The sequence below is a fragment of the Anolis sagrei genome, chromosome 6, assembly GCF_037176765.1.
Source record: "Anolis sagrei isolate rAnoSag1 chromosome 6, rAnoSag1.mat, whole genome shotgun sequence".
In the NCBI taxonomy this organism is placed as follows: Eukaryota; Metazoa; Chordata; class Lepidosauria; order Squamata; family Dactyloidae; genus Anolis; species Anolis sagrei.
Genome location: NC_090026.1, coordinates 26,615,066 through 26,687,154, shown reverse-complemented (window position 1 = coordinate 26,687,154; position 72,089 = coordinate 26,615,066). Strand labels below are relative to the sequence as shown.

At 40.5% G+C, this 72,089-nt stretch overlaps 3 protein-coding genes and 1 long non-coding RNA gene across 4 annotated transcripts in view; all 4 read left to right on the top strand.

Annotated features, from left to right (window-relative positions):
• LOC132778052 (uncharacterized) overlaps positions 1-6,045 on the top strand; it is a 15,290-nt gene extending 9,245 nt beyond the window's left edge. Inside the window, exons 7-10 of the mRNA XM_060780666.2 lie at positions 1,561-1,722; positions 2,183-2,329; positions 3,026-3,190; positions 3,999-6,045. Of these exons, the coding sequence (XP_060636649.2) occupies positions 1,561-1,722; positions 2,183-2,329; positions 3,026-3,190; positions 3,999-4,156 (632 nt within the window). The 3' untranslated portion in view covers positions 4,157-6,045. The remainder of the gene's footprint in view (positions 1-1,560; positions 1,723-2,182; positions 2,330-3,025; positions 3,191-3,998) is intronic.
• Positions 6,046-13,496: 7,451 nt separating this feature from the next.
• On the top strand, positions 13,497-23,895 carry LOC132779612 (epididymal sperm-binding protein 1-like). The gene is made up of 8 exons (XM_067470539.1): positions 13,497-13,560; positions 15,592-15,738; positions 17,591-17,752; positions 18,143-18,307; positions 20,300-20,446; positions 22,495-22,689; positions 23,504-23,665; positions 23,832-23,895. Exons 1-8 carry the CDS (start codon positions 13,497-13,499, stop codon positions 23,864-23,866), a joined length of 1,077 nt encoding a protein of 358 aa, XP_067326640.1. The 3' UTR covers positions 23,867-23,895.
• A 10,723-nt stretch (positions 23,896-34,618) lies between these two features.
• LOC132778050 (fibronectin-like) lies at positions 34,619-60,559 on the top strand (the record flags this gene model as incomplete). Its single annotated transcript, XM_067470538.1, has 9 exons — positions 34,619-34,775; positions 36,889-37,053; positions 38,460-38,621; positions 39,709-39,855; positions 46,644-46,808; positions 48,215-48,376; positions 49,464-49,610; positions 53,137-53,301; positions 60,298-60,559. Coding segments are annotated over 9 exons (1,419 nt in total), but the record flags the coding sequence as incomplete, so codon positions are not given.
• Positions 60,560-69,088: 8,529 nt separating this feature from the next.
• Positions 69,089-72,089, top strand: part of LOC137097358 (uncharacterized) — a 4,290-nt gene continuing 1,289 nt past the window's right edge. The window contains exons 1-2 of the long non-coding RNA XR_010910147.1: positions 69,089-69,467; positions 71,956-72,089. The exon at positions 71,956-72,089 is cut by the window's right edge and continues 13 nt beyond it. This is a non-coding gene — a long non-coding RNA (uncharacterized lncRNA). The remainder of the gene's footprint in view (positions 69,468-71,955) is intronic.

Sequence of the window (72,089 nt, the reverse complement as noted above, 5' to 3'; positions counted from 1 at the left end):
GCGTGTGGCTGAGACTTGGTTTATTTTATATATATTAGAGAGATGAGTGAAGCTTGTCTGAGAGAGAGATGACTGTGCCTCTTTAATATGTGTAGCTCAATGCCCCACAACTGTATTCAGCTCCTCAGGATCTTCAGAGTTCTCTTTTGTGGAGAATCTTTTCTTTAATAATTAGACACAAGTCCTAGTACTTGAACGGAGCAGAAAAATATTTATTTAAAGATTGCTCAGGTTCCTACAAGCTGGACGGTTGCACAACATCTTCTTGTTGGTGCCACAGTTAACTCTTAGTTCTTCTGAAAACATGAAACTGTTACTATAAAACTTTAAGAATGGCTTATCTTCGGCCACTTCAAGATTTGTTATTTCCTTCTTTAGATGACAAGTTACTTTCTACTTCAAATAGGTCCACTTGAAACTTTAAACTAGGCAGGCCGAAGGCTTGGCTTACACTACCTAGAACCACCTTTTCCCTTTGACTACCTGTCAAAGACTTAAATCCCTTTGTTCGGTTTCTCAACACACCAGAACCAACTTTCCTCTTTGGCTTGTTGACCAAAGACTGACTTTCTAAATTGTGCTCTCTCTACGAGTGGTAGTTAGCTCTGCCCCTTTTGCTTCTGCCTGGAGGCTTATGTGGCTATGGCAATGCATCAGCTAAACAAATGGCTACATTTTAAACTAACCTGCCTGCACTATATATCATTCAATAAAATCTTTTAAAAAAAACTCCTATAAATTAAGTAATTCATTGCAGAGGGCAAGATGTGGTGCCATCCTTCTCCTTTGGGCTTAGAGCCTGAAGACCAGGGATGGCAATTGGGATTGACCATAGGAATTGCAGAAGGTGGTCCTGATAGTCACTCCCCACCGGCCCAACAACTGAAAAGTTCCAAACCTTGCAGTAAGGTTAGGATATTTTTAGGTGTTTTTTAAACACATAAAAAGAAATCCTGTTTACTCTGAATTAACCCACAGTGGGAAATCTTGTTTACTCTGAATTAATCCACATTAACCTGAGGCGTTGTTTGGATGCCTCAGGGTAATCCAAAACCCATCATGAATTTTCAGTCTGTGTGGAAGGGTCCAAATACAATACCACTGATCTCTTGTATATCTTCATGTACATGGAGTCCGCAAGTTAGAAACATGATTTACAAATGACTCATAGTTATGAATGGGGGTGAGAGCAGAGAGAGAAATCTACGCCTTGAAAGGGAAATTCACTCCAGAAAAAGTTATCATAGGAAAAAGGTGTCTCAATGGAATGTTTCTCACCATTCCCTGTTCCCACAAAAACTATTTTTTTTGAAAATCCAATTCCAATTATCACAGGGACAGAAAATGAGGTGAAATCTTCCGAACAGGCACACAGACAGCAAAACAAATGCAACATGGGTGTTAACCTTCCCCTATGCTATCCAAATCCATCTATCTATGGCTGGAGTTACACTTTAAAAATGTATCTGTTCCAATTTACATATAAATTCAACTTAAGCACAAATGTACAGGACCTATCTTGTTCATAACTTGGGGACTGCCTGTACTGTGTTTTTTCAGGACTTGATGCAAGCCCCAAGGGGTCATGTGTTTTCCCTTTCACCTACAAGGGCACATCTTACTCATCTTGCACAACTGCTGGGGATAGCAGAGGAAAACTATGGTGCTCTCTTACCAAGAACTTTGATGTGGATCGAAGGTGGACCTATTGTGATTCTTCAGGTAGGGTTCAAGTTCTTTCTTAGTGGTTCTTTCCCCAGAAGCTTGAAGACACCTTTATTTTGATGGACTTTCAATGTATGTAATTGCATTGCTCCCAGTTCTAAAGTTTAGCATGTCTAGCTATTTCTGCTCTTTCTTTTTGTACCAGGACAGTGCAGTCATTGTATTCTCAGGCTGAGATTTGGGAAATCCATATTCTAGTTCCCACTTAACTATAAAATTCACCAGATGTTATTGAATCAGCCTGTCTCTCTCTTAGCCAGACAATTATTGCCAGGGTAAAAGTGTCAAAGACTGAGCCACATATGGTGCCTTATTGCAGAAAAGGTAAAATATTCATTTAGCAAATAAACAATACATTTTATTAATATTTTCTCTCAATTATTTGATTGAGAGAAAATACCAGCTCAACTACTTTCACCTTCTGCTCTTATAAACATAATTTTCTTTGCTTATTCAGAAGTCCTTCCTTGCCATTTCCCCTTCACTTGGGGAATGATATCCTATTCAGAATGCACTAAGAGGGGAGCCGCTGATGACCAGCTATGGTGTGCCACAACCCCTAATTATGACAGGGATTCCAAATGGAAAGCATGTTCCCTTCAAGGTAGGTAATTTGTTCTTCACAAAGATCTGTGCATAGCAATTGTGCTTTCAGAATGTTGTGCTGTGGAACCTAAGTCACACTGAACTGCTCTCTATCTTCTGGATGTTGCCCTTTTCTGAATAGAAATGGGCACCCGGAACTGAATTATAACACTTTTGGAAAATCTAGTGAGGTTGAACCAGAAGAAAAGAAACAGATCTAGCATAGCCAAGAACTGAGTCCTACCTTGTCACACAGCTACTGGAATCAATTTGTCTCATTAAGAGGCATGGGAACCCGATGCCTCATGCCCTGCATCACCCAGCTCCTTTGTGAGTTGATCCCATGGGAAGCATGGAACACGTGACTTCCCCCCATTGCTTGCAAGTGCCAGCATCATTTGATGGGAGCTGACAAGATCTGTAGATGACCTGGGCTAAACCAGAGCATGCAGCTGAATTTAACCCTTTGTGATGAGGTTGCTAGTTAGTGGCCCATCTTAATCCAAGTTTATTCAGCCCCCTACTCCAAGACTTCATAAAGATTTGTGAAGCAAAAATTTAACTCTTTCTTCCAGGTCACTCATATGGCTTGATTATGAGTTTTCTAGCTTGCTTCTTCAAAGACAGAGCACAACCCTTCTTAAATAACATTTTATTCACTCCAGAAAACTTTTAAGTCTGTCTCACCTTTATTCTGTGCTCCATGCATCTGCAGAGTATGAAGGAAACTCTGGAGGTCAGTCTTGCGTTTTCCCCTTCCTCTACAAGAACCAGACTTTCTACACCTGTACCAATGATAACTCAAAGGATGGAAGATTCTGGTGTGCCACAACGAACAATTATGATACAGATAAGATGTGGAGCTATTGTGCTGACACAAGTAAGATCTCTCTCTCTCTCTGTGCATGTGTGTGCATATTATATTAGCAAGCAATGTTCATATACCAGTTGAAGCTGTAAATGCATTTGATCCTTGACAAGTCTACATTAAAGACTTCTACTGTGTGAACAGCTCTAAATGAAAGCAAGTCACAATGCCTAATGTGCAGGCAGAATAGTAGGACATACCATTAAATAATGTACAGGGTTAGTCAAAATGCATAGGCCAATAAGCCATTCAATTGAATGGCTTATTGGCCTATGCATTTTGACTAACCCTGTATTTCAGACTCAGAATAGAAATTATTTTTGTCTTGGCAGGAATTTGGATCTGGATTCCCCAGTTCTATTCTCTTTCACACCACCAAACAGATAAGACCAGGGGTGCCTTAAGCAAAATTAAGTAGCACTAGAAGGCACCTGGAGTGGGAAATGTCTTAGTGCCTTTTAAGGAAATTAGCTGCAAGGAAATACAAACAGTGTGTTTACCTCATTTTTCCATGATAATTTCTCTATCCAATTTTGTCAGCCTTTACAGGTTTACTGAATATAAAAATCCACTGGTAACATGGAAAAAAGCATTACTATCAAGAGAGTCAATCTTTCTTGAATTTTGTCTCCATTTTGCCCCAAACATGTTATACTAAATATTTTGACCCCAATTGGGGTCAATTTTGATATTTTGCAGAAGAGTAGAGTATACAGGACTGTAGATGTTTTTTGTCAGGATCATCTGATAGTATAAAGAAAGTATTATTGTCATAAATGTTGAGTCATTCTTTCTCACTTTCCCCCCAAACACATTCAAGGACTGGATGCTACATCCAAAGGACCATGCACCTTTCCTTTCATCTACAGAAAGAAATCTTACTCCTCATGTACATCAGATGGTGAAATCTCTGGGAAGCTCTGGTGCTCTCTAACCGATAACTTCGATGTGGATCGTAAATGGACTTATTGTAATTAGTTGAAAAGGTCCAGGTTAAGTCAATTCATGCTCTCTGCAATGAGGGAAACAAAGCCACTCCTGAAATCTTCTGGGTTTTAGTGGAAGAGTGGGAATCCAGAGAAGGGCTGCTGCTGAGAATGTGTACGGTGCATGATAAAGAACTTTCACACACATCGTCTGCTTCCTCATAAGTATGTGAAACACAACTGAACCTCATGCATGAACATCTCTTTGATCAGATGGAACAAGAATGATTGGAAAAATGTGGAAGAAACCTTCAAGTTTCTTTTGAGCCTCCTAGCTCCTGATGTCAGTGTACCTACACAGTTTCTTTCAAACACGTGACTATTAATTTTCCATCTTTCTCCAGATGACAACCCATACCAATGACTATGATTTCAGTTATGGTAATTTTCTACTGGGAGGTGACCAATGTTTTTGTGCTCTCTCTTGTTTCTACTTGTTCCAGAACTGGAAATGAAGCATTTCTTACAAATTATCATTATGATTCTGCATATTCTCTTCTCTTTCATATACTCACCAAGCAGCTTCCCCGTATATCTCTCTCTCTCTGTTAAAATGGTTGTTATTCACCCCACCCCATTGTTCAAGAATGACTTTGCAGAGATTTTAAAAAGAAATGAATAAATTTATCAGGCCAGAAAACACACCACTTCCCTCCAAACCAGTCAGTAAGCAAGTTGGGAAAATGATGGCTCTTGTTGATGTTGTATACTTTCAAATCTTTTTCAGCTTGTGAGAATCTTAAGGTGACCCTATCATATGACACTTTCTAAAACTGAGAGACTTACCCAAGGTAGTAGTAATTTTATTGATTAGCCCTTAGGCCATATCACAATACCAAACAAAACAACAAGGCTTGATATTACTTGATTGCACTCTATGTCATAAGTTAAAATAAGACACTTATAACAATACAGTAAATAAATATGATAAGATATGGTAACATTGCTAAAACAGAGTATATACACCATATTTACTTAACACCCCTACAATTTACCCTGATCAGTGCCACATATGCGGTTCTCAAACGTATTGTTTTGCTTAAATACAGAATTGTTATATTTGAGTCTTGGCCACACATAAAATATGTTGTTATGATATGAGATTCCCAATACATTGTCCATTTGATATATGGATCAAGGTAGAAGTCTCTCACCTTCTGATACAATTTACAATCAAATAATATGTGTGCTATATCTTCAATTTCAGGTGTCCCGCAGATACAACTCCATTCATTATAAGGGATGGTGTTAAATCTCCCGTATCTGACCATTGTCTCAAGCTGATCAAATCTAGCTCAAGTGAATACCTCCCTAAAATGTTTTGGTATTTGCATTTTTAGATAGTTGGCTATTTGAAAGGTATGTTTATATTGACTCAGCCATTTTAAGTTGGCAACCTTACCGAGGGTGGCTATATCTTTTTGTGCTTCTATGTCCAACATTCTTTGTATAGCACTTTTTCTTACTTGGTCACTTAAGGTGATTGCATGGCTAAGCAGAGAATCAAACCCTCTTCTCCAGAGCCTCTCAAATAACTTATCTACCAAAGATACATTTTATGACAAAAATAATATTTTTTCTATTATGAAGAAGACAGTAAGGACAGAACAGGAAGTGTTAGTTAGGGCTTCCTATTTTCTATTCCCCAACTTTTCTATGTACTTTGTTTCAAAACACTACACAGCTGCTTTTCTATCCTTCTGTTTTAGATTAGAAAAGATTTTTTTTCTTTTTTCCTTTTTAAAATCATAGAAACCTTTTTGTATTAGATAACAATGGAAAATATGAAGATACAAGATGTAAAAAATGTCTCTCTTCTATATTTACTCTTGTATCCTTCTCCATTCCTCATATATATTCACAATAAAATTATATAGAAAAAAGAAAAGAAAATTTCGGGCAAAGTTTGACAAAATTGGGAAATATTTTTCTATGACTTTTTATTTATTATTTATTTATTTCAGTTACTTATACTCCGCCCTTCTCACCCGCAAGGGGGGATTCAGGGCGGCTTACAAAGGAAGGCACAATTCGATGCCTGTGTCAAAAATACATACATACATAAAAGCAATCAAACAGTTAACAGGTTAAAAACATCAGTACATAACACAATAGTAAACAATCTCATGCTCAGTGTTCAGAGTTCCATAAATCCATTCCGTTCCGTCAATTCCTGCCCATCATCAAGGTCTTTCCTTTAGCTGCCAGAATGTCCAAAAGCCTGGTCCCACATCCAGGTCTTCATTTTTTTCTGAATGACAAAAGGGAAGTCGCTGATCTAATCTCCCCAGGGAGTGAGTTCCACAGGTGAGGGGCCACTACCGAGAAGGCCCTGCTCCTTGTCTCCGCCAGCCTCACTTGTGATAGAGGCGGGGTTGAGAGCAGGGCCAGAAGATCTTAGACTCCGAGGTGGGACGTAGAGGGAGATCCGTTCAGACAGATACACTGGGCCGGAACCGTATAGGGTTTTGTATGTCAAAACCAGCACTTTGAATTGTGCTCGGAATTGGATCGGCAGCCAGTGGAGCTGACACAACAGGGGGGTGGTATGCTCCCTGTATGCCGCTCCGGTGAGCAATCTGGCTGCCTCCTGCTGGACTAGTTGGAGTTTCCGAGCAGTCTTCAAAGGCAACCCCACGTAGAGTGCGTTGCAGTAATCTAATCGGGATGTGACAAGAGCATGGACCACCGTGGCCAGATCCGACTTCCCAAGGTACGGGTGCAGCTGGCGCACAAGTTTTAATTGTGCAAAAGCTCTCCCGGCCACCGCCGAGACCTGGGGTTCCAGGCTCAGTGATGAGTCCAGGATCACTCCCAAGCTGCGAACCTGCATCTTCAGGGGGAGTGTAACCCCGTCTAACACAGGTTGTAACCCTATACCCTGTTCGGCCTTACGACTGACCAGTAGGACCTCTGACTTGTCAATTTCCATTTGTTAGCTCTCATCCAGTCCGACACAGCAGCCAAGCACCGGTTCAAGGTCTGGACAGCCTCCTTGGTGACAGGTGGAAAGGAGTGACAGATTTGGACATCATCTGCATAGATCATCTGCATTTTTCTACCATTCTAGGCAAGAGTGGCAGTGATAAGGAATGGGGAGGAGGATAAAGCAAGAAATAATTTTAGTTAACGTTTTTCAAATCCTCAGTTCATATTTAGCTTGCACAGAAAATGCTATTTTTGGTGCAAAACAACCACGTTCTAATTTGGTACATAATACACTCCCAATTACAGCATTTTTTTGCACAGGAAATAGCTGTACAAAAATAGTAGCCTGGGAATTAGAAATGCAGGACTACCATGGTTATATGTCTAGGTATAGACTCCAGGCCTGGTCCACCTTAATTCCAATTTATCAGGAAGGAGTTATTGTGATCAATGAGTCTATTTCATTATCCTCTCTAAGGGCCACACTTATGGGAATTCTGAGGCACTGCAACAACTGGTGCAGTCATTCCAGTGTTACAGGGCTTGCCCAGTCTTGAATGGGATATCTTCCTTGCACAGCTTTCAAGATGGAGCAATGGTTTGCACAATATTTTTCATACAAGCAATATAGGTTCCTGCCAAGAAGGGAAGAACTCTTGGCAGGAACCTATATTTGCCTGTATGAAAAATATATACACGAATAGTTACATATATTTTCATTTCTTCTAAATCCCCCTGAACAGGGGCTGGTTGGGGAAGGGTGAGGCTTCTCCCCTCTTCCAAGATGGTTGCTTCCTTGATGCTATTTCATTTTGTTCCACTGGAAACTGGTGATTTCAATATCTATGAGGTGATGAATCCAGATTTTAGTACAAATTTTAAATGAAGGTGATTTCCACACAGTTTGTGTGTGTGTGTGTGTGTGTGTGTGTATGTATGTATGTATGCATGACATCCCACCTATGTTGTCATATAATGCAGTTTGAAATTGCATTATATGGTCAGTGTAGACTCCTATAATGAAGTTCAATGCAGTTAAATGGTATTGTATGAGTCTATGCTGTCCATGTAATGCAGTTTCAAACTGTATTATGCAAAGGTGTCGATTGGGCCTAAGTAGGGGTTAGAGTTCAGTACTATAGAAAGCTGGGGGTGGTGACAGCCGATATGGATCTTGGCGTGGACTGGTCCATGAGATCATGAAGAGTTAGAAACAATTGAATGAATAAACAACAACTATGGATAGCTCAAAGTGGAACCACTGCCCCACTGAGAACATGAAAGCAACTAGCTGACTCTTCCTAGTTCAAGAAATGATCCATTCTATGAATGAATGAGTTTGACAAAAACATAAAAAATCTCATACTCAGGAAGGAAAGAAGTTGACAATATGGAAAACCCAAATGGGTTGATTTGTCCAGATCTTGGAAAAGTTACCTTTAAAAGATTACAACTTCTAGAATCCCATAATAAGCAATACCCAAATTTCAACTGGCATAAAAAGGAGCCACAACAGTTTGGGAATAACAATCATTATTTGATTTGGTAAGTTTAAATGGGTCTGACTATTCAGTTCAGTATAAATGAGAATTTATCCAAATTTGCAAATTACTTCAAGTCAAGATGGAGAGAATTTGAGATTTAAACAGTTCAGAACGAGAGGATAATGAAAATGGTATATTCTCAGGGCTTGCCCAGTGTCAGTCTATCTGTGTCAGTCTTGGACAGATTTCAGGTTTATAGGAAATTCTGCAAGAACTGCCATATAGAAATCTGGGTAAGTCTTGGACATTCCTTAGGTTTGTAGGACTGCCATTTAGAAATCAGATGCCAAACACTGTTGTTTGCAGCTGAACAGCCATCAAGAATAAAGGCACATGGGGATGGATCGGAAGGGCCTTGCAGCCATTCCTTCTGAGTTCATGACCACTCTTTTCTCTTGGAGCAAGGGCAAAAAATGATGGATTTATGGTTGAATATGGTCAAGCTTAAATCCATCATTTTTTGCCCTTGCTCCAAGAGAAAATGATGGATTTATGGTTGAATATGGTCAAGCTCTCCAGCAAAGGATCACCGCCTTGTCGGGGCGCTGGAGCTTGAGCACCTCAATGATGTCATGAGCGAAACCGTGAAGGGCCACCCAAGACGGGACGGTTGTGGCAGAGAGGTCAGACCAAGCGTGATCCCTGGGGAAGGCAATGGCAAACCACTCCAGTATCCTTGCCAAGAAAACTAAATGGACCAGTACAACCAGAGATATGTCGGTATGCCATTGGAAGATGGGACTCCCAGGTCGGAAGATGGCCAAAATGCTACTGGGGAGGAGCAGAGGATAAGTTCAACTAGCCCCAGATGTGATGACGCAGCTAGCTCAAAGCCGAAAGGAAGGCTAGCGGCCGACGGTACTGGAGGCGAACGACGAATCCGATGCTCTAAAGATCAACACACCATAGGAACCTGGAATGTAAGATCTATGAGCCAGGGCAAATTGGATGTTGTTATTGGTGAGATGTCAAGACTAAAGATAGACATTCTGGGGATCAGCGAACTGAAATGGACTGGAATGGGCCACTTCACATCAGATGACCACCAGATCTACTACTGTGGACAAGAGGAACATCGAAGAAATGGAGTAGCCTTCATAATTAATAAGAAATTCGCTAAAGCAGTGCTTGGATACAACCCAAAAAATGACAGAATGATCTCAATTCGAGTGCAAGGAAAGCCTTTCAACATCACAGTGATCCAAATATACGCCCCAACCACAGCTGCTGAAGAAGCAGAAGTAGATCAGTTCTATGAGGATCTGCAGGACCTACTGGATAATACACCAAAAAGAGACATTATTTTCATTACAGGAGACTGGAATGCCAAGGTGGGAAGTCAAATGACAACTGGGATCACAGGCAAGCATGGTCTGGGAGAACAAAATGAAGCGGGACGCAGGCTGATAGAATTCTGCCAGGAAAACTTGCTGTGTATAATGAATACTCTCTTCCAACAACCTAAAAGACGGCTTTATACATGGACTTCACCAGATGGTCAACACCGAAATCAGATTGACTACATCCTTTGCAGCCAAAGGTGGCGGACATCCATCCAGTCGGTGAAAACAAGACCTGGGGCTGACTGTAGCTCAGATCACGAACTTCTTATTGCCCAATTTAGAATAAAACTAAAGAGATCAGGGAAAATACACAGACCAGTTAGATATGATCTCACTAACATTACTAGCGAATATACAGTGGAAGTGAAGAACAGATTTGAAGGACTAGATTTAGTAAACAGAGTCCCAGAAGAACTATGGACAGAAGTCCGCGACATTGTTCAGGAGGCAGCAACAAAGTACGTTCCAAAGAAAAAGAAAACCAAGAAGGCAAAATGGTTGTCTGCTGAGACACTGGAAATAGCCCAAGAAAGGAGGAAAGCAAAAGGAAACAGTGAAAAGGGGAGATATGCCCAGTTAAATGCGCAATTCCAGAGGTTAGCCAGAAGAGATAAGGAACTATTTTTAAATAAGCAATGCATGGAAGTGGAAGAAGACAACAGAATAGGAAGGACAAGAGACCTCTTCCAGAAAATTAGAAACATTGGAGGTAAATTTCAGGCAAAAATTGGTATGATAAGAAACAAAGATGGCAGGGACCTAACAGAAGCTGAAGAGATCAAGAGAAGGTGGCGAGACTATACAGAAGATCTGTATAGGAAGGATAACAATATCGAGGATAGCTTTGACGGTGTGGTGAATGAATTAGAACCAGACATCCTGAGGAGTGAGGTTGAATGGGCCTTAAGAAGCATTGCTAACAACAAGGCAGCAGGAGATGATGGGATCCCAGCTGAACTGTTTAAAATCTTAAAAGATGATGCTGTCAAGGTGATGCATGCCATTTGCCAGCAAATATGGAAAACACAAGAATGGCCATCAGACTGGAAAAAATCAACTTATATCCCCATACCAAAAAAGGGAAATGCGAAAGACTGCTCAAACTTCCGTACAGTGGCCCTTATTTCTCATGCCAGTAAGGTAATGCTCAAGATCCTGCAAGGAAGACTCCAGCAATACATGGAGCGAGAGTTGCCAGATGTTCAAGCTGGGTTTAGAAAAGGCAGAGGAACGAGAGACCAGATTGCCAATATCCGCTGGATAATGGAGAAAGGCAGGGAGTTTCAGAAAAACATCTACTTCTGCTTCATTGACTATTCTAAAGCCTTTGACTGTGTGGATCATAATAAATTGTGGCAAGTTCTTGGCGGGATGGGCATACCAAGCCACCTTGTCTCTCTCCTGAGGAATCTGTACAAGGACCAAGTAGCAACAGTCAGAACTGACCACGGAACAACAGACTGGTTCAAGATTGGGAAAGGCGTCCGGCAAGGCTGCATCCTCTCACCCAACCTTTTTAACTTGTATGCAGAACACATCATGCGATGTGCGGGGCTGGATGAATGCAAAGCTGGGGTGAAAATTGCTGGAAGAAATATTAACAACCTCAGATATGCAGATGACACCACTCTGACGGCCGAAAGCGAGGAGGAGCTGAGGAGCCTTTTAATCAAGGTGAAAGAAGAAAGCGCAAAAGCCGGGTTGCAGCTAAACGTCAAAAAAACCAAGATTATGGCAACAAGAATGATTGACAACTGGAAAATAGAGGGAGAAACCGTGGAGGCCGTGACAGACTTTGTATTTCTAGGTGCAAAGATTACTGCAGATGCAGACTGTAGCCAGGAAATCAGAAGACGCTTACTTCTTGGAAGGAGAGCAATGTCCAGTCTCGATAAAATAGTGAAGAGTAGAGACATCAGACTGGCAACAAAGATCCGCCTAGTCAAAGCCATGGTATTCCCTGTAGTAACCTACGGATGTGAGAGCTGGACCTTAGGGAAGGCTGAGCGAAGGAAGATCGATGCTTTTGAGCTGTGGTGTTGGAGGAAAGTGCTGAGAGTGCCTTGGACTGCGAGAAGATCCAACCAGTCCATCCTCCAGGAAATAAAGCCCGACTGCTCACTGGAGGGAAAGATACTAGAGACAAAGTTGAAGTACTTTGGCCACATCATGAGGAGACAGGAAAGCCTAGAGAAGACAATTATGCTGGGGAAAGTGGAAGGCAAAAGGAAGAGGGGCCGACCAAAGGCAAGATGGATGGATGGCATCCTTGAAGTGACTGGACTGACCTTGAAGGAGCTGGGGGTGGTAACGGCCGACAGGGAGCTCTGGCGTAGGCTGGTCCATGAGGTCACGAAGAGTCGGAGACGACTGAACGAATGAACAACAACAACAACATGGTCAAGCTTAGAAATGTGAGAATGCAGAATGTTACTTTCTCATTGGCTGGTGAAATTTATCTGATTGGTGGTCTTGAATCTAGAATGAAATTGGTTTGTTCTACAGCTGAGGTCTGATTGGATAGTAGGGTTCCAGAGGCCAGTTGGACAGTTAGAAAAATCCGAAGGAAAGCCTGAAGGAGAAGAGACACTGTGGGAGTCAAAGCAAGTCGGTGAGGGAAGAGTAAAGGAAACTCATCAAATGTCTGTGTAGAAACGTAAGAACCAAGTAATATTATGACATTTATTTGTTTTTCCTTTTGAGAAACAAACAATAACATATGTGGTTTCCTTTCTTTCTCTATTTCTCCTTCCCTCCCCCTTCTTTCCTTTTCTGTCTTAATAAAACCATAAATATAATACAACTAAGCAACCATAGTTAAAGCAACACAAATGAAGATAGTTTAAAACAGAACAGACGAATGTGCATTGACCTCTGTCTATCTCTATATAAAACATATACATTATTTCTTCCTATGAAGCATCTCTTGAATGAATAGATTTGGTTATTTTCTTCCCTTTGTGTGTATGGCAAAGCTCAACACCTTGTCATACGGCCGCCGGAGGTACTCCACTTTGTAGAGGAGTGTGAGGAACCTGGTGTCCCAAGCCCTGCATTGCCCGGCTCAAGCTAAGGTCAATCAGATGGAGGGAAGCATGAATGTGTGGCTTCCCTCCATGGATTCCAGTGGGAACACAGGAGCCCTTCCATGTTGCCCTGGTAGTGGCATGCACTGGCTGTGCCCTCCTTCACCCATGGAGCCATGTTGGCATCATCTGATGGGAGCTGGCTGGCCCAGTAGATGACCCGGACAAAATTGGTGCATGCAGCCGAATTTAGCCCAGTGTGAAGAGGTCATATATGAGCAGTACTTTACTGCTGAAATCAATGAAGGCTTATTTGTTGGAAAAGGCAAGAGTTAAGCTATAGAACAAACCAATTTTATGTCTTCATTCATCTTCTGGTACGGAAAGCATTTGTATATCTCCTCCTGTTCTAGCAGTCAGAAGAAGATGTTGCCCAGTGGGACTTGTAAAAAGAGTGAGCACAATGCCTGTTCTTTGATAAGGGAGTGGAGATGGCCTTATGCATAGCTTTCCTCTTGTACATCTGGACTCCCTTTCTCCAAGCTGCAAATGAAGGTAAGAAGTCTCCCATTTGAACCTTCTCATTTTTTTTTGTTAGGTCATGGAGAAATCTCATCCAAAACTTTAATGAAACACTTTCCCCATGGGATGAACTCCCTCCACACCATGCCACTCATATTGTGGGGTCTCTTCTTAGATGGATACCATGTTCCACAACCATGAAATATTTGTATTTGCAAAATTGAATGTATTCTGCAATTATTCAAACATCCAAAGCCAGAAAGTACAAGTTGTGAATACAATAATATGACAAATAACATTTTAATAAAGTATGAAGGCCAGTTGTGGACAGGGATCATTTTTACGTGCTTTGAACACTAGTATCCACTTAATTAAAAGCCATGGTTTTTGGCAATCGCTTGATGATCAGAGCAAGATGAGGGTTCTCTGTATCAGCGTTTGTTCACAAAAGGCCTGGAGCCACTTTTATCCCATTATATTACATTGATATATTACAATGACATGGCACCAATTTGACATGTTGAGAATACATTTTGTTTGAAGGTTTTTTTGTTGGTTTATACAAAGCAAATTGCAATGTCAAGTGGCTGAAATTCAGAGACATTTACTACTGTAGTGGTGAGGACATCCTGCAATAGCTACATTGGAGGTCCACACTGGGGAAGTAGAAACTTGTAATGTCATGGAGATGAACCCTGGCAATATCAAAGAATAGGTTCTGGTTATGTCATTGAGCATGACACATTAAATGTCAACCATAGCTGCTCGGTACATGTCATTAAAAAAGCTAAAAAATTGCAAAAGTTTAATTTTGTTTTAGTCTTGATTAGAGTACACATATTAAATCCAACGGATTTATTTATGTATGAATTTCTCATTTAAGGATTTAATGTGTTTGTTCAAGTTCGTTCTTCCCAAGAGAATGCTGGCTGATGTCTAAAAATGAGAAAAGATTGTCAATTAAGTTTTACGAACTTTGCACTGAAAAAAAACACACAAACAAACAAAATTTCCCAATTCTAGTTGAAATATTTTTTGTAAGAACTGCCCCTAACATATGGGAGTTGTTAGATTGTAGAAAAATAAATAAAATCCTTTCAAAAATCTGTGTTTGATTGTTTTTCCCCATTAAACCTTGTTCCTCACATATCACATTGCCCTCCTTTTTTGTTTCTTTCTTCTTAAAGTGAAGTTGTGGAATGCCCCATCTATCTCATATCCAATTATATTACCACCAAGTATTTTGATGATGGTGTTGGGAGAGAGAAAGAAGAACGACTTAGGGATGTAAAAAGAGAAGGAAGGAGAAGATGATGATGAATGTAGCTAAGAAAAGCAAGGATAGAAGGAGAAACGAGCAAAAAAGGAAACAAACAAACCTCACCCTTCAAGACATTTATATGTGTGTTGGGGAATGGGAAGGACATCTTCAAGTAGGGTTGGAAAGACACATTCAGAATTGATTGAAATTTGGCTGTAGACATATGAATTTGAAGTGAGTTTTGAACCATGCAGGAAAGGTGTGTGTGTGGGGATTCCGTATTTGAACCATGTACCCATTTTTCCTCAAAATATTTCATAATGTTTGGAAGTCTCCCAAGGCTATTTTAATTTTCACAACCTTTAAGTAAATTTGGTAAAGCCAAAAACAGCATAAAGTAAAGCAAGGGAACTTTCAAAATCTCATTATTTTGGCTGGCATGGCCAGAAGGGATGTGGTGGGTGTGGCTAATCACAGCCATCTTAACTGTAGTTTGGGAAGGCCAGGCCCCCAATGGTAGGATTGCAAAACTATATCCTACCCTGCTGTTAAACTATATTTCCCACAATGCATGCCTACTCAGTAGCCAAATGTGCATTAATGAATCGATTCGGAAGTTTCGGAAAGTTTTGATTTTTTTTAAAAAGCGGTGCCTCCTATTTCCGAACTAAGTTTAGAACCATTTTTTTTGATCAACCAAGCCTATCATCTAGTCTAGTATGAATTGATCTTCATAGCTCTGCATTCATGTTACCATGCTGACACTTCTGCTCTTTTTCCATTTCCTTCTGTTTCCTTTTCAGTCTCTCGACCTTGTGTTTTTCCTTTCATTTTTGAGGGCAAATTATACTCAACATGCACTACGAATGGTACCAGGAAGAATCAGCCATGGTGCTCTGTCACCAGTAACTATGACAAACATCGCCGATGGAAACCATGTACTCTGACTGGTGAGAGATGTTGAGTCCTTGTAGAACCATCAACATGTGGTGGTTGGTGGCTTTCATGTTAGGGGTTTTAGCAGTTTAGATAGTTCTCTAAAATGTCTGGAATTCAAATCAAAAGCCACATTCTTGACATGGAAGCACCTGACTGTCCCTGAATAGTTGCTAATGAGTTGAACCCCAGAATTTATTTATTTTACACAATGGCATGCTGGGTTCTGTGAAAGGAAAGAGATGCATGTTCTATCATCTAGTCCAGAAAATCTCTTCCACATTAATGATACTTTAAGTGGGGTTCCTGTTGTGCCCATTCTCATCTGGGATCCAAATCTCAAACCCCTCTCTCTGAAATAGTTTATCCTTCTGTGGAAATAGAAACGTTTTTTGAAACCAGGAGAAATACATAGCCAACTTGCAGTGTCTTGCTATTTCGCTTGTTTAAACCTTAGCAAGGGAATACATTATTACCTTTCCACCCTTTAAAAAGTTATTATAGTATGATTCAATGATTTAATTATACCAACTGACTATTTTATTACAACGATGTTACCAAAGAATAGGTTAATGCATACATATTGTGTCAAGGACTTGTGATATCACACATCTTTTCGTTAGTACAATGGCATTGATTCACCATTCCATAGTGTTGCAATCATACTTCTGCACTACTGTGGTGCCGTCATTTTAAATTATGGAGCTGAGGGGCCAAAATACGCTCTAAAACTTTGCCCAAAAAGGGGAGATTAGAAATTAGCCCAGAAATTGCAATTGGTACAAAAGTCTAGGTTCTTGTGGGTTTTTTCGGGCTATAGAGGCATTTCTAGAGGCATTTCTCCTGACGTTTTGCCTGCATCTATGGCAAGCATCCTCAGAGATAGTGAGGTCTGTTGGAATTAGGACAATGGGTTTATATATCTGTGGAATGGCTGGGGTGGGGCAAGGAGCTCTTCCCTGCCTTCCCTTCGGGAGATGGTGGCGGGATACAAAAATAAAGTTGTTGTTGTTGTTGTTGTTATTATTATTATTATTATTATTATTATTATTATTTGAAACACAACAAGATGAGTCCACAGGAGACACTCTGCTGGCTGTTGAATTGGATTACATGTCGGACACTTCCCAAGTATCTAGGACTGTGTGGTGTATCAGCGAATAATGCATGCAGATCCCAGTAAGGTGGCCTTTTGCAGCTGGCAGATGGTAATTTTGTCAGCGCCGATTGTGTTTAAGTGCAGGCCAAGGTTTTTAGACACTGCACCCAGTGTACCGATCACCACTGGGACCACCTTTACTGGTTTGTGCCAGAGTCTTTGCAGTTCGTTCTTTAAATCCTCATATCGTGTCAACTTTTTCAGTTGTTTCTCTTCAATCCTGCTGTCACCTGGGATTGCAACATCGACAATCCATACTTTGTTTTTTAACACGATTGTGCGGTTAGGAGTATTGTGTTCCAACACTCTTATTTATTAAAAATTATTAAATTTATTAAATTTAATAGAATTATTATTATTATTATTACTTTTAGCACAATTGAGACATTGCATGAAATTAAAAACAACAAAAAAGAAGCAAACAGAACTATAAAATATAGATGAAAAAGGAAGCAGAAGGCTTTGGAATAGCAAGGTGGAGAATCCTGCCCTCTGATGTCACCTTACTACTGGCACAGAGGTGGAGGGAACTCATTGTAGCAAGTTAAGTGATAAGAACAATGTGGGACTGGGGGCCATCAATAGGTTTTAGATAGTATGAGCAACTGTTCACATGTAGTCTACATCTTTTGAAGAGGCAGGATAGGAAGAGACAAAATCTAAACATAAATGTGCATAGAATCTGTTTCTGTTTGTTTCTTTTTCAGAATATGGAGGCAATTCTGGTGGAAAGCCATGTGTTTTTCCCTTCCTCTACCAGCGCCGTACTTATTACACATGCACTAGGAAATTTTCTAAAGGCCGGTTTTGGTGTTCCACAACAGGGAACTACGACATAAACAGGAAGTGGAGTTACTGTGCTGATAACAGTATGTGAACATGTGTGGCTGTGTATGTGGACTGAATTATAGGTTAGGTTGTTGCTTGGCAGGACTGATGGGAGATGTTTGAAGTACAATGAAAGCATCATTGACTCATTACTCAGTATGAAGTGCCTTGGTGTGCAGAATGGAAATGTCAAATTGAAGACACGATACAGCCATGTTTGGCATTTTTCTTATTGATTTTAGCGGGGAAATTGAGTTTTGGGCAGGGAAAAATTGTAACAGCCTGAGTTTCCCTCTCTGTGAAATTACCTCCAAATTTAAGCAATACAGAGTTAGAACTTTCAGTCACTGGGGACGTATGGAGTGATATGATTGGAGAAGCATTTCCAGTGGTGAAAGATAATCCCCATTTTGTTTTCTCCTTTATTGTAGGACTAGAGGAGAGCTACCCTACTCAGCCCTGTTTCTTCCCATTCATGTACAGAAACAAGTTATATACATCTTGTACAACTGCTGGGAGGACTGATGGGAAGCTCTGGTGCTCTGTCAACAGAAACTATGATATGAAACCCTCAGCAGTATTTTGTGAGCCCACAGGTAAGCAGCCCAGGAGATAGGAAGAGTCAGGTTAGGTCAGGCTTGCCTGTGCCTTACAAAGGGAGATCCTTTGACTCATATGAGACTAAGAGGATATGCTAAGTATTAAGGATTAGACGCGTCTCACCCACTTCTGTCCCCTCATATCATGTCTGAATGACACATTACGTTAGCAATGGTTTCTTCAGGGATGGGTAGCTTGGGCCTCAGTCTGTGAGACCATGAGCCAAGAGGAAGAGGATAAGATAAAGCAACTAAAGGAAATAGGGAGGAGAGAAAAAAGAGGAAGGTGATAGAAAGAAAAGGGGATGGCAGAAGTAGAAAAAAAGATACCTCTTGTTCTGATGCTACCCATTTCTGGTATTGTCCCTACCCCACTGCCTAGATATTATCACCATCAGAGGTGGATAAGTTATATAACAATGGTTATTTTAACTGTTTTTAATTGTTTTAAACTGATTAGTTTTGTTACTTTGTAGGTTTACTAGATTTATATGTTTTATTTAATTATTTAAATTTTGTGAGTACGTAGCTGTTGTAATTTGTTACAGATGCTTTATTCATGGGGCTATTTGTTCATTTTTATTGTTTTATGGCACTGAATGTTTGCTGTCCTTTATTGGAAACCACCCTGAGTCCCCTCAGGGAGACAGGGTGGGTTATAAATAAAATTATTTTTCATACATAACAAGATTAGTACACAGCAAACAAGATCACTATGCTGGCTTTTGTATTCGATCATATGTCGGACACTTCCCAAGTATCTAGGACTGGGTGATGTATCGGCGAATAACATGTGCAGATTGGTCTTTTGCAGCTGACAGGTGGTGATTTTGTCAGCGACAATTGTTTTTAAGTGCTAAAGCTAATCACAAGTGTATATGAACATATATAATCATAGAGTTGGAAGAAACCACATAGGCCATCTTGTTCAACCTCCTGTCATGCAGGAATAGCACAATTGAAGTACCATCGAAAAATGGCCATTCAACTTTTGTTTAAAAGCTTCCAAAGAAGAAGCTTCCACAACACTCTGAGACAGTTAATTCCATTGCTGAACAGCTCTTATGGCCAGGAGGTTCTTTCCAATGTTCAGGGGGAAATCTACTTTCCTGTATTTTGAAGTTTTAGTCTCCAAAGGGCAGCAGAAAACAACCTGCTCCCCTTTTCTTCTGCAGACTAAACATACACAGCTCTTTAACCCACTCCTCATACAAGCACCAGAGTCCAACCACTTCTTAACATGGAGCATTTTTGCCCCCTTTTGCCACTTTGCTTTGTGGCAAGGACGGGGCCTGCTATGAGCCATCACAAGACACACGGCAGGTCCTGCCCACTTTCCTCCAAAAGTTGGGGGGAGCGCTGAAAGGCGTTTCCTCCATGACTATGTGGAGAAAAGTGTATTTGAGGTAGCTCTGACAGAGCTACCTGCACTTTCCTCCCCATTTACCCATGTGTTGGAGGAAAGGGTGATGAGACAACATGTGTTGCTGCCCTTTCTGCTATCTGATGGGTGGGGAGAGAAAGGTATCAAAGCACTCTTTTAATCCCCTCCATGTGATGAGGGAAGGAGGAAGGGTACATGGGGTGCAATGAGCTGTCCCACATGCTTTCCCTTTTGCCAGTGATTGCTGGCACAATGGCACAGCCCAAAAGGGCCATATGATGAGGCCCCTGGTCAGGATTAACTCCTTTGTCTTCCATTGGGATCCCAACTGATACTGAGCTCTTACGTGTTCTCTTTGTGGATTGGGTCCTAGGGTAGATTGGTTCTCCTTTATCTGCTATTTAATTTATTTTTCATTTTTCAAAACACCATTCATAGAATTGCTGTATGTGTCAATAGCATGAAATCTATTTTATACAAGCAATTAGTTAGCTATTACAAGAAAGCAATATCCAAACACATTTGAATTTGGTCTTACTGATCAGATCCTTTGTTTATGTTGCTTGAGTTAATGTCCTCTGCATTCTATTGTACTTCCTTTTCAGAAAAATCCCCCTGCAGTTTCCCCTTCATGTTCAAGAACACATCCTATTCTTCGTGCACTAAAGACGGGTCAATAGATGGGCAGCTGTGGTGTGCCACAACCTCAGACTATGAAAAGGACAGCAAATGGAGAGCGTGTGCAACTGAAGGTACTGAGTCTACCCAGTGACCAGAGGCACATTCGCACTTCATCATTATGATGCTAGTATTCCACTTTACCTCTAATTGTTCTATCCTGTGGAGTCCTGGGGCTTGTGGTTTGGTGAATCACTAGAGTGCTTTGGCATGAAATTTTGAATACACTTTCCAGCTTCTGACAGGATGCAAAAATGGATTGGTAGTTCTAAATTGGCATATTGTGAAAGGACTCCAGGTTTCGTAGTGGCCAGGGAACACAGTCCTTGAAAACTACAAATTGTATTGAAATCCTGCCACATCTGTTATGATAACTACATTATATTCCTGAATTTACTATGGAAATCAGAAACTGTGAATAATAGCAAACCCAACTGAAATGAATGATTTCCACTTGAGGTTGAGGACATGTTGTGCCAGATGTTGATAGGTGAAACTGTAGTTACTACTAGTCTAGTGGGATTGGGAGTTGTATTGGACAACCCATAGTGTTCAATACTCCATACAATATTCTGAAGTATGTGAGCGACAAACAATAAGACGCATGGAATAGAAGTCAGTTATTGATTACTGAGTACTAAACATGAGTTGGTCATGGAAGGGAAGCATGAATTATCTTGCTAGTACAAACTAGAATACTTACTCAGTCTTTGGAGCATAGTAATGGGGAGAACAATAGGTTTCAAATTAGGGAGGTAATCTTTTAGAAAAAAAACTGTATATGGAATAGATTTTGAGAGGGAAATGAAGGGGCAAAAGGGATGTTGTCATATCTGATTGAGTTCATAATTTTCATTTTAACAACTTATTTCATGCATTTTTATTTCATGCATACCCAACAACGATGTAAGATAAAATTTGCACATTTGTGAGGTTTCCCATTGTACTTAAGAGAAACAAAATGTGCATAAAACCACATGTAGACTTAAAAATGTGAACATCTGTTGTCGAAATGATATGCACAAGCAGATTTTAATTATGGGAGAAAACAAATAACATTAACATGTACATTAAAGTTTGTATGAAGTCACAGAGAAGATCAATAACTTTCATTTGTGTGATTCACTATACTGAATGGCTGCATTTTCAATAAGTGATCTGGTTCACTGGGTAGAGAATAGACCTGCATTGCCAGATGGAAACATTATGGAATTGGTGAAAAAGTAGTCAGTCTGATGGGGGGGGGGGGGGGGGGGGAATAGATAAGCTCAAATAAAGTGGAAAAAATTAAGGAAGGAGATAAAATTTAACTGGCAAAGAAATGGAGCCATGGGAGAAATGGAGTTAGGGATGTAGTTGCAGGAATGCCCTTATTCCACCCATAAAAATTATGTCTGTTATTGGACTTGTTCAGTCCCCAAGTTTTTTTAGCATTGTAGAACAACGAAAGATCAGTTGAGCATACAGGAATACAGTTTAGGCTTCCAAAGAATAAGAACAGTCCAAATTACCAGAGGAATGTAATAATGCATATAAAAAGTTTTTGATATGACTGATTTTATGAGGATGCTTGCCATAGATGCAGGTGAAACATCAGGAGGGAATGCTTCTAGAACATGGCCATATAGCCCAAAAAACCTACAACAACCCAGTGATTCCAGTCATTAAAGCCTTTGACAATTCATTGATTTTAAGTATCTCACTCTGTGCAAGACAAGAAATTTGTGGTTGAAAAGAAAATGTCATGGGGGCCTGAATTCTTATTTTATTTCAACACCCTAGTTTTGCCCCTGCTTCCTCCATAGCAATTCTTCTTAATCGAAGAATTGTTTTCAACCAGTACAGTTCACTTGTTCCACAGCATTGTATACATAGTCGGGTTTAATCAAGACTGATAGTAGTTCTAATACATTGTTCATTATATTTCCTTCAATTTTTTTTGTGAGGATTAAATATCATATTTTGTATAAAATGCAACACAGGCAAAGCATCGTTGCTAAGTTTTTTTTACAAAGAAGATCCATAATTGTATGAATGTGTCTTGGGGGAAAGGTATATAATAAGCAAAGATTTATATGCCTAACTTTGCCCCTTGTTATATTTGCTTTCTTTCCCACTATAGAGTATGGAGGAAATTCCAATGGTGCCCCCTGTTTCTTCCCCTTTACCTACAAAAATCAGAAACACAGTAGTTGTACGAATGAGGATGAACAGCATGGGAGATACTGGTGTGCAACAACAGAGAACTATGATGTGGACTTCAAATTCAGCTTCTGTGCTGACACAAAACTTGAAAATGTGGAGCCTCTGGAGACAGGCAAATCACGAATGCAGCCTTCACTTTCAGGTAATCAGAATGTCCTGGACTGAGCTGGATGGGAAAAATACTTGCCTTGAGATATAGAGGTCAATTATATTTGTGCTTCCTTGGGAGCTAGTGTCACTAAGATTCAAAGGGTTCATTCCAAATGAATGTGCCTATTTGTGGTGGAGAGGAAACAATTTCTTGTTGGCACCAGTAATGGATTCACACACAATGCAAACACCAGTTTCAGAGGAACAATTCTACTAAGGTTAAAATTCCTTCCTTCCTTCCTTCTTCCTTGTGATTCTTCACAAGGAACTAATATCTGTGTTATTGAAGGCTTTCATGACAGGAATCACCAGGTTGCTGTAAGTTTTTCAGGTTGTGTGGCTATGTTCCAGTAGTATTCCTTCCTGATGTTTCACCTGAATCTGTAGCCGACACTTTCAGAGGTGTCTCCTCAGAGGCCAAGAAAGGAAGTGCTTCTCAACTATCTCCTGTTGGTTCCTTATAACACCAAACCTGTGTCATTTGGGATAGCAATGGGAATTGAAGAACCGGCCATAGTCTCTTTCATGTGCAGAGTGATGCTGTAATCCTAAAGGACAAGACGGAGGATATCTATCTATATCTATCTATCTATCTATCTATCTATCTATCTATCTATCATCTACAAGACAGGAGAGCTCTCTCTCTCTCCATCCATCTATCCATCCTCTAACTTTCTTTCTTCTTGAATCGTTTTATGGTTATCTATGATGTACCTTCTCATACCCCCATTGCTTGCTTCATAGTCCTCTTCTTTCTGCTCTCATCACACTTCCAGGAAATCATAACCCTCCTAATAAGCTGTGTGTCTTTCCATTCATCTATGGAGGCAAGTCTTACTCAACTTGTACAACTGATGGTTTTAACTCCCAGACTGGCTGGTGTTCTCTCACAGACGATTTTGACAGAGATCAGAAATGGAAATACTGCACAGCTTCAGGTAAGGACACGAGACTAAACCAGTGCTTTCTAGAACTTCAGGAGGCCTCTGATCTCCCTCCATTGCTTGTTGAAAAGACAACTATCTACCTGTGCAGGTTTGTTTCTACAGTCATCCCATGTTCTATTTCTAAAAACATAACACATTTATTTCAAATTTTCAACAGATGTGCAAAGTCAAAATTCAACTCGTCCACATTGAAAGAGCAGTGCTATATAATGATCAACAAGGTAAATGCCTTTGGTTACTCCTTTCACTTTTTGTTCTATGTTGTTGCCTCAGGTATTGTATTCTTCATTTCTGAAGGGTCAGGAGAACTTGAATGATCTCCTGGGGGCTCATATGCTATGAAGCCTGGGTGCATGGATGACATGCAGTCTGTAGTTGCACCTTTCCTATCCTTGACCTATAAATAGTTCAGATGAGTTCACACTTAGTGTAACAGGGATGGAAAAATGAATTGACATTTCAACTTGGCCATATTGAAAGAGCAGTGTTATGTAATGACTTGACATTTGAAATTAAAGCAAAAGTGTTGCATTTCCAAAGACTAGTGAAACACAGGCATGTAGCCCGGGGGGGGGGGGGGGGGGGCTTGATGGGTATCAGCCCCCCCCCCTCAAATTCTCATGGTGGTTCGTGAAAAGGCCTTACTGGTGCATTATTTAAACTGTTATGTTTATTCATATCATGATCTGATCACCATACTCAATATATCCCATATGCATGGGGGTATTGGGGTAATGATGCAAAAGGCTTGCTAGGGTAGACCCTCTTTCACTCAGACTCAGCCTCCCCCCGAAACTCAGCCCCCCTGAAACCCCCCCTGAAAAAAACTCACCACCCCCCCCCCCCCCCGAATCGAAATCCTGGCTACGGGCCTGGTGAAACAGTATACACCTATTTAATATCTGGTCTTGCTACATGCCTGTAAAATATGGCAGTTATAGGATTTTCTGACAATTTTGTTTCCTTCTTCTTTCAGATTATACAGACCAATAATTCATTACTGGGATGTGACCAGTTTCCCCCTGATTCTACCCTGCTTCCACAACCAGGAAGAAAGTCTTCTTTATAGACCACTCACACCATTATCCCCCTCTATTGGATTCTGCTTGAGTTTGATCTCTGCGGATTGCTCATCCTCAGCACAGATGGCAGCACCTCACAACGTCCACAATACCCCATTTTTGTTCCAGAGCCTGTTATCAATTCTATCTCTACTTTTCTCATCAGCCACTAGCGCATTGGAAAGAACTGTGCACCACATTGTCAGTGGCACAATCCCCCCTCACTTAATTTTTTTTCTGTCTTATCCATTTTCTCTTGCTTTTCGTTCCTTTCAGAATATAGGAAGAAACTCTTGGGTGATGCTTTGTGGCATGGAAGAGTATTCTGTTATGGTTGTCTTGACAGCAGCTTCAGTGACTTCTTTGTGGCTACGGGTAAACATTTGTGGCTAATTGTGGTGGTGATAACGGACTCTTGTGCATTGAGGGTATTAGACTTGGCCTCTATCCTTCATCTACCATCCCTGGGTTATATATAGGAATCAGACATTCTGTATTAGACATATATATTGGAATTAAACACTTATTTCATACTAGCCGTCCCCTACCACGCGTTGCTGTGGCCCAGTCTGTGCATATGTGTTTTATGTGTGTATATATATGTGTGTACATTTGTGCATATGTGTATATATGTGTGTTTGTGTATATATGTGTTTTTGTGCATTCGCAACAATGCATTTTTTGCTTTTTGGCTTTTTAAGTCTCTTCTGATGTGTTTTTCAGTGTTTTTATGAGTGATGGTCATTCATTGGCCTGATAGGTGTATTGTGTCCAAATTTGGTCTCAATTTGTCCAGTGGTTTTTGAATTATGTTAATCCCACAAACGAACATTACATTTTTATTTATATAGATACTTTTGATGCTCACATGATCACAGTTCACATGCATTTTTTAAAGAAGAAACACACCATAATATTTAATAATCTGGTCTCTAACATGTTTCTGGTCTCTATGGTATGGCTTAACCAGGTGGGACGATGTTGAGCGCTGATATTTTAGCAACTGTGGTTATGTGAATCCCATTGTAAGAAGATGCAATTACTATGTACCAACATGCCCTCTCAACCTATGTCTGGTTGTAATTCCTTGACTTTACTTTACCTGAAATTTAAGAAGGAAGGAGAGCAAATCTGAAATGTTTCTAGGTTTTAAAATGTGAGGATATGTATTGTAAATGGCCCAAATGGTATTCACTGTTGTCAATGACTGATGGCACCATTTTGGCATGACACTGATATTCATTGAAATCCTTGTCCTTTTGTGACACCCTTACATTTTAAAATCAAAATGAAATGGGCTAGTAACATAGACACACAAATATGAAATTGGCTTGTAACTGTGGCAGGATGATTAGCAAATTCCTGCGTAACTGAATTCTCCAATTTTGTGTTATGGTTGATATATTTAACCAAGTTTTAAAAACTCTTCAAGAATGGATAGGAAGTACAGGATTTCTGCCTATATTTTTTACGTAGAGATGAAGACACAAAGTGCTTTTAGTGTATCAGTGTTGTCCTTAATAAAGTCGAAAGCCTTTGCAAATTCCTCAAAGGATGCATTCATAGATGGTGAATCTAAGACAAACAAGCATGAGAAGCAAATTCTGAAATTGGGAATCTGAAAATTCTGCTTTGTCAGTATCTAGTAGAATTTTATGGGATATTCTCAAATCTTTTGACATGTCAAAACATCCTGGTAGGAAAAAAATCAGTTTTTGATCCCCCTTTGCATTATTATTATTATTATTATTATTATTATTATTATTATTATTATATTTGATACATAACAATATTAGTAAACAACAAGCAAGATCACTATGCTGGTTTTTGTATTTGATCACATGTCTGACACTTCCCAAGTCTCTAGGACTGTGTTATGTATCAGCGAATAATGCGTGCAGATCCGAGTAGGGTTGCCTTTTGCAGCTGACAGGTGGTTAATTTGTCAGCACTGATTGTTTTTAAGTACAAGCTAAGATCTTTAGGCACTGCACCCAGTGTGCTGATCACCACTGAGACCACCTTTACTGGCTTGTGCCAGAGTCTTTGCAGTTCTGTCTTTAAATCCTCATATCATGTCAGCTTTTCCAGATGTGTCTCATAAATTCTACTATTATTATTATTATTATTATTATTATTATTATTATTATTGGGGTGTTATATTATTATAACATCCCAATTGTTCACTCCACAAGGAGATCCAAAGCTGCTTACATTAAACCTTATCAGTACAATTTAAATTCTATTAATATATACACATTAAAACAATTCAACATCATTGGCATTTGTTTAGTTGCATGCTGGGCCTGTAAAGAATTTCCTTTGGAACAGGACATGCAACCTTTGCCCAGCGGGAAACCAGGGGGCCCAAAGAGAAGTTCTCAGAGGTTTTCCACCACAAATAGTCTTTAGATGGCTTGTGAAGTACAACAAAATCTTTTATTAATGAACAATCAAACAGAAACTTGTCTTGTCTTCAGAAAGTTAAACAAATGAATCCAGGCTTTTATGCAACTGCTAGCTTCCTAAACTGCCCACGAAGGACAGGCAACTGTCTTCAATAACTTCTTCTTTACTTTAAAGGAAAGCCCCCTTTTTAACTTCTCCCAGGCTGACTGTAATCTAACCCTTACTGATGTGGGCTCTGCTACCGGGCCGAACTGCTTCTCGAACGCTGAGTGGACTTACCAGAAAAGGCTTAGATATTCTCCAGCTGGAGTCCTTTGGTCTTTAGGGCTGTTTCCCTGGCAAATCTTTGGAGACTCTTAAAACTGTTCTCCCCCGGAAATTCTTGAGGGTTGAAGCTTTTGTACAGGGGAAGCTTGCACACATCCTATACATTGGTTTTCCTTGCTGAGACTAACTAAAAAAAATGGCTCCTTTTCCTTCCCAATTGCCCTGAGCAAGGGGCGCGACCAAAACTTAACGATGATGGACAGGTGACTAGCCCTATGACTGCAACCAAAGGAAGCCACCTATCTGTAGAGTCCCTGAACCTTGGACTGCAAACAAACATTTAATACAAAGCAAATAAAGCTGGAGCTTCTGGTACAGCCATACCAGCACAATATTACAACATTCAGTTACAATCCATCAATACATATTCAAACTAAAAGCCACATTTTTTCTTTTTTGTAATGGGATTTTTGCAAGAAAAAAACACTGGAGATTTTATAGAAAAAAATGCATTTTGTGCACAAACATTTCATTTTGTAAGGATAGTTTTCTCACAAAAAAACTTCATTAAGTTTTTTCAAAAAGACTCTGAATGGGAAAAACAACAGAAAAAGCTCTCCCAACTCTATTCTTTCAATATCTTTACTTTCAATATTCTTCATTATTGTATGTGAAGAATACAACAATGTATTCTTCACATACCCTAAAATATGATCTTTCAACTTTGTTTCCAGTAATTGCAGGAATGGTGAGAATGAGATATTTTTTTTGGCTGACTTCTATCTAACCCACATTCTACCAGTGGGAGTGGGCAAGATGGAAAGAAAAATAAACCCAGTGACATATTCTGAGCTGTAAATTGTGAAAAGAAAAGAGAGAAGTGCTGGGGCTCCAGCGTGCTGAAAAGTTATTTATTTATTACCATATTTTTACCCTGTTCTTTTCAACCCCAAGGGGGACTTAGAGCAGCCTCACATATTAGCAACAATTCAATGCCTTAAAAAACATACACTTGGTAAATATGTACATTAAAAACCAGAGAATTAAAAATACCTAAAAGCAGTTACATCAATTGTTAAAAACACATAATCCAAAACTGTAATTCCGGGCCATTCCAATCTGTCATTGCACAGATTCTACGTTCGTTAATTGCACTGCAGATATTCTCCAAAAGCTTGGTGCCATAGCCATGTTTTAACTTTCTTTCCGAAGGCTAGAAGGGAAGGAGCTGATCAGATATCACTGGGGAGGGATTACCACAGGTGAGGGGCCACAACTGAGAAGGCCCTGTCTCTCGTCTCTACCAACTGCACCTCCCCAGAAAATCTTATTATCCACAATGGTTCATAGAGGGAGATACATTCGCACAAGTAAGATGGGGCAGGACTTAGGTTCCTGTGAATTTTCCGGGATGTATGGCCATGTTCCAGATGCATTCTCTCATGGTGTTTTGCCCACATCTATGGCAGGCATCCTCAGAGGTTGAGGAGTCTGTTGGAAACTAAGTAAGTGAGATTTATATTTTTGTGGAATATACAGGGTGGGAGAAAGAACTCTTGTCTACCTTAGGCGGGTGTGAATGTTCCAATCTGCCACCTTGATTAGCATTCAATGGCCTTGCAGTTTCAAGGCCTGGCTGGCTGCAGCCTGAGGGAATCCTTTGCTGGAAGGTGTTAGCTGGCCTTGATTGATTCTTGTCTGGAATTCCCCTGCTTTTTGATTGTTGCTCTTTATGTACTGTCCCAATTTTAGACAGTACATGCCTTCCTCCTTTCTGTTGAAATTGTCCACATGCTTGCGGATTTCAATGGCTTCTCTGTGTAGTCTGAAATGGTGGTTGTTATAGTGATCCAGAATTTCTGTTGCAGAGTTGCCTTCGACCTGAAAAGGGTAAGATAAAAGTGTGGTAAATAAATAAATAAATAAATAAATAAATAAAATTTAATACCTGCTGGGCTGCTCATGTGCTGAAAATGGTACTGAATGAGGTGCAGGTGAGAAACCAGAGATTGGAAAAGTAATTTTGGGACTACAACTCCCAGGATCCATTGCACTGCAAAGCTGAAGCCCTAAATTGTAAGTGCTCTAAGGACTTCATCCCACACAGTTTCACTCCATTTCTGTGTTGCTAAAATGGAGTCCATCACATGACCTAAGGCCAATTCTGATAGTTGACCATGGGACTCCACTGCAGTAGCGCATGGAAAAGGAGGAAAGACTGCATGTTCTGGGTGAGGTCCTTCCCAACTTCCGATGCCAGAATATGGAGAGAAGTTAGGGGAAACAATGCGGCATGGCTGCCATACCTGAACACAGAAAGGCACAGGACCTCGACAGTAGCGATCAAAACAAGACGGTTCCCTCCGTTTCACCTGCTTTTCCCTTCTCTCCCCCAGCCACTTTCATGGGTGGGTGACACGTTGCTGTTATATGGTTTTTAGTTAATGTACAGTGATCCTAATCTAATGTACAGCGATCCTAATTTTTTAAAAATGATAAGTGAAACAAAAGGGAGATTCATTGGTATATATTTTAAGTGTGCATAACAGATGCCGCATTTTACAGTTTACAGCAATGCTTTACCATCTGTTGATGTCAATACAGAATAGACTGCTTGTGTTTGATAATCCATAAATTATCATTTGGTCTCCAAAATAATTACACTAATACAAAGATACCTACATAAAATGCTTGACAGAGATGAATGGGGACTAGTGTTTCAAGAGAGGAAATAACTTCTGAACAAATATTGGGTGTGTTTTATAAAAATCCTTTCTGTACACAGACCAAATTCTGTGGAATTTGTTTTAATGAGGAAGCTCTTTGTGATCATAAGGTATGGCCTTGACTATATAAACAAAACTATCTCAGAATGATCAGAATGTCAACTGAGTAGAGGAAATGCATTTCTGAAAAATATGCAAATATTGAGTGTATAGACAATCACTGAAAAAAATGAAATCACTATTAGAAAAAAGGGGGAAAAAGAAAAAGAAATACATTGGAAAGTAGGGATGTCAGCAAAACCCACCACATCTTCTTGAAGATGTTCCCAGGGTTGGCATTTTTGAAAAGACAGGCTGCCTTTTCTCAAAGGAGTGCAACGGAGTGGGAAGGACCTGCTGCACTTAAAAATTATGAAGACATATATATATCTGCCTGTAGAAAATATTTCATCCAAAGGAAGTCCTATGTTTCTGGTTCATGCTTTCCTTGTGGAGTCTGAAGAAATAGTTGGCTGAGATCTCCAACTAACCAGGAGAACTTATTTGATGACCAACCATGCAAGAATTATACAGATAGAGAAGGGCAATTTCTTTTTGTTCCAGAACCTATTTACTGAATTATTTCTGGGGATGAGCAAAACATGGAAGAGGGACCTATGTGGTTCTAGTTAACGCCAGATGTCAACCTTTGACCACTTCCCAGCCTCAATTGGGTGAAACAATTGATCCTGAAGGCAAATCAATACCACATGTTGCTCATTCTGGCCAGCTTTTTACTGTGAGTCACACACAGGACATCTTTTTCAAATTACAGGACTTTCATAGAAAGAGCAATCTCCTTAGGTTAGTCCCAAGGGCAGGATTTTTCACCTTGGTTTACAAAACTGAAAAAAACCCAACATTTCAGAGCTCTTCATTTCACTAATAGGGTGCCAAGGTACACCAAACTAATATTTTCCCCTTTCAAAACTTGCTAGGGATGAACTAGTTACAGATACCACCCTGAGCCCATTGTCAACCTCCCCAAATACAGTATAAAAAACCAGATAAAGGGGGAAAATCCTACTTGGCCCCAAAGTGACCAGCACAGCAAACATAGCACTTAGAATGGGTCATAAATCAAAGCTGAAGACAATCATGAATTCCTGGACTGGTCTTTATTAGCCATTGTTCTGTTCTCTGCACATGTTGTCAAATGCTTTTTACCCTGGCTTTGATTTGAGGAGGAGATCAAAGTGCCTCTTAATCTCAGTCCTGTTTACAATGTGATACCATTTATGTCATCTAGTGATAATCCTTTTATGTTGTGGCTCTGAATATTTTTAAAACAGCAATGATACAATCTCTCTCTATATATAAATGCTCTGTGCATAACAAGTACCTTAAAATCAAAAGAACCAATGAATGAAATCACACCAAATTTGGCAACAAAACGTCTCACAACACAAGGAGTGACCATCACTCAAAAAATTATGATTTTGTTATTTGGGAGTTGTGGATGCTGGGATTTATAGTTCACCTACAATCAAAGAGCATTCTGAAATCCATCAACGATGGAATTGAACCAAACTTGGCACACAGAACTCCCATTACCAACAGAAAATACTGTAAGGGTTTGGTGGGCATTGACCTTGAGTTTGGGAGTTGTAGTTCACTTACATCCAGAGAGCACTGTGGACTCAAACAATGATTGATCTGGACCAAACTTGGCACAAGCACTCAATATGCCCAAATATGAACACAGATGGAGTTTGGGGAAAATAGACCTTAACATTTGGGAGTTGTAGTCACTGGGATTCACAGTTCACCTACAATCAAAGAGCATTCTGAACCCCACGAATGACAGAATCGGTGCAAACTTCCCACACAGGACCCCCATGACCAACAGAAAATACTTAAGGCTATCCAGTCCAACTCCCTTCATCAGGGCAAGGGACCCTTAAAGGAACCCTTAAAGAAGGCCAATGATATGTTGCATGTTCCAGGGTGGGCAAACCAGACACTCTCTACATCAACACTGACAAAGAAACAGCAAGAAATACTGTTTACCCACAAGCATAAAGAAATTACATATATTAGAAACCAACACTTTCTCATTACTTTATTTTCCAGATCAACAGGCTAGGCCACAGCAACGCGTGGCAGCGGATAGCTAGTATTTTCTAAAAATGGAGGAGTTATATGTTTAGTGGTGGATGGAATGATGGACTATGATAGAAGGATGGCTAGATGGCCACATATTTTTGAAGTCTCACAGTAACATTCTGCAGTTATCTCTCATAGACTTATTGAGGAAAACCTGTCTTTGAAGTGATTAGTCAAAACTAAATATAAGTCTGAACTAGAACTTGTAAAGTGGAATCAGCTAGTGCTAATATTATTAATATGAATAATATTGCCCATTCTTCATTTTGTTGCTCTTCCATGTTTAAAAGATGATGATATCATTTTACTGGATTTCTTGATACCTGCAGTATTTGTGACATAACTGTTGAACTTCATAACTTTGCTCAGCATATCTGCTAAGGGTGTGGGAAAAGACACAATGTGGGAAGGGTGTGGGAAAAGACACAATGTTCATTGGGATGGCAGTTATTGGGATGGCAGTTATTTACATACTACTTTTAACTGTTCAAACATTAGAGGTTTGTCTTTCTGGTCCAAAATAGCCTAGCCACATCTATAAAATAGTTTACTTGCCAATGCAAAGTAGAAAAGAAATGACCTCCATCATGATATTCTTCTTCAGTGCCTGTGCCCTTTTCCCACTACTTGTTACCGGGAATGGTAAGATTCTCTCTATATATTTTAATGGGTTATTCTACCTAGGGAAGCATATCACTAATTTCCAGTTAGAATGGATCTAGAATGTGGAACAGATTTGTTTTCTGCTGCTCCAGAGACTCGGGCATGGAGGAATAGATTTAAATTGAATTGAAAGAGATTCCACCTGAACATTTGGAAGAACTTTCAGATGGCAAGAGCTGTTCAGCTGTGGAATACACTGCTTCAGAGTGTGGTGGGGTCTCCTTCTTTGGAAGTTTTTAAACAGAGGCAGAATGGCCATTTGACATGAATGTTTTGATAGTGTATTCCTGCATAGCATGGGGTCAGACTGGATGGAACATGTAGTTTCTTTCAATGCTATGATTTACTTTAGGTATGTATTGACTCAATGGTGGGTACTCAATGGCTTCAATTTAGGTTGGCTAAGTGTAAAATAGCAATTCTACATTCAGGGGAATACTAAGAAAAGGTAAAGGTTTTCCCTTGACATTAAGTCCCGTTGTGTCCGACTCTGGGGGTTGGTGCTCATCTACATTTCTAAGCCAAAGAGCCAGTGTTGTCCATAGACACCGCTAAGGTCATGTGGCTGTCATAACTGCATGAGGTGCCGTTATCTTCCCACTGGAGCGGTACCTATTGATTTACTCACATTTGTATGTTTTCGAACAGCTAGGTCGGCAGAAGCTGGAGCTAACAGTGGGAATTCACCCTGCTCCCCAGATTTGAACCGCCAACCTTTCAGTCAGCAAGTTCAGCAGCTCAGTGCTTTAACCCACTGCGCCACTGGGAGCTTCCGAAGGAACACTAGGTTGAGCTATTTACTAGCACCCTGAGATTTATTGTACATACAGCCTATGAAACTTCCTACTCACACAGTCATTTTGTGCTTCATGGGGAGCACACAGGATCAGAGAAGCCTGTAGCCAGATGAAAAATGATTGCAGAGGCCCTCAGATCTTAGTACCGTTGTTATCATTTTGTGTTTGGCTACATGAGCCTAGCCAGATCCATCTCCAAACCTGCCCGCTTCCCACAAGGTATGGAATGACTCTCTCTCTGTCTCTCTATATGTATGGCCTCTCAGATGCTATACCAGGGATCCTCAAACTAAGGCCCAGGGGCCGTCACTCAGGATCAACCTAAGTCTGAAATGACTTGAAAGCACTCAATGACAACAACAACAATAACAGCAGCAGCAGCAACAATCCTAACTCATCAGCCAAAAGCAGGACTACACTTCCTATTGAAATACTAATAAGTTTATATTTGTTGAAGTTGTTCTTCATTTTAATTATTGTATTGTTTTTAAGTGTTTTTTGCACTACAAATAAGATATGTGCAGTGTGCATAGGAATTAATTCATGTTTTTTTTCAAATTATAACCTGGCCCTCCAACAGTTTGAGGGACTGTGACCTGGTCCTCTGTTTAAAAAGTTTGAGGACCCCTGTGCTATACAGTAAGTCAGGGGATCGAGAGCTGGATGCAGTGAAGGGAGATGGGAATACCAACCTCCACAGTAACCTTCAAGTGGGGGCATACACAAGTGTAAGGAAAACTATGTACATGCAAATATTTGCAAGAGCAAAATGTGCTCTTGCATTCTTTGCTCTAGTGCCGTTCCCTGCCTCATTGGGTTGTTTTTGTGTGAATTTTGTTTTTCCTCAATATTACCTCAATAAAATTGCTGTGTTCTGTTTTCTTTCCAGTCCCACCACCCTGTGTTTTTCCATTTATTTACCGGCAGAAATCTTATTCTTCGTGCACCACGGTTAATGCAGGTGAGAATCCATGGTGTGCCACAACTGCAAACTACGATACGTCTCCAAAGTGGAAGTTTTGTTCCATTAAAGGTAAAATGTTTTCTTTTTAAACAATCTGGCCTGCTGTAGCTTTTGTGTTGCCTTCACAAGCCTTCAGAGACTATGGGGCAATGAAATTAAGTAGATATATAATCTATTAGAAATAAAACATTCAAATTTCTTCACAACCGTGGACAGTGAGTGGAGAGGGGAGGCCTGGTCTTTGAGAGGTCCCCTCTATCTTGTGGGGTTCCTCAGGGGGCCATTCTCTCCCCTCTGTTGTTTAACATATATATGCGACCACTTGCTCAGCTGGTTCGAGGTTTTGGGCTGGAGTGTTACCAGTATGCTGATGACACTCAGCTTGTGCTGAAGATGGAAGGCCGACCGGACTCTGTACCCGATTGTTTCCATCAGGGCCTCGAGGCCGTTACTGGATGGCTGTGTGCCAGTAGGTTGAGGGTAAATCCAGCAAAGATGGAGATCCTATGGCTGGGTTGACCGGGCAGTCAGGACATCCAGCTGCCTACCCTGGATGGCGAGGCGCTACGCCTGTCATCATTGGTAAAGAGTCTGGGAGTCCTTTTGGACCCTCTGCTGACGATGGAAGCCCAGGTCTCCGCCATTAGCAGAACTGCCTTTTTTCATCTGCGGCAGGCTAGACGGCTGGCCCCCTATCTGTCCAGGGATGACCTAGCTACGGTGATCCAGGCTACGGTCATCTCAAGACTGGACTACTGTAACGCCCTCTACATTGGCCTCCCTCTGTCGATGATCCGGAAGCTCAAGTTGGTACAAAATGCAGCTGCTCGGCTTCTTGCGGGAATTCCGATGAGATTCCACATAACACCAATCTTACTGCAGCTGCATTGGTTACCAATTGAGCACCGGATCACTTTCAAAGTGATGGTACTCACCTTTAAGGCCTTGAATGGTCTGGGGCCGATGTACCTGAGGGTACACCCCCTACCTCACCCCCTACCAACCCCCTACCAACCCCAGAGATCCCTTCGTTCAGAAGACCAAGATTTGTTGGAAATTCCCAGTGTCAAGACCTTGCGAGTAACAGCAACCAGATGCAGAGCCTTTACAGCAGTGGCACCATCATTCTGAAATACACTGCCACCTGAAGTCCGTGCCTTGCGGGACTTATCAGCTTTCCGCAGGGCATGTAAGACATATCTGTTTCGACGGGCCTTTGATCTTTGATTGGTGTTTTTAAATTGTTCTAAATTGTTTTTAAATTGTGTTCGATTTTAGCCTGTTCTTGTAAGCCGCTCCGAGCCCCAGGGGAGTGGCGGCATATAAGTTCAAATAATAAATAAATAAATAAATAAAATATGACATTATACTTTATATAATCTAGAATTGTGATTCTCAAGGGTGAGCATGGTGTAAGTTTTTTAGATGCATTTTATGACTTCTTTTCTATGTGTTCCATGTACAGCTTCATCACTATATATATATATATATATATATATATATATATATATATATATAATGCATTGCTATTGATTAAAACTTTGTCTCCTAATACCCTCTGATCCCATGCCTGAAAGAATATATTTCTGGTTTCAGACTAAGATTAGGGGAAACTGATTAAGAATTACCATATTAGTGGACAATCAACAGGACATGGAAGGGCTAGAACAGTGGTTCTCAACCTTCCTAAGGCTATGATTCCTTAATACATTTCTTCATGTTGGTGGGAGGATTCGTCATCTATTTCCAAAAAGGAAGAGAAGGACAGACTGAGAGATCTTCAGCCTTCTCTGCTAAAGCTGTTCCTAAGACCATCAGAAACATTTCCAACCCCTCTGAAACCTCCTCATGATCCCCCTAGGGATCCTGACACCCAGGTTGAGAAACATTTCCTGTTCTCCTGTGCCTTCAAGGGTTTTTGGGGGCAATATTTATTCATAGAGGGCTTCCCATTGCCTTTTTCTGAGGCCAAGAGTGTGTAATTTCACCCTCCTATGTGCATAAAGAAACAGGACAAGGAACCACAGGAATGTTTGCAATGTGCAGTTTTCCAGTGTGCGCAAAACTTCATTTTTTTGCCAAAGGTTCATAGGTAAGTGTTGCACTGAAATCTCTGTGACAAAGTAAAATGTGTCATTAGTGTAGCTGAGTATGTCTGCTTCTCCCCACTTTTTGTCTTTAGAGTATGGTGGTAATTCTGGTGGGAAATCCTGTTACTTCCCTTTCACATACAAGAAACGGACATTTTACACCTGTACTAATGAAGATGCAGCGATTGGAAGGTTCTGGTGTGCAACAACAGGAAGTTATGATAAAAACAAGCAATGGAGCTACTGTGCTGATACAAGTAGGAATATTGTGGGAATCGCAATGTATATTGCAGGATTGAGATGGGATTTCATAGATGGGGAAAATTGTTTTTCAGAACAATGGAAAGCAGTAGCTTAATTTGAAATTACATTAATCTAATAATATGGGTGCCATCTGGTGTGGCATAGGTGTCAGACAGGCACTCCAATGGTTGCTACAGAGTGGGAGGGAGACCCAACCACCCAGGAGTGACAAATGTGGTTTGGTTTACTGCTGGATGGCAGGGTTACGACTCCTTCTGGCAATCTCCAGCTTTATAATAGATTTTACCTGTCAGCAGTCACCTATAGTGATCCTGGCCAGACAACGGGGCAGTGAAGGAGAGGGAGAGGATGTTTTGCTCTCTCTACTCTCCTCCTCTCTTCCCAGATCACCTTGTCACCATGGTAGATATCACTGCAGGCGACAACTGACAGGTAGGACTATGCTGTGTCCAGAGGCCACTGTGACACAGATGGCAGGAAGAGATGGTAACTGCCATCCTATGTCCCTACAGCACCTGAGTCCAGGAAACATAGCATGGCAGTGGGAACAATTGAAACCAGTTCCATTCTGAAACCAGCCCAACTGTTCAGAAAGGCCCAGAATTCAGACTACCCACTGACTGTGATGAATATGGGGCAGAGCTGTATTTAACTTATTCCTGCCCTGCATTACCTTGGATCAGCTCCATATGGTGTTTAGCTGTCATTTAGCCAATTCAACCCCAGTTTGACATAAGTGTAAGTTTGGTTGAGGACATAATTGAGGCCACCAGCTCATTTCCTGCACATCTTGAACAAGTTCTCTAAATTCCCTAGTCAACAAGTCCATTGACTATTTCCTCAAGCTCTGGTGTTCATGGAATCTCAGTTAGTAGGTCTTGATAAAACCTTGGGCATTTTTACTAGTCATCATATAATGTCCATACTTGCTTATGGAAACTATTGGCCCCACAGTATTTGTCTCCTTCATCTACCCTTGTGAAATCAGGCAACATGATTCATAACATGGCATAGAAGATGAATGGCTATGACATGTCTTGGAAATAAAAGGGAACTGACCATAAACACTTTCTTCTTACTTTTCCTTTGTTTAGGTCAAACATTCCTGACCACAGTGTATATTAGTGAAATGTGTCTAAAGATCAAAGTAACTGAAGAAAATTAAATTATTGTGGCTTCAGAAGTGGGGAAACCATCTACAGAGTGTAATTTGGGGAAATATCATTGGTTTAGAAGTATTAATCTAAGTTCTTTTCCCTAGTGTGGTTTCTTCTGGTCTGCTACAGGACAGGAGAGTAGGCAGTATTTCTTTGTGTGGGACATTAATGAATGGAAAAGAAAACTTGTGTAAGATATGTCTTTTTCTTCCTTCCTTCTCTTCTCCTTTATATCTCTTCAGGATTAGCTGCAAATGCTCAGGGGCCATGCATCTTTCCTTTTATTTATAAGGGAAAGTCCTACTCATCTTGCACAACTGCTGGGACATCTACTGGAAAGCTCTGGTGCTCTCTCACCAGAAACTATGATGCAAACCCCAAGTGGACTTACTGTGATCCTTCAGGTAAGAAAACACACAAGATGCCTCTGGATCGTGGCCTCCTAATAGTTCTTCTTCATAGACATATATGATGTGGATTATAGTTGACACTGCTTTCACTTGTTTATTTTATCATTGAATTTCCTCTCCTCACTCCTTGCTCTTAGGTGCCATCCACAGAAATAAGGAGTTGCAACATAAATTACATCTGTATTGAACCTTATTGTTTTTCTTCTTTCCACTATTTACTTCTATGTCTTTTCTTATGCAATTACGCAAGTAATATGTCAGAATTTTAAAGTAATGATGATAAAGTGGAAGTAAGTGTAAGGATCAAGCCCAAACATATTGTAAGAATTGAAAATTAAGCCATCTGGTTAGCTTTATGTAATTTACAGGCAGGGTAGAGCAGCTGTAAAAGTAGCACAAAGTTTCTCTGTTGTTGAGGATTGGTGTTTTGAAGGAGTTATGTTGATGAAGCGTTGTTGTTGGAGATAAAACTGCAAAGATACAGAATAATTGGAGCATAAGACCAGTGAGAGTCTTTTGCATGTAAGACGGTTTCAACTGCTTGGGAATGTCTGGAAAAAGGGTTTGCGACGAGTCCCGGTCTTCTGTTATACTGTCAATATTCCTTGTATAAAGCCTTATCTACCACAAAGACAAGTGACGTATGTCTGCTCCTTAAACCAGAGGGGGTGAACTTCTGCTGAAAAGGGGGTTGTTTCTGTTGCCTCATACAGAACCCCATTAATTTCATCATGACATAATATACATTAACATACTCATTCTTTTGTTTCCATCCTTGCACCAATTTCAATTGGTTCAAAGTGCAACTGTTTGCTTCATAAAATTCTTATTGAATTATAAAATAAAATAATAGTCATATTGGTTTGACTCCATTTTTTTACTATATACGAACTGATCTGGCTGAGAACTGGAACACAAGGATGCAGAGACGTTTTTCCCTTTGCTCATCATTATAGTCAACCATATTATTAGTTATTTATTTCTATCCTGCTTTTCTCCCGAGATAGTGACCTTGGATATTCCGACATGAGGTGTTTTAATGGAAATTCTTTCTTCCCATGCCTTATGTTTCTTATTTCAGAACAACGTCCGTGTGTGTTCCCCTTCATTTTTAGAGGGAAATCATACTCTGCCTGCACCACGGAAGGCACTGATGATGGTCAGCTATGGTGTGCCACCACCAATAACTATGACAGGGATAGCAAATGGAAGGCATGTTCTATTCAAGGTAAGAGTGTGCTCAGAACTTTTCTGTGTGGTCACTAAGTCCTTTTGCAAACTACGGACGCCTTTCTAATGCTGCTGCACTACTTCTAGATGATTTCCACTGCAATTCTGTTTAATAAACTACTCATAGGCTATTCTTGCATGATTACTATGAGATGTTAAATGTCCCAAATAGTTACTATTTGTAATGAATTGTTCAGGTTAGACGATGGTTGAAAAAGCAAACAGTGAGTCAGCCCTTCACATTTTGTCAAGACCCAGGCGGACCAGCGAGGCAAAACAGCAGTTAAAGAGTTAACAGAAGGTCTTTAATGTCAATTAACACATGAAAAGGGGCTCTTAAAAGCAGAGCAATAAACACAAAAGAGCTTGCAGCCAGCAGGAATGTAAATAAACAAAGGTCCAAGCAGTCAGCGCTGCGAAAAGGAAAGCAAGAATAACACAGGCAAAAGGCTTGAAGTCAGCGTCAAAATACAGTCAATTCCAAAGTCCAAACAAATCATTGAGCAGTATTCAGCATGAGGAGCGGTCCAACGAAGTCACAGGGGATAAACAGAAGCGTAGAGTGGTCAAGGCAGTCCAAGGGTCAGGGCAGGAGATAAGACTCACGATTCCAATTCCGGCAAGGTCGTCAGCACAGTCAGGAAGCCACGAAGCTGTAAGCAGGAACTCAAGGCAAGAGTTTAGGAACAAGGCACACGGAAACACGACACTTTGAACTCTGCAACTAGACTGCTCCCAAGCTACTCCTTAAATCTCATCAGAGTCACTGGATTCACCTCCAGGTGCATCCATTTCCACAGGTGAATCACGACTTCTCCATTGCTGCCATTCTGCACTTCGGACTGCATCCTGCGAAGCAGTATCTGAAACCAAGTGTCTGTGAAACCATGGAACTCATCGCTGGAAGTTGGAGCATTAACCACATCTAACACTTCTTGGACCCTGGTCCAATCCAGCTCTTCATCCTCGCTGTCAAACTCCCCGCAATCTGCTACATCTTTAAGCCGTTTGGAAATAGATTCCCCATCACTGTCTGAGCTGCGTGCTACTCGCTTTACACCACGGTAATCCTCCACTTCCATTTCCTCACGAGTAAACCCCTCAAAGTCTTCCTCATCCGTAGGCTCTGAGAACAATTCCCTAATGCGCTTCAGCTGTTGCTGAGCATCTTCTTCTTCCAAGCCTCGTTTCCTCCTACTATCACTAGTAGCTACATGAGGCACACGCTGAGTTACAACACTATCCCCCCCCTCCAAGGCCCCCCCCCGCAGGCGAAGCCACAGGGCGCATTATACTCTCAGTCACTTGAGGCTGAGACTAAGAGGTGGCTAACTTGAGCATAAACCGATGAAACACAGCATGTATCTTCATGGATGGGGGTAAATGCAAACGAAAGGCCACGGGTGAAATTTGCTTGACAGTACGATAAGGTCCAACATATCGAGGCCCAAACTTGCCCCCAGACGGCTTCAAATGCGTGGAGGAAAGCCATACCAAATCTCCCTCCTTGAGCTCAGCCCCCTCCTGCCGATGCTTATCGGCCTGCTCCTTTTGAGCATCCTTAGCTTCCAAAAGGATACGTCTGGCAACATCATGCAGGGCGAGAAACTCATTAGAACGATACACAGGGTCAGTAGAAATAATACTATGCACCGGAGCCGACCCCCATCTAGGCTGCATCCCATAGAATAGTTCAAAAGGGGAATAGCGACTAACAGCATGGGTAGCATTGTTGTATGAAAATTCAGCCACCGAAAGCCACTGCACCCAATCCCCAGCTTGCTGTAAACAAAAACAGCGCAAGTACTGTTCCAAGAGCCCATTCACGCGTTCTGTCTGGCCATCAGTTTGTGGATGGAAGGCTGATGATATATTTAACTTCGTTCCCATCTGAGCTTGAAACTGCCTCCAGAATCTAGACACAAATTGAGGGGCACGATCTGAAATTATAGTGTCAGGGGCACCATGTAGTTTGAACACATGTTTCATGAAAACCTTAGCCAACCCAGGCGCCGTTGGAACCTTCGCACACGGTACAAAATGAGCCATCTTAGAGAACAAATCCACTATCACCCATATGCAAGTATATCCCCGTGCCCTAGGCAAATCAGTGATAAAATCCATGGAGATAACTTGCCATGGTCGCTCAGGTACTGGTAGAGGAGACAACAGCCCCCTTGGCCTCCCCGGGGCGTGTTTACATTGTTGACACACAGCACAACTGTCACAGTACTTCAAAATGTCCTGCCTCATCTTAGGCCACCAGAAGTTCCTTGTTATTAACTGCACCGTTTTAAACCTCCCAAAATGCCCCGCAGCCAGTTCATCATGGTGGGACCTGAGAATCTCAAGACGCAATCTACCTGCTGGAACATACAGCTGCTCTCTACGCATCAGTACCCCACCCTCATTACGGAGGTTAGCAAGTACAGTCTTCTGGCCACTAGATAACAGAGTTAATTGTTCCTGAGTCCAGAGGTCCTCAGCTTGTGCCACCTTGACCTGGTCACTAAGATCGCCCACATCCTCCATGAGATTCAGAGCTGCAGCGGGCAACACAGTCTGTATAATGGGCGCTGCATTAGTCTTGTACTCAGACTTTCTGGACAACGCATCTGCCCTCACATTCTCTTTTCCCTCTATGAACTCAACACGAAAATCAAAACGACTAAAGAAAATAGCCCAGCGAATCTGTCTTTGATTCAATTTGCGGGCGGTCAACAAATGTTCCAGATTGCGATGATCCGATCGCACCACCACTTGGTGCCTGGCACCTTCTAACCAGTGCCTCCAGACCTCAAAGGCAACTTTAATTGCCAACAACTCCTTCTCCCATATTGTATAGTTCTGCTCACAAGGAGTCAGTTGGCGTGAATAGAAGCCGCAAGGGCGTAGATTACCGGCCGAGTCCAATTGGGATAGGACAGCTCCCAACGCATAATTGGAAGCATCTGCTTCGACCACGAATGGTCGATCCACATCCGGATAGCTCAGGACTCTCCCATTGGCAAAGCTGCATTTGAGAGTTTCAAATGCCCTCTGAACCTCCTTTGTCCATTCAAACGGTTGATCCTTCTTCAGGAGGTGGGTCAACGGCACCGTGATCTCTGCATAGTGGGGAATAAATTCTCGATAGTAGTTAGCAAAGCCAAGGAAACGTTGCACATCTTTCTTCGAGGTGAGTTCCTTCCAGGACTGGACAGCATCCACCTTATGTGGGTCCATTTTCACTTCCCGCCCAGATACTATATGCCCCAGGAACTCAACCTCCGTGACATGGAACAAGCATTTAGAGGCCTTAGCAAACAAACCATGTTTCTTAAGCCTCTGGAGCACCATCTTCACGTGTTGCTGATGATCATGTATGTTTTTAGAGTATATCAGGATGTCATCAAGATAACACACCATAAACATGTCTAATAAGTCTCTAAACACGTCGTTCATGAGTCTCTGAAACACAAAAGGCGAATTACAGAGCCCAAAAGGCATAACTAAAAATTCGTAAGCCCCTAGGGATGTGTTGAAGGCGGTCTTCCATTCGTCGCCCTCCTTGATTCTAACCAAATTATAAGCTCCCCTTAAATCAAGTTTGGAAAAAACAGAAGCGCCCTGGATGCACGACAATAATTCAGGGATCAAAGGCAGCAGATAACGGTCACGAATAGTATGCTTATTCAAAATCCTATAATCACATACTAAACGAAGATCACCAGTCTTCTTTGCCACGAAGAAGACCGGAGCTGCCGTTGGAGAATTGGATGGTCGGATGAAACCCTTGGCCAGGTTATCGTCTATGAAGTCCTTCAAGGCCTGTCGTTCTGGAAGAGACAAAGCATACAGGCGGCCGGCAGGCAACTTTGCATCCTCCACCAATCTGATCTGGCAGTCATACGGCCTGTGGGGTGGAAGTTTGTCAGCTTGCACTTTACAAAATACATCATAAAAGTCCTTGTAGCACTCTGGGACTCCTTCCACATCCGTTGGACTTACCGCCAACGTGCCACATAATGCAGGTGCTAGCGTAATGGTTTTGTCTTTCCAGTCTATCCTGGGATTAGTTTTGGATAACCAATCCATGCCTAGAATGATGGTATACCTAGGCAGACCAATCACATCCCAGGAAAACCGACCCTCTATACCCTGAGCCTCCCACTTCAGGGGCCCAGTTTCCATGGTAACAGATCGGTGACCAATTAAAGCACCATCCGCTCCTTCCACCCATTCCGCCTGTCTCTTTCTTCTTAATTCAATCTGGTGCTCTAAAGCGAAGCTCTTGTCCATATAGGACCCAGTCGCCCCAGAGTCCACCAGAGCCCATGTAGAGAACTTAATACCTTGGCTGGAAAAGAGTTCAATATACAAAAACACATGTTCTTTACACCGGGGCCACTGAACCACAGGCCCTAATGTGCTTGCCCCAGGGCACATTAGGGCTGACCTTTTCCCTGCTCCCTGGGTGCTTTGGCCGGGCAATTGCGTGCGAAATGGCCCTCCGCTCCGCAATACAAACATAAATGCAGCTGACGCCTTCTCTCCTTCTCCTCTCTGGATAATCGGCGTTGACTCCCCAGCTGCATTGGCTGCATCGGCAGAAATCTTATTCTTCGTGCACCACGGTTAATGCAGGTAAGAATCCATGGTGTGCCACAACTGCAAACTACGATACGTCTCCAAAGTGGAAGTCTTGTTCCATTAAAGGTAAAATGTTTTCTTTTTAAACAATCTGGCCTGCTGTAGCTTTTGTGCTGCCTTCACAAGCCTTCAGAGACTATGGGGCAATGAAATTAAGTAGATATATAATCTATTAGAAATAAAATATACAAATTTCTTCACAACCGTGGACAGTGAGTGGAGAGGGGAGGCCTGGTCTTTGAGAGGTCCCCTCTATCTTGTGGGGTTCCTCAGGGGGCCATTCTCTCCCCTCTGTTGTTTAACATATATATGCGACCACTTGCTCAGCTGGTTCGAGGTTTTGGGCTGGAGTGTTACCAGTATGCTGATGACACTCAGCTTGTGCTGAAGATGGAAGGCCGACCGGACTCTGTACCCGATTGTTTCCATCAGGGCCTCGAGGCCGTTACTGGATGGCTGTGTGCCAGTAGGTTGAGGGTAAATCCAGCAAAGATGGAGATCCTATGGCTGGGTTGACCGGGCAGTCAGGACATCCAGCTGCCTACCCTGGATGGCGAGGCGCTACGCTTGTCATCATTGGTAAAGAGTCTGGGAGTCCTTTTGGACCCTCTGCTGACGATGGAGGCCCAGGTCTCCGCCATTAGCAGAACCGCCTTTTTTCATCTGCGGCAGGCTAGACGGCTGGCCCCCTATCTGTCCAGGGATGACCTAGCTACGGTGATCCAGGCTACGGTCATCTCAAGACTGGACTACTGTAACGCCCTCTACATTGGCCTCCCTCTGTCGATGATCCGGAAGCTCAAGTTGGTACAAAATGCAGCTGCTCGGCTTCTTGCGGGAATTCCGATGAGATTCCACATAACACCAATCTTACTGCAGCTGCATTGGTTACCAATTGAGCACCGGAACACTTTCAAAGTGATGGTACCCACCTTTAAGGCCTTGAATGGTCTGGGGCCGATGTACCTGAGGGACCGCCTCACCCCCTACCAACCCCAGAGATCCCTTCGTTCTGAAGACCAAGATTTGTTGGAAATTCCCAGTGTCAAGACCTTGCGAGTAACAGCAACCAGATGCAGAGCCTTTACAGCAGTGGCACCATCATTCTGAAATACACTGCCACCTGAAGTCCGTGCCTTGCGGGACTTATCAGCTTTCCGCAGGGCATGTAAGACATATCTGTTTCGACGGGCCTTTGATCTTTGATTGGTGTTTTTAAATTGTTCTAAATTGTTTTTAAATTGTGTTCGATTTTAGCCTGTTCTTGTAAGCCGCTCCGAGCCCCAGGGGAGTGGCGGCATATAAGTTCAAATAATAAATAAATAAATAAAATATGACATTATACTTTATATAATCTAGAATTGTGATTCTCAAGGGTGAGCATGGTGTAAGTTTTTTAGATGCATTTTATGACTTCTTTTCTATGTGTTCCATGTACAGCTTCATCACTATATATATATATATATATATATATATATATATATATATAATGCATTGCTATTGATTAAAACTTTATCTCCTAATACCCTCTGATCCCACGCCTGAAAGAATATATTTCTGGTTTCAGACTAAGATTAGGGGAAACTGATTAAGAATTACCATATTAGTGGACAATCAACAGGACATGGAAGGGCTAGAACAGTGGTTCTCAACCTTCCTAAGGCTATGATTCCTTAATACATTTCTTCATGTTGGTGGGAGGATTCGTCATCTATTTCCAAAAAGGAAGAGAAGGACAGACTGAGAGATCTTCAGCCTTCTCTGCTAAAGCTGTTCCTAAGACCATCAGAAACATTTCCAACCCCTCTGAAACCTCCTCATGATCCCCCTAGGGATCCTGACACCCAGGTTGAGAAACATTTCCTGTTCTCCTGTGCCTTCAAGGGTTTTTGGGGGCAATATTTATTCATAGAGGGCTTCCCATTGCCTTTTTCTGAGGCCAAGAGTGTGTAATTTCACCCTCCTATGTGCATAAAGAAACAGGACAAGGAACCACAGGAATGTTTGCAATGTGCAGTTTTCCAGTGTGCGCAAAACTTCGGTTTTTTTGCCAAAGGTTCATAGGTAAGTGTTGCACTGAAATCTCTGTGACAAAGTAAAATGTGTCATTAGTGTAGCTGAGTATGTCTGCTTCTCCCCACTTTTTGTCTTTAGAGTATGGTGGTAATTCTGGTGGGAAATCCTGTTACTTCCCTTTCACATACAAGAAACGGACATTTTACACCTGTACTAATGAAGATGCAGCGATTGGAAGGTTCTGGTGTGCAACAACAGGAAGTTATGATAAAAACAAGCAATGGAGCTACTGTGCTGATACAAGTAGGAATATTGTGGGAATCGCAATGTATATTGCAGGATTGAGATGGGATTTCATAGATGGGGAAAATTGTTTTTCAGAACAATGGAAAGCAGTAGCTTAATTTGAAATTACATTAATCTAATAATATGGGTGCCATCTGGTGTGGCATAGGTGTCAGACAGGCACTCCAATGGTTGCTACAGAGTGGGAGGGAGACCCAACCACCCAGGAGTGACAAATGTGGTTTGGTTTACTGCTGGATGGCAGGGTTACGACTCCTTCTGGCAATCTCCAGCTTTATAATAGATTTTACCTGTCAGCAGTCACCTATAGTGATCCTGGCCAGACAACGGGGCAGTGAAGGAGAGGGAGAGGATGTTTTGCTCTCTCTACTCTCCTCCTCTCTTCCCAGATCACCTTGTCACCATGGTAGATATCACTGCAGGCGACAACTGACAGGTAGGACTATGCTGTGTCCAGAGGCCACTGTGACACAGATGGCAGGAAGAGATGGTAACTGCCATCCTATGTCCCTACAGCACCTGAGTCCAGGAAACATAGCATGGCAGTGGGAACAATTGAAACCAGTTCCATTCTGAAACCAGCCCAACTGTTCAGAAAGGCCCAGAATTCAGACTACCCACTGACTGTGATGAATATGGGGCAGAGCTGTATTTAACTTATTCCTGCCCTGCATTACCTTGGATCAGCTCCATATGGTGTTTAGCTGTCATTTAGCCAATTCAACCCCAGTTTGACATAAGTGTAAGTTTGGTTGAGGACATAATTGAGGCCACCAGCTCATTTCCTGCACATCTTGAACAAGTTCTCTAAATTCCCTAGTCAACAAGTCCATTGACTATTTCCTCAAGCTCTGGTGTTCATGGAATCTCAGTTAGTAGGTCTTGATAAAACCTTGGGCATTTTTACTAGTCATCATATAATGTCCATACTTGCTTATGGAAACTATTGGCCCCACAGTATTTGTCTCCTTCATCTACCCTTGTGAAATCAGGCAACATGATTCATAACATGGCATAGAAGATGAATGGCTATGACATGTCTTGGAAATAAAAGGGAACTGACCATAAACACTTTCTTCTTACTTTTCCTTTGTTTAGGTCAAACATTCCTGACCACAGTGTATATTAGTGAAATGTGTCTAAAGATCAAAGTAACTGAAGAAAATTAAATTATTGTGGCTTCAGAAGTGGGGAAACCATCTACAGAGTGTAATTTGGGGAAATATCATTGGTTTAGAAGTATTAATCTAAGTTCTTTTCCCTAGTGTGGTTTCTTCTGGTCTGCTACAGGACAGGAGAGTAGGCAGTATTTCTTTGTGTGGGACATTAATGAATGGAAAAGAAAACTTGTGTAAGATATGTCTTTTTCTTCCTTCCTTCTCTTCTCCTTTATATCTCTTCAGGATTAGCTGCAAATGCTCAGGGGCCATGCATCTTTCCTTTTATTTATAAGGGAAAGTCCTACTCATCTTGCACAACTGCTGGGACATCTACTGGAAAGCTCTGGTGCTCTCTCACCAGAAACTATGATGCAAACCCCAAGTGGACTTACTGTGATCCTTCAGGTAAGAAAACACACAAGATGCCTCTGGATCGTGGCCTCCTAATAGTTCTTCTTCATAGATATATATGATGTGGATTATAGTTGACACTGCTTTCACTTGTTTATTTTATCATTGAATTTCCTCTCCTCACTCCTTGCTCTTAGGTGCCATCCACAGAAATAAGGAGTTGCAACATAAATTACATCTGTATTGAACCTTATTGTTTTTCTTCTTTCCACTATTTACTTCTATGTCTTTTCTTATGCAATTACGCAAGTAATATGTCAGAATTTTAAAGTAATGATGATAAAGTGGAAGTAAGTGTAAGGATCAAGCCCAAACATATTGTAAGAATTGAAAATTAAGCCATCTGGTTAGCTTTATGTAATTTACAGGCAGGGTAGAGCAGCTGTAAAAGTAGCACAAAGTTTCTCTGTTGTTGAGGATTGGTGTTTTGAAGGAGTTATGTTGATGAAGCGTTGTTGTTGGAGATAAAACTGCAAAGATACAGAATAATTGGAGCATAAGACCAGTGAGAGTCTTTTGCATGTAAGACGGTTTCAACTGCTTGGGAATGTCTGGAAAAAGGGTTTGCGACGAGTCCCGGTCTTCTGTTATACTGTCAATATTCCTTGTATAAAGCCTTATCTACCACAAAGACAAGTGACGTATGTCTGCTCCTTAAACCAGAGGGGGTGAACTTCTGCTGAAAAGGGGGTTGTTTCTGTTGCCTCATACAGAACCCCATTAATTTCATCATGACATAATATACATTAACATACTCATTCTTTTGTTTCCATCCTTGCACCAATTTCAATTGGTTCAAAGTGCAACTGTTTGCTTCATAAAATTCTTATTGAATTATAAAATAAAATAATAGTCATATTGGTTTGACTCCATTTTTTTACTATATACGAACTGATCTGGCTGAGAACTGGAACACAAGGATGCAGAGACGTTTTTCCCTTTGCTCATCATTATAGTCAACCATATTATTAGTTATTTATTTCTATCCTGCTTTTCTCCCGAGATAGTGACCTTGGATATTCCGACATGAGGTGTTTTAATGGAAATTCTTTCTTCCCATGCCTTATGTTTCTTATTTCAGAACAACGTCCGTGTGTGTTCCCCTTCATTTTTAGAGGGAAATCATACTCTGCCTGCACCACGGAAGGCACTGATGATGGTCAGCTATGGTGTGCCACCACCAATAACTATGACAGGGATAGCAAATGGAAGGCATGTTCTATTCAAGGTAAGAGTGTGCTCAGAACTTTTCTGTGTGGTCACTAAGTCCTTTTGCAAACTACGGACGCCTTTCTAATGCTGCTGCACTACTTCTAGATGATTTCCACTGCAATTCTGTTTAATAAACTACTCATAGGCTATTCTTGCATGATTACTATGAGATGTTAAATGTCCCAAATAGTTACTATTTGTAATGAATTGTTCAGGTTAGACGATGGTTGAAAAAGCAAACAGTGAGTCAGCCCTTCACATTTTGTCAAGACCCAGGCGGACCAGCGAGGCAAAACAGCAGTTAAAGAGTTAACAGAAGGTCTTTAATGTCAATTAACACATGAAAAGGGGCTCTTAAAAGCAGAGCAATAAACACAAAAGAGCTTGCAGCCAGCAGGAATGTAAATAAACAAAGGTCCAAGCAGTCAGCGCTGCGAAAAGGAAAGCAAGAATAACACAGGCAAAAGGCTTGAAGTCAGCGTCAAAATACAGTCAATTCCAAAGTCCAAACAAATCATTGAGCAGTATTCAGCATGAGGAGCGGTCCAACGAAGTCACAGGGGATAAACAGAAGCGTAGAGTGGTCAAGGCAGTCCAAGGGTCAGGGCAGGAGATAAGACTCACGATTCCAATTCCGGCAAGGTCGTCAGCACAGTCAGGAAGCCACGAAGCTGTAAGCAGGAACTCAAGGCAAGAGTTTAGGAACAAGGCACACGGAAACACGACACTTTGAACTCTGCAACTAGACTGCTCCCAAGCTACTCCTTAAATCTCATCAGAGTCACTGGATTCACCTCCAGGTGCATCCATTTCCACAGGTGAATCACGACTTCTCCATTGCTGCCATTCTGCACTTCGGACTGCATCCTGCGAAGCAGTATCTGAAACCAAGTGTCTGTGAAACCATGGAACTCATCGCTGGAAGTTGGAGCATTAACCACATCTAACACTTCTTGGACCCTGGTCCAATCCAGCTCTTCATCCTCGCTGTCAAACTCCCCGCAATCTGCTACATCTTTAAGCCGTTTGGAAATAGATTCCCCATCACTGTCTGAGCTGCGTGCTACTCGCTTTACACCACGGTAATCCTCCACTTCCATTTCCTCACGAGTAAACCCCTCAAAGTCTTCCTCATCCGTAGGCTCTGAGAACAATTCCCTAATGCGCTTCAGCTGTTGCTGAGCATCTTCTTCTTCCAAGCCTCGTTTCCTCCTACTATCACTAGTAGCTACATGAGGCACACGCTGAGTTACAACACATTTCAAGGTTTAACTTTTGTGAATTCTCTCTCTCTCTCTCTCTTTATATATATATATATATATATATATATATATATATATATACACACACACACACACACACACACACACACATACATGCATACATACATACACATCACTATCCAGTAACGTTTAGGACCTTCAGTGTGACCCTATGGTCAACTTCTGCCAGAGGTTGACCATAGGGTTGCATTGGTAGATCTAGATAAGTGGTTCCCAAACTTATTTGGCCTACCCCCTGGAAATCAATTTTTCTAAATCTTCTCTTCTTTCTTTTATGCTTTCACCATCCCCTTACAGTTATTCATCGCCCCCAAATGCACCTGTGGCCATTACACCCCCCCCCCCCCGGATCGCTGCAGCACCCACTAGGGGGCGGTAACCATCACTTTGGGAATCACTGATCTAGATATTTGTAGGTTCTTCAGTATGACTATGGTGAACTACCAGCAGACATTAACCATAGGAATGTTCTGGAGAACCTACAAATGCCTAGAGAAGTGTTCACTCAGGTACTTTAAAAAGAAATTATGGCTTTTCCACTTTCACAGAATGACTGAACACCCAATCTGTTTCAAAAGTGGAAGCCCTACTGTATATGGATATTTGCTGTACAATCAAGGTGGTTGGGATTACTATCCTCACTATAGATCTTCTATAGAAGGGTTCTCCACTCTTTTCTATCAAAAAATACTGATAGGCTGCGAACAGTAATGAACTTTCTGACATATTTGTCTGCCCAGATTGAGTGCTGTAATCAATTATTCCTGTTTTCAGGCTTAGCTCTAGAGGCCTAGCTCTACTAAACAATACAAATAAAAGATTTCTGAGTTTTCTTTTCAAATATCCAGAAGCACAAAGTTTAACAGCAACTTTGCAACAGTCTTAATTATCGGTATCCCCATAGAAAGTAGTTACAGTTATGCAGCCCTGTGATTCTTCATATTTATGAGGCCTAGGGAGTAATACACTTTTAGAATGACACATATAAATGGCTAAATGTTTAAAAGCAGGTTTGGTGTGTGTGTGTGTGTCAAGCAAGAAAATAATTACCTATGTAGTATCCCAGACAGAACAAATCAAGCAACCTAACTTAGGGGAAGTGACTAAGAAGTCTGGTGCCAGATGCACTCAGCTGAAGTTGTTGCAGCACTGTGTTAGAGTCCACAAGGTCCAGTTGAGCTAATACCACATCTGTCCATCTCAATCATCACCTCACTTTTCATGTGATACCTGACCAAACCTGCTTTGGTGCCACATTAGTATCCACATGATCAAGCCATGTTGAGGTCACATTAGCCCCACTGGGCCATCAACTTACCCTCTAAGTTCTTGATCATCACACAAATATCTTCTGATGGCAGAATGGGGCACCTGTAACCAAGATGAAGGAGGGGAGATCACTGGTAGTGTGCACGCTCTGCTCTGGCATTGACAGAGCCAGGAGCTCAGCCAGGAGCTCAGTTGGTGTTCAGTGCCAAATTCAGAGTGGTGACAGTGACACAGAATGAACCATCTGTTTCACCTGCGCTGTTCAGCACACCAGCCTGAATTGGACTCAATCCAACACTCCAGATTGCTACACAATACCAGTATATTCCTGAGCTTCCAGTCAGCTCTAAAGTATTCTCCCAACATCATCCAAAGTGGGACAAAATTTGCCTGAACTTTAAAAAAAAACCTCATTTTGAGTTTGTGAACATCATGAGGACAGCAGCAGTGGATTTAAGATGAATCTGAGTTTTCTTTTCCGTGTAACTCACTTTTAACTAAGTTGTTATCTTGATCAGGATCTTGATTGTGTTGCTTGTTAAATAGAAGCATAGGAGCAGGCATGTAGCCAGGGGGGAGGGGGGGGGGCTTGGGAGGCTTCAAACCCCCCCCCCCAAATTCTCATGGTGGTCTGCGAGAAGGCCTTACTGGTGCATTATTTAAACTGTAATGATACAAAAGGTTTGCTAGGGTAGACCCTCTTTCACTCAGACTCAGCCCCCCCGAATCAAACTCAGACACCCCCCCCCCGGAATCAAAATCCTGGCTACGGCCTGCATAGGAGGAGTTCATTGCAGAGAGATGGTCTAATAACATGTCTCTAATTAGATGTTCTCGGGCTAACATGTAGAAGTGAGCAGCTGCTTACATTTATGACAACCTGAATTGTTGTTTTGTGATTATTTTATTGGAATTGAAGACAGCTTGCAAAAACTCTTTATCAGCTGATGGCATACCTCACTTAATTGTTTCCATTCTTTACATCTACAGAGTATGAAGGGAACTCAGGAGGAAAGGTCTGCGTCTTTCCTTTCATTTATAAAGGGAAGATATTCAAAACCTGCACCAATGAAAATAGTTCTGATAGACGATTTTGGTGTGCTACAACTGGAAACTATGACAAGGACAAGCAGTGGAGCTACTGTGCTGACACAAGTAAGATACCTAGGACTTATTACATTAGGAACTGGTGCAAAGATACTACACAGTGCTGTCAAAAGGAGGTTGGTGCTAGACAAGTGTGAGTTAATGTCCAGAGACAGAATTGGATCAAGATCAATTGGTAATAGAAGTTTTGACTGTTAAATTGATTCTAGAAAGCTCTGTCTAGCACAGGGTGGACTGTGGAAGGTTTGTTATGATTTGTTCAAAAAAGGTTTAGCAACGCTGTCACTAGAGGCTAGGAAAGTGCAAGTTGCCCACAGTTCCCAGAGGTTTTTATGGCTGTGCAAGGAGTTAGATCTCCAAACCTCTTCACTGTGCTACCTTCTGTAGAAGGCTTAGGGTGAGGGGACCATATTAGGTTCCCAGGAAACTTTGGAGGGCAACAACATCAACTCCCACAAAAAAGTTTAGTAATTATTCCCTGCCCATGCCCTCAATGTCTTTTAGGTCCAGTAGGCGTCTCCCTTTTTTAAAAATATATTTTTATTGATTTTCTTAGAATACATCTATACCAGGGGTCAACAAACTTTTTAAACAGAGGGCCAGGTCACAGTCCCTCAAACTGTTGGAGGGCCGGATTATAATTTGAAAAAAAAAAAAGAATTCCTATGCACGCTGCACATATCTTATTCGTAGTGTAAAAAACACTAAAAAACAATACAATGATTAAAATGAGGAACAATGTTAACAAGTATAAACTTATTAGTATTTCAATGGGAAATGTGGGCCTGCTTTTGGCTGATGGGATAGGATTGTTGTTGTTGTTATTTGTTTTCAAATCGTTTCAGACTTATGTTGACCCTGAGCGAGGGCCGGTTAAATGACCTTGGAGGGCCACATCCGCCCCCCGGGCCTTAGTTTGAGGACCTCTGATCTATACCTTCAATACTCTTATATTCTATCCTCAATTGATTACATCAACTATAAGGATATATATATCTTGTATACTTTTTTCCCCACCTCTGTGCCCCCCCCCCTTCCGAGCCACTTCAGTTTATAATCTCTTTCCAAAATACCATTTCTTCTTGTGGGGGTAATTTCCCATCTACTTCTTTTAAGCCATTCTCAATAAATTTCCCCCAAACTTTATCAAAGTTGTTTTCCTTCCATACCCCTTTCCTGACTCTTAACCTACATGTCAAATTATCGTTTATTGCTATTTTCCATAGTTCATTATACCGGATGGCTAGGATGGTGTTATTTTAAATGATGTATTTTAATATTTCGATAAATGTTTTTTAATGTTTATGTATTGCATCCAGGCATTGACTCTTTGCCGTGGATATGTTGTGCTCCGCTCTGAGTCCCCTTTGGGATGAGAAGGGCGGAATATAAATATTTTAAATAAATAAATAATAATAAATAAATAATAAATTCTTCAATTGATATATTTATTTCACTTTTCCAATTCTTCGCTATCAGTAATCTTGCTGCAGTTAACATGTTATCTATTGCATCTTTCTCTGTCCCCCCCCCCCCAATTTCTTAACCGTTTATAGTGACAACAGTGCAATGCTTGCACTTTTCCCTATCTTCATATCAATTATAGCTTCTATCTCTCCAAATACCTTCCCCCAAAAATCATTTACATATTTACATTGCCACAACATATGTATATATGTACCCACCTCCTGGCAACCTCTCCAACAATTTTTTGTGGCATTCCTGTTAATATTTACAATCTTTACTGGTGTTAAGTACCATTTCCAAACCAATTTATAATAATTTTCTTTAACAAGTATCGATAAATTCTTTAAATATCTTTGATCCCATAATTGTATCCAATCCGCTTCTTTTATTCTAATCCCTAGGCCTTCCTCCCATATCTCTCTTAATGTTGCGTCCTTTATTCCCCCCCCCCTCTTAATATCAATTATTATCTTATACAATTTGCTGGTTATTCCTTTCAGCTTGTGGTATCCTCCTGTAGCTCTTTCTTTTTGTATCATGTGTTCAACTTGCGTAAGTTTGCCTCCTTCCTCATTATTTTTTATCCAATTCTTGAACCATTGCTCTAACTGTAAGCAAAGGAACAATGAGAGTTTAATATCTTGAAATTCTCTCGATATAGTTTCTTTCCTCATGTTTGCTCTTATCCAGTCTCCAATTTTATCTATATTCTTCTCTCTTAATTTTTTATCTAATATGTTTTTTAAATTTTGGGGGAATTTTCTATCCATTATTATTGGTGTTAGTGTTGAACTTTCTGATAATAATATTTCCTTGTATCTATTCCAAATTCCTAGCACATTTCTCAACATTGGGTTTTTTGTTCTCTTAATTTCTTTCCTTTTTATATCCTTTAAAATATATTCCAATTTTTTCTCTACTTCTTCTGAATCTTCCTCCAACCATTCCAAATCCTCCTTATTTATTATCCCTTCTATGACTAGTCTCATCCTGTTTGCTTCATAGTATTTTTTAATGTTGGGGAGTGCTAAATCTCCAACCTTTTGTGACTTATACCAAAACTGTTTATTCAACCTGTTTTGCTTATTGCCACTGCGATATTTATTAATTAATTGTTGTCATTTATTTAATTCCTCCTCTGATATCTGTAGTGGTACCATTCTAAATATAAAATTTATCTTTGTAAGAATTTTCATTTTAACTAGCGCTATCCTTCCAAACCATGATAGTTTTATATTTTCATATTCTTGTAATTCTTTTTGAGTTGCTTTCCTTAATCTTGTTACATTTGCCTCTTCCATTTCATGTAATTCCTTAGATATAATAATTATTCCTAAATATTTTATTTCATTCTTAATCTTTATTCCCATGTTAACCTGTTTCATAAAATCTTCTTCTTCCTTTTTTGTGTAATTAAGTAACATCATTTCTGATTTTTTCCAATTGATTCGTCAACTTGTTATTTTGCCAAATATCTCTAAGTGTGACTTTATTCTATCCATATTGCCACATATATTTTTAATTGTCAATAATGTGTCGTCAGCAAATAAACTGTTTTTTTGTTTTGTTGTTGTTCCTACCCCTTCTAATTTGGCATCTTTTCTTATTACATTAGCAAGTAATTCTATCACTGTGGCGAACAATATTGGTGACAAAGGGCAACCTTGTCTTGTTCCCCTCATTACGTTTATATCTCCTGTCACTCCATCGTTTATTGTTACTATCGCTGTGTTGTCTGAATAATATTGTTCTATCAATCCTTTCATTTTATTCCCTATTCCAAACTTACTCATAATTATTTTTAGTGTCCTCCATTCCACTCAATCAAACGCCTTAAATATATCCAGGGCCAATATCCCTACCATTGTTTTTCCCTGTTGAGTTGCCCAGACTTTATTTATTTCTCTCCCTATTAAATTTGGCATTTGTCTGCCTTTCACAAAACCACACTGGTCATTCTTTATATATTTATACATACAATTATTCATTCTGGTGGCCATTATTGCTGATAATATTTTTGTGTCCTGATTTATTAGCGATATAGGTCTATATATGAACCTGTATCTGTCAAGTCCTTATCTGGTTTCAGTATCAGTATTATCAGGGATTTCCTTCATGAATCCGGTATTTTCTCCCCACACAATATTCCATTATATACCTCCAATAGTTTAGGGATCAGCATTTCTTTAAAAGTTTTATAAAATTTCAGACTTAGTCTATCCAAACCTGGGGCCTTTCCAATCTTTAATTTTTTAATAGTTTCTTCTATTTCATATCTCTCAATGGGTTTTTCTAATAATTCTTTATCCTTTTCTCCTAATTCACCCTCCGAATTTTTCTCTACGTATTTCCTAATTTCTTCTGTGGAGCAGGCCTTTGTTTGGCATAATTCTTTATAGAATTCTTCAAAAATCTCTATTTTTTTCTTTCATTGATCTACATAGGTCTCCTTTTTTATCATATTTTCCAATTTTTTTTGCGTTGATCTAGCTAGCATTCTTGAATTTTTATTGCTGTATTCAAAAAATTCTCTTTTTAAGTATATTAAATTTTCTTGAACATCATCAATCTCGATTTTATCCAATTCTTTTTTTTTGGCCTTTAGTTTTATATATGTTTGTTTATCTACCTTTCTAATATAATCCTTCTCCAGCTCTTCTATATCATTCAAACTCTTTTCCCTTTCTTCTTGTATCCTCTTTAATTTGCTTGCCTCTTTTATGCATAAGCTTCTTATCACCGCCTTCATTGTATCCCACAGTATTCCTTTTGACACGCCCCCTTCATTTATCTTCCATATTTCTTGCCATTCGACTCTTATTTTTTCCACAATCTCCTTATAGTTCAGTATCTTAGTGTTTAACCTCCACCTTTTTATTTTTTCATATTCACATTTTAACAAAATTTCTATTAATACCAAGGCATGATCAGAGACCCCTATGTTACTAATATTCGCATTTAACAATTTACTCAAAATATTTGCTGAAACAAAAAGGTAATCTATTCTTGTGTATACTCTATGTACAGCAGAATAAAATGTGTATTTCTTTTTGTCACCCTTTACCACCCTCCATACATCCTTTAACTGCCATTTATTCATAACTTTATCTAAGTCTGTTAATCATCTATTTATTCTTTGCATTGTTTCATAGAATCATAGAATCAAAGAGTTGGAAGAGACCTCATGGGCCATCCAGTCCAACCCCCTGCCAAGAAGCAGGAATATTGCATTCAAATCACCCCTGACAAATGGCCATCCAGCCTCTGCTTAAAAGCTTCCAAAGAAGGAGCCTCCACCACACTCCGGGGCAGAGAGTTCCACTGCTGAACGGCTCTCACAGTCAGGAAGTTCTTCCTAATGTTCAGATGGAATCTCCTCTCTTGTAGTTTGAAGCCATTGTTCCGCGTCCTAGTCTCCAAGGAAGCAGAAAACAAGCTTGCTCCCTCCTCCCTGTGGCTTCCTCTCACATATTTATACATGGCTATCATATCTCCTCTCAGCCTTCTCTTCTTCAGGCTAAACATGCCCAGTTCCCTAAGCCGCTCCTCATAGGGCTTGTTCTCCAGACCCTTGATCATTTTAGTCGCCCTCCTCTGGACACATTCCAGCTTGTCAATATCTCTCTTGAATTGTGGTGCCCAGAATTGGACACAATATTCCAGATGTGGTCTAACTAAAGCAGAATAGAGGGGTAGCATTACTTCCTTAGATCTAGACACTATGCTCCTATTGATGCAGGCCAAAATCCCATTGGCTTTTTTTTGCTGCCACATCACATTGTTGGCTCATGTTTAACTTGTTGTCCACGAGGACTCCAAGATCTTTTTCACACGTACTGCTCTCGAGCCAGGCGTCCCCCATTCTGTATCTTTGCATTTCATTTTTTCTGCCAAAGTGGAGTATCTTGCATTTGTCACTGTTGAACTTCATTTTGTTAGTTTTGGCCCATCTCTCTAATCTGTCAAGATCGTTTTGAATTCTGCTCCTGTCCTCTGGACTATTGGCTATCCCTCCCAATTTGGTGTCGTCTGCAAACTTGATGATCATGCCTTCTAGCCCTTCATCTAAGTCATTAATAAAGATGTTGAACAGGACCGGGCCCAGGACGGAACCCTGCGGCACTCCACTTGTCACTTCTTTCCAAGATGAGGAGGAAGCATTAGTGAGCACTCTCTGTGTTCGTCTACTTAACCTTAACCCGTTTAATCTTTTTCTTCATCCATACAACAATTGCAATCTCCTCCAAAGATAATATTTTGCTGGTGGTAGTTTTCTACTTGATTTAAAACTTTTTCATAAAATTCCTGCTGTTTAACATTTGGAGCATATACATTTATTAATACTAACTTTCCCCCCCTATTTTGCCATACATTATTATATATCTTCCTTCCTCATCTTTCAAAACTTTATTTACAATCATATTACATTTCTTGGCAATTATTATTGCTACTCATTTGGATTTAGATGTCCCAAATGATTATTCATAATGTCTAATCCAATTTTCCTGTAGCACTTTCTCTCTTTATTCTTTAGTCTGAGATACACATGGCTGATAATTTCCCGGGCATCACTCTGTGACCCGCTTTGCCCTGTGGACACTGCTACCAGGTCCATCTGGTATCTCTCCTTGAGGGAAATACCCTTTTGGATCCCAGCTGGTGCCCTTGGGCTTTGCTGTCCTCTCACTTCAATCTGCTGTGAGGAGGGAGCCGAGCTCTACCCGATTGCTTCTGATAGCCTTCAGCCAGTCTGTCTCATCGCCAAATAGCATAGGAAATACAAAATTCCTTCTCTTCCAGGAGATAGAATTTTTATTTCTGCTTTCCAGTCATGGAGTATGGAGCAAACAATTCTTAGCAATTCGTTTTACTGCAAATAGCTCCCCCCCCCCCACAAGGAGCTCAGAAGCTGACCTCCTTAGCCAGCCATGACCAAACTCTGCCCCAGTAGGAGCCTCTTTTTTAAGGAAGTGAGTTGAAGTCATTTCTTTTAAATTTCATGTTTCAAGAAGGATCTCTTCTACAGCTAAACTGGCTAAGTTGGAAATGCTCTTCTGCTCCAGGGGCATTTGGGGCAAAGAAGTTGGTTTTTGTTGTTGTTGTTGTGTTGTATACCATCCTAGATACATCTTGAAACATTTTGTCCCTCTCTAATCGATCACATTTAAGTGTGCCACAGCATGAATATGGATTCACAAAATGAAGAAAGTGATTTTTGACTAAACTGGAAATCAGCCTTGGAGACTGTCTCCAGAACCAATGTTGATACTAGCGCTAGCCAACCAAATGAGCTCAAGGGAAAAGTTTTTATTCTAGAAAGAGAAACAGAGGCTAGAAATAGAAGGAGCAAAATATATTCTTCCACCAAGTTGTTGCAAGTTCATAATACATATAACAAGTTTCTGCTTCCAGAGTTTACAATTCTTTATTTTTCAAAAACACACAAACAAAACAAAACAGAGAACACATTTTTTTCCTGGATGCTAGAAATGTTTTCCAGCAGAGTTGTCATAAGAATTCTTTTGTAAATCTCTCCATCTCTAGTCCTGCTTTCATTCTTTTCTCTACCCTTTCTAGGACTAGGTCCAAACCAACCCTGTATTTTCCCTTTTACCTACAATGGAAAATCATACTGGTCTTGTACAGCAGATGGAGAATCCAGTGGGAAACGCTGGTGCTCTCTTACCAGCAACTACAACAAGGATCCCAGATGGATATACTGTTAACTCCTCAGGTATGAATAACTGGAGACAGAAGGAATGAGGAATAGCTTGGAGTGATAGGTGCAGTTGGGTTTTGCAAAGGAAAAGATCAGGAAGACCACAGATTTCTCACACTTGGAAATAGATGAAAATGGGGCAGAAACCTACAGCAGCAAGGAGGTACACAAGTAGAATACATTGACATTTTCTCTGAATTGTTTGATGCTCTCCTGAAAACCTTCCCATTGCCTATTCACAGACACAGCAGTTTTTCCTTCAGATGGAGTTGGGGTTGGAGTTGGGGTCAAACCTGACATTCAGATGAATGCTTATTCCCAAAGATTAATTGAATTTTCTCTTAACAATGGGATTTCCTTGGAGTTTCTTGCCTCATCCATCAGCCTACCAAATTAAACCCATGTTTACCTTCCAATGACCAACCACAAAGTACAACAGGCCCTCCACTTTCAAGGGGGCAAAGTGGGAAAGCTGTGATTAAACAGAACTGCTATTTTTTTCCTGAGAGAACATCCCTGTAGGAATCTTCACATTCTCCAGCATGACCCTATGGTCAACATCCACACTGGAGGATATAAAGATTCCTAAAAATAACACATTAATCAAATCTGTGAATAATCAAATTCACAAAATATGGAGGGTATGAATATTATGGCATGAATCTTGGTAAGCTATGACTACTATTAACATTTCCATAACACTCTTCACTTTGGGATGTTTGAGTTCCAATTGTAAATAATGTACTGCTGTACAGTGCTGCTCAGTATTTTTTTAAAATTTGTGACATTTATATGCTGCCCTTCTCACCCCGAAGGGGACTCAGAGCAGCTTACAAGATATATATATATATATATATATATATATATATATATATCCTTAGGCGATCCCTCGTTGGACGAGTCAGATGGTCTTCCATTATGGGTTTCCTTGTGGGTCCGCATGTGGCTGTGGAGCCCTATTCTTGCTCTGCCGCAGTGTGAACATTGGTTTCCAGGTGGAAGGCGGTCCCGGTCGGGGTTGGCTTGACGCGCCACACACACACACGCATACATATATTTATTTATTTATTTATTTGCTATACTTGTATACCACTGTTTCTCAGCCTAGCCGGCGACTCAACGCGGTTTACAACAAAATACAACAGTCAACAGTATACAATTTAAAACCATAAAAGCATAATACACAATATTCGCACATCAATAACAATCCAATGCATCTCCTGACTAAAATCGTGATCCAGTTTCGTCGTCCATATTACCAATCCTTTAATCATTACATTCATTGCACCGAATTAACCAAATGCCTGTTCGAACATCCAGGTTTTTAATCTTCTACGGAACACCATCAGCGAGGGGGCTGATCCTACCTCCATGGGAAGGGCGTTCCATAGCCGAGGGGCCTATTGTGTGTGTATTGTATACACACACAATACATTATACCATTAGCACAGTACAATATCAGCACTATACATCACTATATTGTACTATACAATTATATTGTAATATTATTAGTAATATTACATGTAATATAAAATATATAATTATATCATATTATTAGTAGTATTATACTGTATTACATTATAATATAAATATCATATGTATATACAATATATTATATTATCTATATATATAAAAATGCTCTGTGCATAATGAATACCTTAAAAACAAAACAAAAACAAACAAACAAACAAAAAACCTACAGGGCCAAATGACCCCAAATTTGGCAACAAAACTCCTCACAATCCAAGGAGTGACCATCACTGAAAAAACTCCACAAAAACACCTTTAAATTAAAAAAAGGAAAAAGACAACACACACCTTCCTGTCCTGCAGTGTGAGCATTGGTTTCCCCCCTTGCACTGAGGACACAGCCAGCAAGGCCACCTTACTTCACCTTACCCTTCACAGTCCTTGGAAGGTGAGGTGGGAGAAGAAGAGGCCTAATGGGCGAGGAAGAGCGGCGGTGGGGTGGCTAATATGCCGTGGTGTCAAAAGGTAGAGGAGGAGGGCTCCAAAGCAGTGGCAGTGGCAATGGCTGCTGCTCCCTGCATGTCTCTCAGCCCCTAACTAACACTAAGGCAAGGGATCAAAGGGCTGAGATCAGAGGCTGAGGAGAAGGAGGAGGGGGAGGAGAGAGAGGGAGGGAGGAAAAAAGAGAGAGAAAGGCCACACTCTGTGCACACACTGATTCTCTGTCTCCCACACACACACTCCCACAACACAAGGGAAGGAGGAAGGTGCCATGATGGGGGTAATAAGGATCAGCACAAACACAAAACAATCTATGCGTAATGTCAAAGTGTATTATCAAAAGAGCATATAGTATTCCATTTACCAAAATCCCCAGAACATAGCTCAATTCAGTGGTACACAGCAAAATCAAAAGGAGCAGCCGCTCTCAAAATAACAGTTCTTTGTCTGGATAAGGTTTCCACTGTATATAGGCTTCAGGGATACATTCAATAAGAAAAATCATATAAACACAGTAAGCATAGAGTCATGAGGCTATATGTAGACTGAAGACAATAATGAAGATGGAGCACCACTCTCAAAACAATCTTCATGGAAAAAATCCAAATCAAGTAGAGTGAAAATGGAGCACTGCTTCCCAAAATAAGTCTTCAAAGGAAAGGTCCAAATGGGATTCAACAGGGGTGCCCGGGTATTTTTGTACCCTGTTTCGGGGAAAGCAATCCCCTTCCTCAGGAGTTGATAAAATCAGCAACTCTAGACTCTTATTTATAACAAAACATAACATCACATAGAGTAACAAGTATTTTCCAGCACAATTACAGTAGTAAAGATAATGGATACATCAAACATATACTCACATCATGCCAGATAGCTTTTACAAAAAGTGACTCTGCTTGAAGTAAATTCATACTGTGAGTAATTCTGAAGGTTCATCCACATGTTTATAAAGAGTAATTAGAAACTTAAAGAAAACAGCTAAAATTAAGTGACTCATTAAGCCCTTGAGGGGAAAGGGTTTTAAACTTAAAGATCCAGTACATTTCCCTTTGGGATAATAGTTCTTCCAAGTGCATATGGTGTTTTGGTGTGATGCATTCCAGAGAACAAAATTTAAGAGAATTGGATAAATGTTTGTATTGTGTAAAGTGTGAATATAGAAGGGACTCCGTAGATAAACATTTTATTCTAGATTTATGTTCAGAAATTCTAATTCTCAGAGGTCTGGTTGTTTTTCCAATATACCACAAACCACAGTCACATGTTAAAAGGTAAATAAGATTGCTGCTTAAACATTTTTCCACTTGCAACAGCAGCAATCTTATTTACCTTTCTCTCTACTTCCCTTCCTTCTTCTTCCATTATTTCTTTCCCTCCTTCCTTTCCCTACTCCCTCCCTTCCTTTCCTTTTCTCCATCACTCCTCCCTTCCTCCCTTTCCTTCCTTCCTTTTTCTTCTCCCCTCACCAGCTTCATTCTTCTTTATTAAATCTACAGTGTCGATGCACCCAAAATTACCCTTTCCACACTGCCATAAAATCCAGATTATCTACTTAGGATTGGATTATATGGCAGTGTAGACACACGCACACACACGTACACACACACACACACACACACATATATATGGATGAATGTTGGATTAGATGGATGTTGGAGAACAGACAGGAAGGAAGGAGAGAAGAAAGGGAGGAAAAAAAGGGAGGGAATGAATGAGGGAAAGGGGGAAGGAAGGAAAGAGGGAAGGAAGGAAGGAGAGAAGAAAGGAAAGAAAAAGGTACCGAAAGAAGGAAGAAGAGAATGTAGAAAGGAAAGAAAAAGGGAAGGGAAAGCAGAAAAGAGGTAAAGAAGGAAGGAAGGAGAAAAGGAAATAAAAAGTGAAAGAAGGAAGGAAACAGGGAAGAAAGGAGACAAAGGAAGAAGTAGAGAAAGGGGGAGGGAAGAAAGGAAAGAGAGAAGGAAGGATGAAACCAAAGAGCGAAAGAAAGAATGAAAGAAAGACGTAGAGAAGGAAGAAAGGAGAGAAATGGAAAGGGGAAGGGGAAGAAAAAGGGGGGAAGGAATAGGTAGGTACCTCTCTTTCATAATAGTCCAGGTATCTACCTCTACTTTGAAAAGTCTTACTATAGGCCACAGCAACGTGTGGCAGGGCACAGCTAGTATTATATATTAGCATAGCACAGGAGACAAGGTGGAACTGTCCCCTGGCCTCCCCTGTCTTCACTCCCTATGTATGTATGTATGTATGTATGTATGTATGGACATTTGAATCTTCAGGTGCTTGCAAATGAGCAGTTTGATGGGTTCATCTGTGAAGTTTGTGGAGGGAATTCTGGTTCACAGGATTGGTGGGCACATGATCTATATATAAAGTTGTAAGTATGTAAACCTTTCCACTACTCCTTGTTAATTGAAGCAGAACCCTTCTCTCTCTTTGGAATCATTTGTCTTCATTTTAAGCAATTAAGACTAAATTAAACTTTTCAGACAGTATTATAATAATCGTTTTATCTCTTTCCAGGTGACCAAAACATGGATCAATGTCTGTGACCCCACCTATAATGATTTGCTAATGGGACATGTGAAAATCCTAGCTTTTCCTTTTCTCTTATGTATATTTCTGAAACTCATGCCAGGCTTCACAGTTCAAGGAGCTTCACTACACATGCCCGTGTGCTGCTTTGTTGAATTGTCCTGTAACTACTTTACACACACACACACACATGCACACACCTTATGTATAAGCTGAGGGCACATTTTGGGGGCAAATATTATAGATTTTGGTATGACCCATGAGTGTTGAGAGTATGGGAAAGCACCAATGCTGATTTATGGGAGGATTTGACCCTACCTGCCACCACCATTTCTTTACTCATAGTTTCAAAAAGTTTAGAAGTGGAAGCAAAGCAGAGAGCGTAGTCGGGACTGATGCTTCTTTTAGCTTCTTTTAGGATGGATTGAACTCTTGCCATTTGCCATTCTACTAAGAGAAGAAAATAGTTGCTTTTAAAAATAAGATTTAAGGTACAGTTTTTTCATTTTCTGGAGTCCTTGGTGGTACGGCGGGTTAAACCGCTGAGCTGCTGAACTTGCTGACTGAAAGGTTGGTGGTTCAAATTCGGGGAGTGGGGTGAGCTCCTGCTATTAGCCCCAGCTTTTGCCAACCTAGCAGTTTGAAAACATGCAAATGTGAGTAGACCAATAGGTACCACTTCGGCGGGAAGGTAACAGCGCTGTATGCAGTCATGCTGGCCACATGACCTTGGAGGCATCTACAGATAACACCAGCTCTTCAGCTCAGAAATTGAGATATGCACCACCCCCCAGAATCAGACACAACTAGACTTAATGTCAAGGGGAAACCTTTACCTTTATCATTAACCCAAGAATAAGTTAACCCAGGTTTCTAGGGTTGATTTTTGATTAAAATTTCTAGACTTAAAATTTCTAGACTTATGCAGGATAACTATTTTGTTGAGCGATTTAATTTTAGAGAGGAACTATTTAGTTTTGATTCTATCTTTTCTTGATTCTTCAATAAATATTCCATTGTATTGAATAAATGTTTCTGGATTGCTTGAGTTGGCATTGCTTAGAGTCCTTGTTTTCAATGAGTTGATAAGGACATGACAAGAAGTATTTATTTTCTTTATAAGCCCAAACCATAAGCCTGGATTCTTACACATTCCATTCGCTAAATATCATAGCATCAGTTCCATTCCTGAAAGACATAGCAATACTATTTCCACCTTGCTCTACTCTAGGGAATATTCACATTTGCTCTCTCTCTCATTCTATGGAAAAGGGTGTTTCATCACATTCAGGGATGTTATTCTAATACCAACACCATTTAGCATAAAAATAGACAGTATGTATATGTAGCATAGAGATTTGGAGATAAATATGCATTCAAATTGGTAAGAGACACCCCTCATGACCAAAAGGGAATACAGTTGTTACTTGTTATATGCCAATCGAGGTGGCCAATTGAAACATTCACACCTACCTCAAACAGACAAGAGTTCTTTCTCCCACCCTGGACATTCCACAGATATATAAACCACATTTTTCCTAGTTTTCCAGATTATCTACTTAGGATTGGATTATATGGCAGTGTAGACACACGCACACGCACGTACACACACACACACACATATGGATGAATGTTGGATTAGATTGATGTTGGAGAACAGACAGGAAGGAAGGAGAGAAGAAAGGGAGGGAAAAAAGGGAGGGAAAGGGGGAAAGGGGGAAGGAAGGAAAGAGGGAAGGAGGGAGGGAAAGAAGGAAGGAGGGAAGGAAAGAGGGAAGGAAGGAAGGAGAGAAGAAAGGAAAGAAAAAGGTACCGAAAGAAGGAAGAAGAGAATGTAGAAAGGAAAGACCTCACAACCTCTGAGGATGCCTGCCATAAATGCAGGTGAAACATCAGGAGAGAATGCTTCTGGAACATGGCCATACAGCCTGGAAAACTCACAACAACCCAATTGTTTTTTTCACTCTTTGGTTAAGTAACACACTGAAAGATAGAAACAGTTGTTCTCATAAAAAATAGGCAGAACAATGACTGAGGTTTTGTTTTTCCAACAGGCAGATCTGTGTGGTCAATCTTGTTTTTTTTTTTCTGATTTCCAGTTTCAGGACACTCTGGAACCTCCTTTCCCCAAAGACAAAAAAGGTCCAGCTTTTTTATGAAAGCTGTACAGCTTGCCAAAAAAACTGCATAGCTTTTGAAAAATGTAGCTTTTGGCACTGAAATGAAAAACTCAGCTATCCTTACAGAAAGGAAATTGCATAACATACAAACTGGCAAAGGTTTAGCTTCAGTTCACATAGATTTCTTTTCCTACCATATAGCAGTTGAACTGTGCAATAGTCAAACATGTAAGGATGCACCTCCAGCCACTCTTGAGTTTCTTTTCTTGCTGCATTACATTTGATTTGCACAACAGTCTAGCTGACAAAGGTTGCAGCTTCAGTAAGCCTGAATTTCTTTTCCTGCAGTGTAACATTTGGTTTGCCCAACATTCAAAGAAGCAAAGGACTGTGAATGCACCTGCACCATTTATGTTGCTTTGGAAATAACTAAAATTCATACAAGTGGCTGGAAACTTTGATGTGAAATTTTTATTTCTGCATAATTTTTTTGAGTGGTCAGGAATGCCAAATTTAACACCAGTTGGGAAATGGACACTATTCGTTTATTGCATAGCTCAGTTATCAGTTTCGTGTCACTATAATTATTCTGGATTTATACAAAGAAATTCTTGAATTTGATATTCAATCATGTACTAAGAAGTATCTACTAGAAACCGCTAACCCAACCCTTCAGATCAGTTGATCTGAACGTTGGACTTCATGGTAGATTTTTTTCCGGGTCCGGAATAACTTGAAAAAGTTGCTTCTGGTGTGAGAGAATGGGCCGCCTGCAAGGACGCTGCCCAGGGACACCCGGATGATTGATGTTTACCATCCTTGTGGGAGGCTTCTCTCATGTCCCCGCATGGGGAGCTGGAGCTGATAGAGGGAGCAACCCGCTCTCCCTGGATTTAAACCACTGACCTGTTGGTCAGCAGTCCTGCCGGTACAAGGGTTTAACCCACTGTGCCACCAGGGACTCCATGGCAGAGATGGAGGTCAGAAGGGAGGGGTAAACCAGTAAAGTTTACCAGATAGCACATTATTCCAGAATGTCTCAGCAGAGAGAAAGGAGTGAACTTTAAAGAACTTCATCTTCTGGTGCCATATCTCAGCCAAATGTGCAAATACTTAGCTCAAACCTCAAATTCTTTGCTATTTGGTTTGGTGTTTTTTTAAAAAATACTGTTGATTTTTGTGTACAGCTGCTCTATGTCATTCATCACAAACATTGTCAATAGATTTTCTTGATTAGAAACTTATCCATTTTAGTGGCAACAAATTATGCAAATTATAAAAGTTATAACAGTACCTACACCTGAACAGCACTAGTTTGTTTGTGGGGGCGGAGCAGTTTTCATGTGACACACCGAGAGACTAGAGGCAAGATCTATGTTGGCATTCAGGTGCCTAGATTTCACTATCTATGTAGGGTTTCTGGATTGAAAACAGAAGATGATCTTTGTATCTTTAGTGTTGGACCATGATTCTGTTCAGCCATGAAAACCTACTTGGGCAAGTCACACACTTTTACCCTCAGATAACTCTATGATAAACTCACCTTAGGTTCCCCAAAAGCTGAAAACAAACTGAAGAAGAGGGTGTTGCTTATCACACAACTAGGTTATTACACATTATTACAAATATTTCACTATTACTTTCATGCGATGTGTATATGAAATGTAATTGGATGTTGTGTTCCCATCTCCAAGATATGTCATTATGCACACATATGCAAATTCAAGTATTTTGACCTCCCCCCCCCCCCAATATTTCAAAATCTGTAACATTTCTGGGGATAAGGGATATCCAACCTACTGTCATTGTGCCTCATAAATATTCAGCATCTTAGCTACATTTTGGCTAATAGTTTTCATAGGTGTTGGAAGTTGGATGAGAGTGGAGAACAGGTTTGTCAGAAAGACATGACTTTGGGAGGTGTGATCCATTTGAAATGATATAGAGGTTAGGTAATTAAGCCATTACCTCTGAGATTTGGCAATGAATCATAACCCAAATGTGATTCAGTAGTTTGTAGCAATTTCAAAAGAGTTCAGAGTGGGGAAAACCTTTACAATACTGTAAAGGGACAGAATTGTGGTTAAAATGTAGAACAAAATTGCCGTGCTTGAACTCAACAGAGCTGAAGTGGTGCTTGGAACAGTCACGCCTCTTGTTTCTCTTGTCTCAATATGTAGTAGCTGAGGTTATGTTGGCTGATGTAAATACCACAATTATATACGAGCATGAGGAAGAGGATGTCGCAATCTGTAATGAAAGGTGTATGGCAGTCATTCCAGAAAAACAACATGAGGAAGTACGCGGACTCTTTCAGACTGTGGAGTGATTGGCAACTATGGGGTCCTTCTCCCACCTCCTCATTTGTCTTTGGCTGATGATGCCTTTCAGTGCGGCATTTTTAGGTAAGAGCATTTCTTTCTGCTTCCAGAACACCTTGCAAAAGGGCTAACTTTCTCCATTTCCTACTTTTTTTAGATCTTGTCTGTTGCAAGAGCAGAAGCACTTGCAAACATACAAGCCTATACATATTTACACAGAAGTCAGTATTGTCCTGTTGAACTGGCATTACTTTCTCACAAATGTGTTTAGGATTGCTGTCTGCAGACTAAATAAAACAGAGAGAAAGTGGCTTGTTGATTTGGCAGGAAAAAAAAGGAAAGTCTCTTGTGGGTTTTGTGATAATCCAGTCCCTTTGGAATTAAAACTGATATAGTTACTTAGGCCCCTTCCAGACAGCTGAATAAAATCCCACATTATCTGCTTTGAACTGGAATATATGGCAGTGTGGACTCAGATAACCCAGTTCAAAGCAGATATTTTGGGATTTTCTGCCTTAGTGTTCTGGGTTATATGGCTGTGTGGAAGAGCCCTTATTTGAAATTGAGAGAAGTACTTTATATAATCTGAATGAAACATTCATTATACTTTATTATTTTTGGTAGTTGGTATAGCTCTTGGTGCTTTTGACACATTTTATGTAGCATACAGATTATTAATGAAAGAAAAGTGCTATTCTATTTTGCTTTGATCAGAAAAAATAATTTTCCATAAATACCTAAAGACTTGGATGTTCCAGTGTGCTTTTGATTACTCCAGTTCACTAGATGATATGTCCTCTCAGCTATAATTTAATACTGGGCCCTTGCACTTTATTACTATCTCTCCCCTTGTAGTGTACTATACTGATTGATCTGACCCCTCTAGCACTATCAGTCACCTGGCTCTTGCATCTTACTATCAGCCCGTCCTGGCAGTTGTATCACACAAGCCCTTGCCTCACCCTTTAGTTCTGAACATGCTCGTTGTGCTCGACTACTGATTGTTGATTATGATGGTTATGTTTTATGATGTTTTTACATGTATTTTATTGTTTTATTGTTCCATGTTTTAATTGTGTTTGACTGGGCACGGTTCCCATGTAAACCGCCCTGAGTCTCTTCAGGGAGATAGTAGCGGGATACAAAAATAAAACTGTTGTTCTTGTTGTTGTTGCTATTATTAAATAATTTGTCATTATATTCAAAAATAATTACAGCCTCACCCAAATCTCATGAAGCTTGGGCTTACAAATAAACCTTCAAAAGATTCAATAAGGATTTTTTTTTGGTGGGTATGTATTAGGTCTGGGTAACAACGCAAAAATTTGTTTCTAAAATCGATTTGTATTTGGGGGGGTTTTGCGTTTCGATATTTAAAATAATTACAAAATTTTCCTTTGAAAAAGTTCAGTATTTACAAAATTTTGTTAATTTTGTTAATTTCGTTTTTTAATTTTTTAAAAAATTTTTTTTAAGAATAAAAGAAAGATATTTTTCAGAAATATTTAAAAATGGAAAATTAACAACGCTTGCCCTGTTGTGGAGCGAACACAGCCACAGGACAGGGACAAACTCACACACACAGGCACACAAGGGTCTTTTCTTTTTTTAGAATATTTTTTAAATTTTTTTAAGAATAAAAGAAAGATATTTTTTCAGAAATATTTAAAAATGGAAAATTAACAATGCTTGCCCTGTTGTGGAGCGAACACAGCCACAGGACAGGGACAAACTCACACACACAGGCACACAAGGGTCTTTTCTTTTTTTAGAATATTTTTTTAATTTTTTTAAGAATAAAAGAAAGATATTTTTTCAGAAATATTTAAAAATGGAAAATTAACAAAATGCTTGCCCTACCCTGTTGTGGGGCGAAAACAGGGCAAAGCCTCCCCGCTGCTCCCAGCAATGAATGAATGAATGAATGAATGCAAGCAAGCAAGCAATGAATGAATGAATGAATGAATGCAAGCAAGCAGCCAAGAGCCAAGCCTCCCTCCCGCACCTCCCGTCTCCTCGCCTTCGCAATGAGCACTGCGGCCACGCGGAGCTGCTTTTAAAGGGCAGCCCACCCAATAACAATGAGCCACGGTGCTTGGGAGCACCGGATTGGCTCCCGGCGCACCCAGCATCCTCCATCCCTAAAACGTCATTTCCGAAACGGGCGGAAGCCCGTAAAAAAGATGGAGGATGCCGTTTCGATATTTAAAAACACTTCCGGGTTTGAAAATATGTTTTGTAATAGTTTTGTAATTGCTAAAAATAACGCATATTTAACGAATTACAAAATTAACGAACGAAACCGCCCAGGCCTAGTATGTATGTGTATCTCTCTTCATGTGTTTGTCCTTCAGAAAAAAATCTTTCTAAATTTTGCATGCATTTCTCAAACTTGATGACTGATTATTTAAAAATGGGTCATCCCACAAATTTCTGCATAGCCCTACAATTTTTGTAGATTAAGAAACATAATAGTAAACTGAATTACTATTCAGTTTACTATTCTGATTTTTTACACTAAAATCACGAATCTTTTGCTTGTTTTTCTGATTGTTCTCTTGTGTTCCTTCAGACTTTTCTGCCTGTGTCTTCCCTTTTATCTATAAAAACAAAACATACCCAACCTGCACCAAGGATGGATCCAGAACAGACCAGCTATGGTGTGCTACTACAAGTAACTATGACAAAGGGCACTGGTGGAAACCT

What these genes read in the sequence shown, in the direction of transcription:
- LOC132779612 (XM_067470539.1), top strand. Translation starts at nt 13,497, where the DNA reads ATGGCCTTATGCATAGCTTTCCTCTTGTACATCTGGACTCCCTTTCTC. An exon ending in AGTATTTTGTGAGCCCACAG is followed by an intron (nt 18,308 to 20,299) that starts GTAAGCAGCCCA and finishes CTTCCTTTTCAG; the next exon opens with AAAAATCCCCCTGCAGTTTC. An exon ending in GAGAGCGTGTGCAACTGAAG is followed by an intron (nt 20,447 to 22,494) that starts GTACTGAGTCTA and finishes TTCCCACTATAG; the next exon opens with AGTATGGAGGAAATTCCAAT.